Genomic DNA, 62,705 nt, shown 5'->3' on the forward strand with positions numbered 1-62,705 from the left:
AAGATCGGGCAAAAGAGGTGCTGTTTAGAAACAGGTTTAACAGATTTTAAATTTATCACAAGTTAAAAGTTGTTTAAAAGTTGGTTATAATTTTAAATAACATGGAAATCGTTACAAAGCAAAATTTTTAAAAAGAGAGAGGAAAAGCGAGAAGAGGCTCCAGTGTGGGGAGGCTAGAACTGGGGTGGGGGCGCTATAAAGGGTGAGAAAGGTGTGTCGGGAGCATGAGGGCAAGTCGGGCAACAAGTGCCGGCCCTCGGGCTAAACCGCCCTCACCTGGTTTCCAGGGTCCCAAGCGCCCTTCTCTCGCGCAGGCGCAGTGACTCCGGCTTGCTGGCCCTGGGCGGGCTCGGGGCGGAGCCCAGGCGAGCTTTCGCCTCGATCGCGAACACCCAGCGATTGCTTCTGTCTGTAGTGTAGGTATGGCTCCCGCGAGGGAACCGAGAGGCGGTGGGAACTCGGGTCGGGGTCTCGCTCTGTGCTGACCGCGACCCAGGGCCGAGTGGGCTATGGGGGATCCTGGCTCCCTGGTCACGGAAGGCCGCGCTGGTGACCGGAGCTGGTGCTTGCGGCGGGTGGGGATGAACGCCGAGTGGCTGCTGCTGGAGGATGGAAACGAGGTGAGGGGGAGGGGTCTTCCTAAGGTGAGGGAAGGGAGTTGGAGGAGGCACGGGCCGGAGGGAGGGCCGGAGGGAGGCCCGGCGTCCCGGCGGGCGGGATGAATGGAAACGTGGAGGTGGGAGAGGAAGAGAAGAGAGCGGTGAAGGGTGGGCCCTGGGGGGAGGGAACGGAGAGAGGGGTCTGGTGCGAGCGGTTGTGGGGGTCTGAGGTGGGCGGTGTCCGGGGGAAGTATGATCGCGTGGGAGAAAAGATGGCCCCCTGGAGAGCGGCCTAGGCCCGAGGGGCGAGCTGGGGCCGGTGTCTGGGTTGCGGGAAGGAGCCTGGTAGAGGGGCAGAGCGAGAGGTGGGCGTAGAGGATGTGAGGACTGCTGGGGTTTCGCGGGGGAAGGAGGCGACTGTGTTGATGGGTTGGGGGGCTGGGACAGCCCCTATTGGGGTCGCACCCGGAGCGCCCGCCTGCGCCCTGCCGGGGCGGCGGAACTGGGAGGCGGAGCTGCCCCAACTTCCGAGAGTCACGGAACCGTCCGGGGTCTTGGGGGGGGAACCTCGGAGGACTGCTGAGACCGTGAACTTTCTCAAGTTTATTTTGAAAAAGATTGCGAGTTCGAGGTCGTGTCCCTTAAAATACTCAGACTTTTACGTAAAAATGCCCTTTTCCTTTCCAACTCTGGAGGAAAATTGGCGCTTTGGTGTGGGCCACAATTATCCTGCGAGTCTCGGTACTGCCGACTGGCACCCCCTTAGATGGGTTGAGGTAGGGCTTCAGAAATACAAGAATTCTCTCCAGAAGCTGCTTATGATGTCCTCTAATGCGGTTATAAATACAAAGAAAAAAATTTAAAGAGGACAGGTGAGGTACGGTTTCAGTTGGAGGCCGCTAGGACTGGGGAGGTTGTTCTAGAGAGGGTGATGGAAGAGAGAGGAGAGAGAGAGAGTGCAGTCAGCTTGGGAAGGAGGGCTAGACCTGGGACCAGCTTGTGGTGATTGGGAACCGTTTTGGTTTTGGAAATGATTTGTGTGAAGGATAAAGAAGTCTTTTGGGGCTTCCCTGGTGGCGCAGTGGTTGAGAGTCTGCCTGCCAATGCAGGGGACACGGGTTCGGGCCCTGGTGTGGGAAGATCCCACATGCCGCGGAGCAACTGGGCCCGTGAGCCACAACTACGGAGCTTGGGCGTCTGGAGCCTGTGCTCCGCAACAAGAGAGGCCGCGATAGTGAGAGGCTCGCGCACCGCGATGAAGGGTGGTCCCCGCTTGCCGCAACTAGAGAAAGCCCTCGCACAGAAACGAAGACCCAACACAGCCAAAAATAAATAAATAAATTTTAAAAAAAAGAAGTCTTTTGATAATTTTGTATGTTTAACTAGATTTTTCCTGTAAATAACATAGTCTCAATTCAGTCTCCCAGGTATTTACTGAGTACTTGCATTGTTTGCTGTAGTATGAGAGGGACAAATAATAATGACTTTTGCTCTCAAAGAGTTTATTGCTTGAACGGGGAAAGAGGATTTTATGCAATGAAGCAGTTTGAGAACATCCAGGCAGACTGTATGATCAAGTGCCAAGATGTGGTTTATTTAGTACTATCCTAAGAACAGTCAGAGGAGGAATTCAGGTCCAGCCTTAAATGTTGCTAGATTTGGGGATTATAAAGGATTACTTGTATGCTGTGAATTGAAGAACACAAGGAAGATACCTCTGCCCCCAGTCTCTCTTCTATCCACGTTATCAGTGCCTAAAAGTCCATATTAGGCATTCATTCTTTCAGCTCGAGCATTGGCCTTCCCTGCACGACCCTTTCCAAAAGCATATACCTTTAGGAAGTTTAACAAATGAAGATACTAATACCTGAATAATAGTAACTATACCTTATTTTGTATAGGACTGGGCTTTCACATACATCACTTAATCTGAGCCTTGCACATATACCACACTCACACACAATCCTGTAAGGAATTTAGTGGTTATGTTAATTGTTCTTTAAGATTCAGTTGTGGTGGATTAATTCATTACTTCTGAATAGCTTGGTAGCACTGAGAGTCTTGGGGAGGGGGCAGGCAGAAAGAGTTAAAGCCCCTGCAGCAAGGACAAGAGGACTATAAAGTACTCCTACACATATTTTAAAGTATCAGATAATTTTGTGTGAGACCACCACTATGAGGGGAGAGCCATACAAGCCAGAGTGAATGGTGAAGATATAACAAGAAGACTGGCTTGCCTTGGGACCTATGTGGAGGAGAGGCCGCCCAGGCCTGGCTGTCTGCAAGGTCGGACCTTAGGAAGTAGTTGGAGCATAGCCTGCAGTGTGTATGGACAGAGGCCGGAGTCAAAGCCAAGAGATGAAGTCTTGCTTGTATTGTAATGGTCCCCAAACCATAGCACAGGCCCGTGTGCACAAGATTTTAGGAGGTGTGCTGATATTACTTAGTTATAATGAGAGTAAAGTCAGTTTCTTGCCTTCCCAGTACCCCTCACATTCTCAGCCACGATAATAAAACAAGGTTCCTCTCATTTCATTGAAGGGAATACTGTAGTAAATTGTCTGCCTGAATGGGTGTCTTTAAAATTCTTAAACCAATCCAGAGAGTTTGGTAGAAAAACAAATTAGATAGAGATTTATTGCAAGTTAGCTAGTTCCCAGGCCCTATAAGTATTTAGGCCTTTGGGGGAAATCATAGTATCTTCATTTTTCTCTTTTCTTCTCCTGTATTTGGTTTTCATGAAGCTCTTTGCCCTCAGAGGGTTGGAAAAAGGTAAAGGATGGTCCTAGAGGAGTTGTTGGTCATTTGGGAAACAGTAGGAGTCATGCCTAGGAGGAAAGCATTAGCTAAGGTGGGTAAGGACAAGATGAACTTGTAGACCAATACTGTCAGTAAGCACAAAGGCTTGCAAAACTGTTGTAAATGGAAACAACCCCCAGCAACGAATTGGCAGTTTGTTGGCACTCAGTTCCCATGGGAAATTTAGTTTCATGTTATGCATGGTGCTGGGATATTCAGATAAGCTCATGCAGACTCTAACCATGGTGTGGATGAATTATCAATATATCAAGGTAAATTCTAGGACCAGACAGTGAAAGGAAAGACAAAAAAGAGTGTTTCCTTCCTTTCCAGGATTCAGAGTTCATAGGAGGTGATTTCAGAGAAAGGCGCTCATCTCCCTTTTTTGTATTACTTTCTCCAGGCTACCCATAATGGCAATCTGACCGTCTCCCCTCAGGTATTAAAATGGAATATTTAATACTTTTCTTTATTAGAAATAAAGCTACCTAAATGGAAATTCTTACTGAATATGGATAACAGATAAATCCTTAAACATTCCATTTTTAAAGGGTATATGTATTAATTCAGAGGCACTTCTATAATTAATGGAATTTCTGCCAAACTGTCAAAGCATTGAAAAACTTCAGTTTCAGGGTTTTGGTGGAGGTGATCACCACAACATTTTAGAGGGGAACAAGTCAGATTGTAAGGTTCCTGGCTGCTGTTCCATAGTTTCCAGTGGTAATAACCCATTTTCCAACTTCTGACCTAAAAAAATGCCCATCTCCTGGAATCTGGGAGGACTCATAAGCAAGATCTCTTTATTGTCCCATTTATTCACAGATATTTACTGAGCAGAAAGAGGCTCTGAGGAGTACAGAGTACTGTGGTACACAAGACAGATAAGGTCCCTGCTCATGAAATTTAAATTCTAAATATAAATTTAGAAAAGTAAATACAAGTAGACAAAAATAAATGAAACAAGCAAGATAATTTTGGATGTGGTAAGTGCATGCTAATAATGTGAAGGAATGCAATGGCCGGGGAGGGATCAGGCAGCAACTTTAGATCAGGTAATCAGGGTAGGCCTCTGAGGAGCTGAAACTTGAAAGATAAGGAGCCCATGCAAATGTCTGAGAGGAGGATGTTCTAATCAGAGGGGACAGGTGAAAATACCCTCAGGTAGTGTTTCTGACCATAATGTGAGATAACACTAAAGAGGTAGAAGGGGTTAGGACATTGAGGGCCTTAAAGGCTGTGGAAGGAAGTTTGGATTATTAGAGAATTTTAAGAAGGGAAAAGATCTGGTTTAAAGTTTTTACATTACCACCCCAGCTACTGTGTGAAGAATGGGGGCTGGCACAGGAGCAAAAACAGCATAACTGGAGGAAACAGTGCTGTTTGGATTAAGGTAGTGGCCACTGAGAGAGAGAGAAGTGAATAGATTAGGGCATATTTGAATTACAGCCAGTAGATTTTGCTGATGATTTTGAATGTGGGGATGAGGGATGTAGAGTGAATCAAAGATGGCTTCTGGGTTTGGGGCTAAGCAGTAGGTTGGGTGGTAGTGTCAGTTACTGAGATGAGAGTTTGTGGGGAGGAATAGATTGGGACAAAGCGTCATGGTGGTCTTTGAGGGACTCAGGAGGACAGGCATGATTTTGAAAGAATTTAACAGGAACAAAAAGTGCAGCTTTTAGAAAACCACAGACTATTTGGCTTAATGTTCCCAGGTTAGGTTGGGGTATGGGTCATTAAAGAGGTGGCGTGTGCGCCAAGAAGAATAAGCAGGGAATTCTACGATCTGGATCCCAGAAGAATTTTATTTCCTTCCTTGACAGGGTTATTATGAACTTGACTGGTCTGTCAGGAAAGTTTGATAGATGTGAACTGGGACTTCTTTGCAACCTTTTCCAGAAGCTCTCATGCTGTCCTTGTGGATAGGATGGAAAACAAGGACTTTTCCATCTTTTGGTTGAATTATAACTGGTTGAAGGTGTTCCTAGATTGTGTGGTGGAATGTTTACTAGGCTTTCCTGAGAGCTTTGCCTTTGGTTACAACCTGTTCTAATCTTTTTATCTGTCTTGAATGAAGGTACAGAGGGCATCATATCAATTTGGTGGGTGACTCCAAGCTGGAAGGGATATTGAGTATGTCTGATGGCAGATGAAAAATTCAGAAAGGTCTTGACAAGCTCATGATAGGCTGAACTAACAAGATGAAATTTAATAGGAGTCAATGTAAGGTCCTGCACTTGAATCCAAATTTACCAACTAGTCAAGTATAGGACAGAAGAGACATGACTTAGCATAAAAATTCTTAGGGGAGGGTTAGACCAAGAAATTTAATCATTCCTAAGCCTAAGGATACGTTGGCAGTATGATAGATCTGCTGTGAAAGCTAACGTAATTTATATGCTCCAGCGATAATATCTAGAACTGGGAAAGTGATACTTGCATCCGACTATGTAATAAAAATTAGGTTTATTTTTCTTAATGTGGCATCCAGGAATAAAAATAAACCAGGTCTCTTCACAGACCTATTAGGATGGCAAAAAGACTCAAACCTATTCTGTGGAGTTACGTTGAAGTAACTGGGAACATAGGGCCAAGAAAAGGGAAGATTCAGTAGACACTTTATAGTTGTCATGTGAAGGGGGATTGGAGATTTTCTGGTGGTGCCCAGGGCAGAGCCTGGGCCAGTGGATGGAATTTATAGGAAGAAAGATGCCAAGTCAGAGCCACTAAAAAATTGGAAGGACTGTCTTATGTAGAAGCTATAGTTCTTGGCAGTGTTTAAGACTAGTTGATGGGGTTGTGTAGGAAGAATTCCTCCATCCCATGAGTGGCTGAACCAGGTGACCTTTCAGAGTCCTACCAACCCTGACATTCCATGATTAATGTTCAGTTGTCTCTTGTCACAACTTTTTTACCTTTTTCTAGCCAGTGGCTCCCATGGCAGCTGAAGGAGGAGATGGCCAGTGAGCTGTTTGGGTTTCATGGGAATCTGGTTTCATAAGTCAGGACTTGTGGATACTGCTGGTTGACAAGATTGTAAAGGACCTCTCTTTTCAGTACGGTGGCTGATTGTGTCTCTTACATTGTCGTTGTCTTCCTAGGTGACTGTAGGGCGAGGATTTGGTGTCACATACCAGCTGATATCAAAAATCTGCCCTCTGATGATTTCCCGAAACCACTGTATTTTGAAGCAGAATGCCGAGGGCCAATGGACAATTATGGACAACAAGGTACAGTAATCCACAGAAGCCTAGTTACTTTTATTGAATTTTTGTTTATTTTTAAGTTAGGGTTCCCCGCCCCCTCAGAGGTAATACATGGTACAAAATTAAAAGATTCAAAATTAAAAGAAGATATCTTCTCCCCTAGCTACCCACTTGTCTTTCCCAGAGACAACTACTTCTCTATGTTGCCAGAGATTAGATTATGCCAAAATAAATTCTAATGACTAGAAGTTAGTTACTTTGTAGGGAACACTTGAATTGGGGCAATAGGTCCTATTCCAGAAATTTTAATGACCCATACCCCAACCTAACCTGGTCTCTTGTGAGTTGGAGGTCCAGAGATCTTGGGAATCTGACAAAGATTCTGGAGTACAACTGTGATTCAGGACATGGGGAGGGGGAGGAACTGAGCTGACTGCACTTAGCTCCTTTTCTTTCCCACTTCTTTTCATCAGAGCAAACCCCTCCTCTCACTTTTCACCTGTTTCATATATTAGTGCTCTAAGGAAGATTTCCTTTGAATAAAGGGGTTTTTTTTCGCTTGAAACAAATTTGAAAACCACAGATCAAATGTGAATACTAAGGGAGGTGAAATAGTGTATAAAGCCCAGCAATTAGGAAGTACCTAAAGTGCAGATATACAAGCACCTGCGAATACAGTGAAAATATAGAGTGTGAAGTGAGAGAAATTCTGATGTCAACAGTTAAGGATTAGGAAGTGTGAAACGTCTTTGGACACCATTTTGCACTGCTCTGGTTGAAAGGATTTTAAGGATACCTGTTAGAAGGAAGGGTATTAAAATGATTCTGAGACCAATTCCACCTGTTAGAAGGAAGGGTATTAAAATGATTCTGAGACCAATTCCAACGGGTGTGGGGACATCCCCCCACCCATCTGTCAACCGGAGATAGCATCAGATTCCACCGGTAAAGGGCTCAGTCCCACAAGACCACCCTCCACTTCAGATGCCAGTCACAACCCCAGGTTAACATCTGTGCTTCTGACCAACTGGCTATAGGTTGGAAGTTCCAAGGACCCTGTCCTTGAACTTCAGGTGCCAGTTGCCAAGTCCAGGTTTTCACCGGTACTTCTGGCCGACTGGCTATAAATCAGAGGTCCCCATTGCCGCCTCCCACTTTGGATTTCATTAATTAGCTTCAGAGTGATTCACAATTCAGGAATACATTTACTTAGATTTACCAGTTTATTATAAAAGGATATGGTCTGGGATACAGGTGAACATCCAAATGAAAGAGATGCATAGGGCAAGGTATATGGGGAGGGGCATGGAGCGTCCATGCCCTGCCCCTCTCCTAGCACCTCCAGGTGTTCACTAACCAGGAAGCTCTCCAAACCCCATCCTTTTGGGTTTCTATGGAGGCTTCATTACATTTGTGTAATTGATTGAATCATTAGCCAGTGGTGATCAACCACTAGCCCCTCTCCCTTCCCAGGGGGTTGAGGGGTGAGACTGAAAGTTCCAACTTTCCAATCACAGGATTGGTTCCCCTGGCACCCAGCCCTCATACGTGACCCTGGTGCATTCCAAAAGTCACCTCATTAACATAACAAAAGATACCTTGATCTGTTACCACTTAGGAAATTTCAAGGGTTTTAGAAGCTCTGTGCTAGAAATGGGGGTGAATACCAAATATATATTTCTTATTATAATTCATAGTATCACAGGTATTCTGTAGGCCTGCCCAGCAGCCTCATTTTGCATGCATAAACCTGCTAGGTTTAAGCTGTTGGAGAAAGTACCTTCCTGCACTAGGATTAAGTTGAGTTGGCATGGTGTTGAAAGAGAGCATAAATGCTAAGTAAATTGGTTCAGCACTCTTGGCAAGGCACTGTGAGCAAAATATAAATTGGCACTGAAAAGGGGACCTTAGAGATGATCTGTTTTAACCCCTTCTGTGCACAGTTGAGTCTGAACAAACCTTGCTGTTTGGGACGGTTCAACTTCTGGTCTCCCAGCAGCTAGAGCAGTGGTTCTCAGCCCTGTTTCCAATTTTGCCCATACATGGGATACTTTTAAAAAATACTGGAGATAGCACATTAAAATTAAGAATTTCCATTCATCAAAAGATATCATTAAGAGAGTGAAAGCAAGCTCAGAGTGGAAGATACTTGCTACACATATAATCAGTGAAGGGCTTATACTCGGATGTATATAGAACTCCAAATCAATGAGAGAAAGAAAGATAACCCAGTATTAAAAATGGGCAGGGGCTTCCCTGGTGGCGCAGTGGTTAAGAATTGTCCCCTGCCAATGCAGGGGACATGGGTTTGAGCTCTGGTCCGGGAAGATCCCACATGCTGCGGAGCAACTAATTCCGTGCGCCACAACTGCTGAGCCTGCTCTCTAGAGCCTGCGAGCCACAACTACTGAAGCCCACGTGCCTAGAGCTCGTGCTCCACAACAAGAGAAGTCACCGCAATGAGAAGCCTGCGCACTGCAATGAAGAGTAGCCCCCACTCTCCGCAACTCGAGAGAGCCCACGCACAGCAACGAAGACCCAATGCAGCCAAAAATAAATAAACTAAAATAAATAAATTTAAAAAAAATAAAAATGGGCAAGAGCCAGGCACTTCACATAAGATTCTTTCCAAATGTTCAGTAGCCATGAAACATTGTTCAACTTCATTAATGATCAAATTATTTATTTGATCAATAAATAATACAAATACAAATTATTTATTTATTTTTGGCTGCGTTGGGTCTTCATTACTGCGCACGGGCTTTCTCTAGTTGCGGTGAGCGTTGCAGTGCGTGGGCTTCTGACTGTGGTGGCTTCTCTTGTTGCGGAGCACGGGCTCTGGGTGCACTGTCTTCAGTAGTTGTGGCACGTGGGCTCAGTGGTTGTGGCTCGCGGGCTCTAGAGCACAGGCTCAGTAGTTGTGGTGCAGGGGCTTAGTTGATCCGCAGCATGTGGGATCTTCCCGGACCAGGGCTCGAACCCGTGTCCCCTGGATTGGCAGGCAGATTCTCAACCACTGCGCCACCAGGGAAGTCCCTGGGAAATACAAATTAAAAGCATGATGGAATACCACAACACACCTTGTAGTCAGAGAGTAACTATAATTAAATTTTGATGACGCCAGACATTAGCATGGGTATGGAGCAAGTAGTCTTTTGGTAGAAGTGTAAATTGGTACAACTATTTTGGAAAATTATTTGGCATTATTTATTAAAGTTGTGTATGTATGTATGTGTATATACATACATACATACACACATACAGTATTTTCACTCCTAGGGAAACAACCCAAATGTCTTTCAACAGTAGAATGGATAAATAAACTGTGGAATATTCTTAACAATGAAACACTATACTGTAATGAATATGAATGAATTACTACTATATCCAACAACATGGATAAATCTCGCAAACATAATATTGAGTGAAAGAAAACAGACACAAAAAAATACTTTTTTTTTTTTTTTTGGCTGTGCCACGTGGCATGCGGGATCTTAGTTCCCCAGCTGGGGATCAAACCCACGCCCCTTGCAGTGGAAGTGCGGATTCTTAACCACTGGACTGGCAGGAAAGTCTCAAGAATACATATTATTTGATGCCATTTGTATAATGTTCAGAATGAGGCAAAACTAACGTGTGATGTTAAGCCAGGCTAGTAGTCACTTTATGGGGTGAGGGGCAGGTGCTTAGTGGCTAGAAGGAGGCACAAGGATGTTTCTGGGATGCTGATAATGTGGGGGTTTTTTGTTTTTTTTTTTAAACCTTGTGATAGTTACACTGAGTGTTCATTTTGTGATATTCACCTAGTTGTGCATTTATGATTTGTATGTTTTTATGTTTGTATGTTATGATTTAGTAAAGAATTTTTTAAAATATTGACTGATACACCTATTAGAATTGCTAAAATAAAACACTACCAAGTGCTGGTGAGCATGCAGAGTAACTGGAACGCTTAAACATTGCAAGTGAGAAAACAAAATAGTACTGCCACTTTGAAAAACAGTTTGGCAGTTTCTTACAGTTAAACATACACTTACCCAGCAATTCTATTTTTAGGTATTTACCCCAAATTAAGGGAAACTTATGTTCTCACAGAAACTTGTACCAGAATGTTTATAGTGGCTTTATTCATAATCACCAAAAACTGGAAGAAAACAACTAGGGAACAGAGAAACAAGCTGATATACCCATACCCTGGAGTACTACTTAGCAATAAAAATACCAAGCTACTGTAATGCAACCAAGTGGACACATCTCAGAGCCATCATGCTAAGCGAAAGAAGCCAAACTCAAAAGGGTACATACTGTGTCTGATTCCATTTATACGACATTATGGAAAAGGCAGACCTTTGCAGGGTAGAGACCAGATGAGTAGCTGCCTGGATATGGGTGAAGGGTTGACTGCAAAGGGGCCCTGTGTCTTGATATGACTATACACAGTGTTTGTGTCTAAACCTGGCTTTAAAAATTCTGATGCCTAGTTCCCATCTCTGACCAATTAATTCTAAGGATGAGACTAAGTCTAAGGACTAAGACTAAGTCTAATAGCAGGCACTGCTATTTGTTCTAAACGTTTCCAGGTGATTTCACTCTACAGTTAGGGCTGAGAACCACTGAGCTACATAAGTCATCTAGAGAACTGCAAGGAAACATTGGCTTTTGGCTTTGGGTTTCCACTGTTCTCAACAACCGATTAAAAATGCTGTACAGAGATTGAGCATTAAGTGAAGTAATTAGTATTTAAGGGGGTGAGGGTTATTCCACCTTTTCCTCATTGATGACTGAGACATTGGGCAGGCTTTTCTTTGGTTATCACTTTGCTGCTGCTGACATTGTTCAGACTGGTGATTATGAAAACCAGCATCAAGAAAGTACTGAACAGAGTTTGATTTATTTAAACCATTGTATTTGAAATCATATCCTGGGCAGTACTTGACTGTTCCTGTATAGCCATGGTATTTTCATCTTTTCTACAGTCACTGTGTGAACAGAACCAATTTGGGCCTTTGGTCCAAATTATACTGCTAGGTGTCACCAAAGAGTGATTAATGGGTAAACAGAGGCATCCAAGGATAAAATGTGATGGAAAAATTTTGAGAGCTTATTTTTCAGACCTAAAGGGCTCTGAAGGAAGGCAGGTTAATACAGAGGATCTAGTGGAGGGCTGCCATATGTCTCAAGAGTTTGCCCCAGCTTTTTAGGGAATCCTTGTTCTCTCTCGTCTTGGGCTGCTTCTATAACCTTCTTTATTTATTTAACATTATCTTTGCCTTTGAGTTTTTCTTAAATGTCTGTATCTTGACATTAGGTGGCCTCCTGTGTCATATTACTTTCCCTGAGACTGTTTTCCTATGTATATTTTAAAATTGACTCTTCTGGTCTCCATCCTCCTCCTTTGTTAATTCCTCATGTGTTGTTACAGAAGTCTGCAGAACCGATCACTTCCTATAATTTCTCAGGCTGAATATGAATGGAAAGTTTAGGAGCAGGTTGACAGATAAGCCAGGTTAGGCCTAAGGCCTTGAGGTAAAAGCCAGTCTTTCTGTGTGTTTCTTTGCTCGTCTTTCTCTCCCTCTCCCTGCTTGAGCCAAATAATATAGAACCAGAAACTAGAGCCTAATACCAAACCAGAGCTGAGATCCAGTCTCTACTCCCCTGGATCCTCTGTGCCTTGTGGTCCAGCCCCCTGTCCTTCATATTTGGGTTGACCAGGTATTTTTTCTTCGTGAAAGTAGGTAGCTATTTTTACCAACAGAAACATAAGCCTTAGTCCCTGTTCAGATGTGAACTTCATCTCTGTCCTGTCCCCCAAAGTTAAGTCCTTGATATGGGTTAAAATGCCCACTTGTCTCTTTTTTTTTTTTTTTTTTTTTTTTTTATTTTGGGCTGCGTTGGGTCTTCGTTTCTGTGCGAGGGCTTTCTCTAGTTGTGGCAAGCGGGGGCCACTCTTCATCGCGGTGCGCGGGCCTCTCACTATCGTGGCCTCTCTTGTTGCGGAGCACAGGCTCCAGACACGCAGGCTCAGTAGTTGTGGCTCACGGGCCCAGTTGCTCCGCGGCATGTGGGATCCTCCCAGACCAGGGCTCGAACCCGTGTCCCCTGCATCGGCAGGCAGACCCTCAACCACTGCGCCACCAGGGAAGCCCCACTTGTCTCTTAAAACTTTAAATGCTGCATTTGCTTCAGGTCTGTTTTAGGATCTATCATCCCCATTTAGCATCTCTTAGCTAACCCAGCTCTACATGATATTCCTTTGCATTTATAGGCTGTGCTATGTAATCCCACATTTGCTTAAATATGCCCTTGTGTTTTGCTTTCCATGGTCAGCTGCTAAAAGATGTTTTCATATCTTCTGCTTTTGTACTCAGTATGTTTACTTTGCAAGATGCTGAGCACAGAGTTGAGGTGATTGTTGATAAATCAGCTGAGCCAGAACAAAATAATGGTAGTGAACACTTATATATACACTTATATAATGCTTACCATGTGCCAGGTACTTTTCTAAGTACAGTACATATTTTACCTCATTAAATCCACACAAACACCATGAGGGAGAGACTATTATTATCTTCCATTTTATAGATGTGGCAGCTGGGGCATAGAGAGGTTAAGAAACTTGCCTAAGTCACACAGCTGTTAAGTAATGGAGCCAAATTACAAACCCAGGCAGTCTGACTTCAGGTTCATGCTCTTAATCCCCACACTGTGATACAATTTAAACCACAAAAGTAAATATCGAGCATTTGTTCTATGTGTTTAGTGTTTAAGTGTTTGTGTGCTAAGTGTTTTACATGTATTACCTCAGTCATTCCTCACAGGAGCAGTATGAGATAGGAACTGTACTATTTTACAGACAAAACTGAGGTACAAAGAGGTTAAGTAAATTGGTGCAGGCCATGCAACTAATAAGCTGAGTCCAGAGCTCCAGCTCTTAACCACGTGTTCTGTTGCCCATGGACCTCTGGTGCTGTTATTTGGATCAGATCCCACCTGCGATTTGACCCCAGTACAAGGTATTGGTACTTTCTTTTTTGGTCTATGTGTACTGGGAAGTGTTTTTTCATTCACCAGTGTGTTCAGGGGCCACACACATCCAGAGACAGTGCCTGCATGACTTTCTTGGCCAAGCATACCTTCGGAACCTCATCATTAGAGCAGTTTTTCCAGTCTTGGGCCATTGCCCCCAGTTTACATCAATAGGAGCTATTCGATTTCAGTTTCTTTTAATGCTACTGCATTTATTTGAGTAATTCATCCACAGTAACAAGGTGATTCCTGCCTGTTACACAGGCACTTCTCTGGAGAGATGAACATCATATAGGTAAAAAGCCAAAGTGCTGTTTGAAGAATGCTGTTTCTAAGGATGGCAGTTTATGAACCTTTCTTTTCTATTTGTTCTCAAGGGTTTTCTTTCTTTCTTTTTAATAGATCTTTATTGGAGTATAATTGCTTCACAATACTGTGTTAGTTTCTGTTGCACAACAAAGCGAATCAGCCATATGCATACACATGCCCCCATATCCCCTCCCTCTTGAGCTTCCATCCCATCCTCCCTATCCCTCCCCTCTAGATCATCGCAAAGCACCAAGCCAATCTCCCTATGCTGCTATGCTGCTGCTTTCCACCAGCCGACTGTTCTACATTCGGTAGTGTATATATGTCAATGCTACTCTCACTTTGCTCCAGCTTCACCCTCGTACCCCATGTCCTCAAGTCCATTCTCTATGTCTACCTCTTTATTCCTGCCCTGCAACTAGGTTTATCAGTACCATTCTTTTTTTTTTTTTTTTTTAGATTCCATTCATAGCGTTAGTAGCATACAGTATTTGTTTTTCTCTTTCTGACTTACTTCACTCTGTATGACAGACTGAGGTCCATCCACCTCACTACAAGTAAGTCAATTTAGTTTCTTTTTATAGCTGAGTAGTATTCCATTGTATATATGTGCCACATCTTCTTTATCCATTCATCTGTCGATGGACATTTAGGTTGGTTCCATGTCCTGTCTATTGTAAATAGTGCTGCAGTGAACATTGTGGTACATGTCTCTTTTTGAATTATGGTTTTCTCAGGGTGTATACCCAGTAGTGGGATTACTGGGTCATATGGTAGTTCTATATATAGTTTTTTAAGGAATCTCCATACTGTTTTCCATAGTGGTTGTATCAATTTACATTCCCACAAGCAGTGCAGGAGGGTTCCCTTTTCGCCGCACCGTTTCCAGCATTTATTGTTTGTAGATTTTTTGATAATGGCCATTATGACTGGTGTGAGGTGATACCTCATTGTAGTTTTGATTTGCATTTCTCTAATAATTAGTGATGTTGAACATCTTTTCATGTGCCTCTTGGCCATCTGTATGTCTTCCTTGGTGAAATGTCTATTTAGGTCTTCTGCCCATTTTTTAACTGGATTTTTTTTTTTTTTTTTTTGATATTGAGCTCCATGAGCTGTTTGTATATTTTGGAGATTAATCCTTTGTCTGTTGTTTCATTTGCAAATATTTTCTCCCATTCTGAGGGTTGTCTTTTCGTCTTGTTTATGGTTTCCTTTGCTGTGCCAAAGCTTTTAAGTTTCATTAGTTCCCATTTGTTTATTTTTGTTTTTATTTCTGTTACTCTAGGAGGTGGGTCAAAAAAGATCTTGCTGTGGTTTGTATCAAAGAGTGTTTTTCCTATGTTTTCGTCTAAGAGTTTTATAGTGTCTGGTCTTACATTTAAATCTTTAATCCATTTGGAGTTTACTTTTCTGTATGGTGTTAGGTAGTGTTCTAATTTCATTCTTTTACATGTAGCTGTCCAGTTTTCCCAGCACCACTTATTGAAGAGGCTGTCTTTTCTCCATTGTATATTCTTGCCTCCTTTGTCATAAATTAGGTGCCCATATGTGCGTGGGTTTATCTCTGGGCATTCTATCCTGTACCATTGATCTATATTTCTGTTTTTGTGCCAGTACCAGACTGTCTTGATTACTGTAGCTTTGTGGTATAGTTTGAAGTCAGGGAGCCTGATTCCTCCAGCTCCGTTTTTCTTTCTCAAGATTGCCTATTCAGGGTATTTTGTGTTTCCATACGAATTGTAAAAGTTTTTGTTCTGATTCTGTGAAGAATGCCATTGGTAGTTTGGTAGGGATTGAATCTGTAGATTGCTTTGGGTAGTATAGTCATTTTCACAATATTGATTCTTCCAATCCAAGAACATGGTATATTTCTCCATCTGTTTATGTCATCTTTGATTTCTTTCATCAGTGTTTTATAGTTTTCTGAATACAAGTCTTTCACCTCCTTAGGCAGGTTTACTCCTAAGTATTTTATTCTTTTTGTTGCAATGGTAAATGGGAGTGTTTCCTTAATTTCTCTTTGTGATTTTTTGTTGTCGGTGTGTAGGAATGCCAGAGATTTCTGTGCATTAATTTTGTATCCTGCAACCTAACCAAATTCATTGATTAGTTCTAGTAGTTTTCTGGTGGCATCTTTAGGATTTTCTATGTATAGTATCATGTCATCAGCAAACAGTTGAGTTTTACTTCTTCTTTTCCAATTTTTATTCCTTTTATTTCTTTTTCTTCTCTGATTGCTGTGGCTAGGACTTCCAAAACTATGTTGAATAAGAGTGGGGAGAGTGGACATCCTTGTCTTGTTCCTGATCTTGGTGGAAATGCTTTCAGTTTTTCACCTTTGAGTATGATGCTTGCTGTGGTTTTGTCATATATGGTCTTTATTATGTTGAGGTAGGTTCCCTCTGTGCCTATTTTCTGGAGAGTTTTTATCATGAATGGGTGTTGAATTTTGTCAAAAGCTTTTTCTGCATCTATTGAGATGATCATTTGGTTTTTATTCCTTAATTTTTTAATGTGGTATATCACATTGATTGATTTGCGTATATTGAAGAATCCTTGCATCCTGGGATAAATCCCACTTGATCATGGTGTATGATCCTTTTAATGTGCTGTTGGATTCTGTTTGCTAGTATTTTGTTCAGGATTTTTGCATCTATGTTCATCAGTGATGTTGGTCTATAATTTCCTTTTTTTGTGATATCTTTTTCTGGTTTTGGTATCAGGGTGATGCTGGCTTCATAGAATGAATTTGGGAGTGTTTCTCCCTCTGCAATTTTTTGGAAGAGTTTGAGAAGGATCTGTGTTGGCTCTTCTCTAAATGTTTGATAGAATTCGCCTGTGAAGCCATCTGGTCCTGGACTTTTGTTTTTTGGAAGATTTTAAATTATGGCTTCAATTTTATTACTTGAGATAGGTCTGTTTATATTTTCTAATTCTTCCTGGTTCAGTCTTGGAACATTGTACCTTTCCAAGAATTTGTCCATTTCTTTGTGGTTGTCCATTTTATTGGCATATAGTTGTTTGTAGTAGTTTCTTACAATCCTTTGTATTTCTGCAATGTCAGTTGTGATTTCTCCTTTTTCATTTCTAATTTTGTTGATTTGCATCCTCTCCTTTTTTTTCTTGATGAGTCTGGCTAAGGGTTTATCAATTTTGTTTATCTTCTCAAAGAACCAGCTTTTAGTTTTATTGATATTTGCTATTGTTTTCTTTGTTTCTATTTCATTTATTTCCGCTCTGATCTTTATGATTTCTTTTCTTTTACTGACTTTGGGTTTTCTTTGTTCTTCTTTCTCTAGTTGTTTTAACTGTAGGGTTAGGTTGTTTATTTGAGATTTTTCTTGTTTCTTGAGGTGAGATTGAATTGCTATAAGCTTCCCTCTTACAACTGCTTTTGCTGCGTCCCATAGGTTTTGAGTCATCGTGTTTTCATTGTCATTTGTTTCTATGTATTTTTAAATTTCTTCTTTGATTTCTTCAGTGATCTCTTGGTTATTTAGTAGCACACTGTTTAGCCTCCAGGTATTTGTGTTTTTTACAGTTTTTTTCCTGTAATTGGTTTCCAGTCTCCATAGTGTTGTGGTCAGAAAAGGTGCTTGATACGATTTCAATTTTCTTAAATTTTCTGAGGCTTGATTTGTGACCCAAGATGTGATCTATCCTGGATAATATTCTGTATGCACTTGAGAAGAAAGTGTATTCTGCCACTTTTGGGTGGAATGTTCTATAAATATCAATTAAATCTATCTGGTCTGTTGTGTCATTTAAAGCTTGTGTTTCCTTATTTATTTTCTGTTTGGATGATCTGTCCATTGGTGTAAGTGGGGTGTTAAAGTCCCCTACTATTATTGTGTTACTGTCGACTTCTCCTTTCCTGGTTGTTAGCATTTGCCTTATGTATTGAGGTGCTCCTATGTTGGGCGCGTAAACATTTATAATTGTTACATCTTCTTCTTGGATTGGTCCTTTGATCATTATATAGTGTCCCTCCTTATCTCTTGTAACAGTCTTTATTTTAAAGTCTATTTTATCTGATACAAGTATTGCTACTCCAGCTTTCTTTTGATTTCCATTTGCATGGAATATCTTTTTCCATCCCTTCACTTTCAGTCTGTATGTATCCCTAGGTCTGAAGTGGGTCTCTTGTAGACAGCATATATATGGGTCTTGTTTTTGTATCCATTCAGCCAGTCTGTGTCTTTTAGTTGGGGTATTTAATCCATTTACTTTCAAGGTTATTATCGATATGTATGTTCCTATTACCATTTTCTCAATTGTTTTGGGTTTGTTTTTGTGGGTCTTTTTCTTCTCTTGTTTCCAGCTTAGAGAGGTTTCTTTAGCATTTGTTGTAAAGCTGGTTTGGTGGTGCTGAATGCTCTTAGCTTTTGCTTGTCTGAAAAACTTTTGACTTCTCCATCGAATCTGAATGAGATCCTTGCTGGGTAGAATAATCTTGGTTGTAGGTTTTTCTCTTTCATCACTTTAAGTATATCCTGCCACTCTCTTCTGGCCTGCAGAGTTTCCGCTGAAAAATCAGCTGATAACCTTATGGGGATTCCTTTGTATGTTATTTTTTGTTTTTCCTTTGCTGCTTTTAATATTTTTTCTTTGAATTTAATTTTTGTTAGTTTGATTAATGTGTGTCTTGGTGTGTTTTTCCTAGCGTTTATCCTGTATGGGACTCTCCGTGCTTCCTGGACTTGGGTGACTATTTCCTTTCCCATGTTAGGGCAGTTTTAAACTATAATCTCTTCAAATATTTTCTCAGACCCTTTCTTTTTCTCTTCTTCTTCTGGGACCCCTATAATTTGAATGTTGGTGCATTCAGTGTTGTCCCAGAAGTCTCTGAGATTGTCTTCAATTCTTTTCATTCGTTTTTCTTTATTCTGCTTCTCAGCAGTTATTTCCACTATTTTGTCTTCCACCTCACTTATTCATTCTTCTGCCTCAGTTATTCTGTTATTGATTCCTTCTAGTGTATTTTTCATTTCAGTTATTGTGTTGTTCATCTCTGTTTGTTTGTTCTTTAGTTCTTCTAGGTCTTTGTTAAACATTTCTTATATTTTCTCAGTCTGTGCCTCCATTCTATTTCCAAGATTCTGGATCATCTTTACTGTCATTACTCTGAATTCTTTTTCAGGTAGATTGCCTATTTCCTCTTCATTTACTTGGTCTTGTAGATTTTTACCTTGCTCCTTCATCTGTGACGTATTTTTTTGCCGTCTCTCTTTTTTCTTTTTTATGTTTGGGATTGTGTTCCTGTCTTACTGGTTGTTTGGCCTGAGGTTTCCAACACTGGAGTTTGTAGGCTACTGGGCAGAGCTGGGTCTTGGTGCTAAGATGGTGAACTCCGTGAGACCTCACTCTGATGAATATTCCCTGGGGTCTGAGGTTCTCTGTTAGTCCAGTAGTTCGGACTCGGAGCTCCCACCGCAGGAGCTTCAGCCCAACCCCGGGCTCGTGAACCAAGATCCCACAAGCCACGTGGGGCAGAAACAAAAAGAACAGTAACAAAGTAAAAAATAAAATTAGACTAGGAAACTAACAGATATGTTAGAAAGAATATAAAAATAAAAATACAGATGAATCAACAACTGGAAGGTACATCACAATAGGAAAAAAGAGGAAGAGGGAAAAGAAAAGAAAAAAAAGGGGTGGGGGGAAGGCCTTGGCTGTGGAAGGCGGGGCCTAAGCAAGGGTGAGGTTTGGGTGGTGGGGTGGGCCAATGCTCAGGACCACAGGGCTGGAAAAGGCCCTGGGGGCTGTGGGGGGTGGGGCTTAGGCTCAAGGAACAGAAGGGGCCCAGGTGTGCCCCCCACCCCTGGTCTCAGAGGGCAGGGGACCTCACCTGGGAGCCCAGCAGGCTTCCTGGGCTCAAGTGGGAGGGGCAGTCACCCTCCCCACCTCTCCTGCTCCTTCTGGAGGGCCCCTCCTGCCTGCCTCTCCTGATCTCCCCAGCCTCAGGGGCGGCAATCCTATCTGGCCTCCATTTCTCCTCCCCCCTCAGTCCCCCTATGTCCTACCGGTTCACTTTGGGGTTCCTCCCATCTCCCTGGGCATCAGAGTCCCCCACCAGTGGTGGCAGGTGCCCTAGTTTTGGGGAGACGCTAACTCTGCGTCTTCCCACACCGCCATCTTGACTCCGCCTCCAAGGATTTTCTTTCTGAAAAGACAGAAGGTTTTGCAGCAGCAGGAAAGAAATTCCATTAAGAGGAGGGAAATCATGAAGCTTATTTTGTCTTTCTTTCCCTTTCCCCAGAGTCTGAATGGTGTTTGGCTGAACAGAGAACGTCTAGAACCTTTAAAGGTCTATTCTATCCATAATGGAGATCACATCCAGCTTGGGGTGCCTCTGGAAAATAAGGAGAATGCAGAGTATGAATATGAAGTTACTGAAGAAGACTGGGAGAGGATTTACCCTTGTCTTTCCCCAAAAAGTGACCAGATGATGGTAAAAAATAAGGGCTTGAGAACTAAAAGGAAATTTAGTTTGAATGAATTAGAGGGTTCTGGAGCTGAAGGCCCCTCAAATTTGAAATCCAAAATAAGTAAAGTGTCTTGTGAATCTGGTCAGCCAGTGAAGTCACATGGGAAGGGTGAAGTGGCTAGTCAACCCTCTGAATATTTGGATCCTACTTTGACTTCTCTTCAGCTAAGTGGGAACACCACAGGGGCTCATGTTTACCCAGGCCCCGCAAAAGTTGTAGAGCTTCATTATAAGAAGCAGACAGCCTCAAGTCCTTCAGCATCTCAGAGCAGCTTAGAGCTGTTTAAGGTAACGATGTCCAGGATTCTAAAGCTGAAAACACAGATGCAGGAAAAGCAGGTAGCTGTTCTGAATGTGAAAAAGCAGACCCAAAAAGGGAACTCGAAGAAAATTGTGAAAATGGAGCAGGAACTGCAGGATTTACAGTCCCAGCTGTGTGCAGAGCAGGCCCAACAGCAGGCCAGAGTGGAGCAGCTGGAGAAGACTTTCCAGGAAGAGCAGCAGCATCTCCAGGTACCACACAGGAGGGAAGGACAAGAGTGCCCCTTGGGGTGGGCAGGCCCTTTGTGAGCCTCTGGCCAGAGCTCTCTGTTTCTGGATCAGGGAGCAAGTGCTGAGTGCCAGGGACAGGAGAAGTAATGGGAACAGAAAACTTTGAGGTTCAGCATGATGATCAGATCAAGAGCCAGAGCTGGGATGCCAAGATGGGGAAAGGTGACTGGCAGAACCAGCCAAGATATAACAGGATGTCAAGGTGAGGCATCTCAGAACTGAGGTAAATTCAGAGAGAGGTTGGATGAAGGTAAAGATGCCCCCAAATTACAGCACACCCCAGTTAACGCAATAGTTGTCTTCATGAGTAATCTTTCTCTGTTCTGAGGTCAAAGCCAAATTCCTGTACCCAAGGCAGGTGTAGGTCACCTGATTACTCTGCCCTTGATTTACCTGGCAACTTGTTAGCTCTGTAGCTAACCTAGGAAGTGGGAGGCTAGAAAGGCAGAAAATGTTTGTTTCTGACCTGAGTAGCCAGCATGGGAGGGGACAGGTACACCATGACTCAGTTGTTGGGTTGAGTGATAAGCCACCTTCCACAGGGCCTTTAGTAGATAAAATAATGACTGTCTTAGCTGTGTCAAGGTGAGGGCAAATGTGTCTGCACCCCCAAGTCATTTGTTTAGATGACAAGCTCTTGCACAAAGCTTCTAGGCTACGGCTGATCCTGGTTCTGCTCAAAATGTCAGTCCCCATCTGGCAAGAGCCACATGTTTTACTCTCACCTACTTGCTCAGGTAATACTGAATGTCAAGAATTCCCCATTGTTGACTTAGAACTAAGAGGGGCCAATCAGGATTGAAGTGAATAAGCTTTTCTCTTTCATGTACTTTACTCAGGGTAAGAAACAGCCAGTTGTGTTGGCTTATTTCTGAACAGTTTGTAGATTTCATTCTGATCTCAGCTATCCCTGTAAACTTCTGGTCTTAGCAAAGGCCATGGATTAAATAGGTCTTTCTAAGGATATACACTGCTTGCTTATGTGTACCTTTTTGCTGCCCTTTTCCAGCCTGGACTAGTTCTTGAAATTAATAGACGGAGGTTTATCTCTACATATTTAGTGTATGACACCTTCACCAGAGCAGAGCTCTCTTTAAAGGCTTATGTGTTCAGGAACAAGAGTTACTGTTAATATTTGTGGCTGCTTTCGGCACGCTTCAAGATATAGCTGTGAAATCTTTTTCCTTATCAAAATGGTAAAGAAAGGCAAAAAGGACTGGTTTAGAGAATTTCTCCAGGAATGAGAGGGCCATATATAAATCGCTCCTAGTGATGTATATCTAGTCCTTTGTTTATTAGTTGCATTCCCATCTCCCACCAAGCCCTAAGAATTTATCCTACCCCTACCGCTTGCTCAGAAGCTCACTTAACCCTTGCTACTTCACACAGAATTTTTTTTTTTTTGGCTGCACTGCGTGGCTTGTGGGATTTTAGTTCCCCAACCAGGGATTGAACCTGGGCCCTCAGCATTGAGAGCACGGAGTCCTAAAAACTGGACTGCCAGGGAATTCCCACACAGGTTTTGTGTTTTTTTTTTTGCAATATAAGGAATTTATTTAAACAACATTAGTTGCTGGGGGACTGGGAAAACAAGGCTGGAAACTATACAGTCAGGAATGAGACAGACCTAGTCCAAGGAAGATGCTACGCTGTTGTCACTGGGCACAAACATCTCACCTGCAGGGCCAGCAGTGCTAATGCTGGGGTCTCAACACAAGCCTGGAATCACTTCTGCTGCTCCTCTGGAAATTAAATGTTATTGTATGATACTTCCACCACCACCCCATGGGGTGGAATCTTGCACTCCCTGTAACCTCAAGTAACCAGTTTCTGAGGGTGTCTGGTTGTTCCAGGATAGCACTTTGGGTTCAGAGGACATCATGAAAGCAGGGATGTGGCATTTTCAACTACTATAATGGGAGGAGGACCCTGTCTGTTATGGAATTCTCCACGTCATTCTTTCTTTTTTTTTTTTAGTTATCTATTTTATACATATTAGCCACACAGATGTTTTTTGAGCACCCACATTACCTGGCACTATACTTGATTTTGGGTGGTTATAAAGATGCTTAATAAATGGTTTTTGCCATTAAGGAATATATCTGGTTGAGGAGACAAGATGTATTATACACACAAATAATCAGAACAGTTTCAAGTCAATATATTTAAATTAGAGAACAATTTCCAGTTGGCATATTAAATGGGTAGGTAATTCTTTCTTTTTTAATATTTATTTATTTATTTATTTTGGCTGCGCCAGGTCTTTGTTGCGGCACATGGGATCTTCTAGTTGCAGCGTGTGGGCTTCTTAGTTGTGGCATACGGACTTCTTAGTTGCAGCATGCAGACTCTTAGTTGTGGCATGCAGACTCTTAGTTGTGGCATGCAGACTTCTTAGTTGCGGCATGTGGGCTTCTTAGTTGTGGCATACAGACTTCTTAGTTGCAGCATGCGGACTTCTTAGTTCTGGCATGCATGTGGGATCTAGTTCCCCAACCAGGGATCGAGCCTGGACCCCCTGCCTTGGGAGTGTGGAGTCTTACGTGGGAAGTGTCGGGTAGGTAATTCTTAAGGAGGGAAGGGCCCAGAGGTTCTTCTGGAAGGTGCTGGATGTAGGGGAGTGATGATGTAGAAGGCATCCACATTCGAGGGGGCAGATGGAGGAGATATAGCATAAGCTCAGGCAAGGCAGGAGGAGGAGCAGTTTATGGGCTAGAAGTGGTAAAGACTCAGAGTGAGAGACAGAGTGGCCAGAATTGAGGAAAGAAACATGGTGGAGCTTGTGAGTGCCAGCTCAGGGGATTGTGTTTCAGTTTAGATACTTGGTGACTCAGAAGCTCTCAGTTTGCATCCTTTTGGGAGTCACAGCATTAGCCAGTGAAGGGGACTTGGAGTATTAATCCAGAGTTTCTCCAGAACACCCTGAGTGGTGGCTTGAAGGTGACAGCCCTGAGGTGTGCAGTATTTGAGCAGTTTAATTCTGCTTAAGTCCCTTACTGCCAACAGCTTGAAGTAAAACGGGAGACTTTCCACCCACTCCCTGCCCCCTGTTGTTTCCAGATGCTCACGCTAGCAGGTCTGCTCTGCTTGTTACTGGATGTTGTCCCTTTTTCCCCCTTCCTGCAGGGTCACCTTACATTTTGTTTTTGGCTTTGCAGGGTTTGGAGAAGGAGCAAGGGGAAGAGGACCTGAAGCAACAGCTGGCCCAGGCTCTGCAGGAGGTAAATCTCTTGCCATTGTCCTGAGCTTATAGTGGGCGGCGGAGTGGGGGGCGCAACCAGGCTTCTTGTGGCCGCCGGCTGCCTCTGCTGCTTAGCGCACACCTCTGCGGCATCTCCAGTCTGTAGACAGAGCAGGTGGCAGCTGCTCACGCCATCAGGTCGGAGACTTGGAGCCTCACAGACATGCCAGACCTCAGCATGAAAGCTTACATCTTCATTTGAGCATGAGTTGCTTTGGTGAAGAGGAAACGAGCCTGTAGCAATTAGGAGGCTCTCTAGGAGAGTGGCTGCGCTTCCAGAAAGGTGAGAGCAGCAGAGGGAAATTGCGAGCTGTGACTTGGCCACCAGGGCCTGCAAGGGCATCCATTACCTCACCATTCCTGAGCTGAAGCCATCCTGAAACCATCTGAGAATGTTCCAGTTAGGCATTTTAGGTTACGTTGAGAATGTGCAGTTTAACAGTCAGCAAAATGTATCAGTTTACTGAAGGGGGCAAGGCTCCAGGAATAAAATTATCCTAAAAGATTGCCTGTAATTTATTTAGTTTAACTTGACTACCTCTCTCCTCTGTTTATTTTTTTATGAGTTCTTTTGCATCTTTAAAACCTGCTTTGTCTTCTGTTCTTTATGTGTAATGATCAGTAGTTTGTTATAAGTCAGGAGGTGAGTGTTTGTATCTCCTTGAGAAAAATGAGTAATCGCATTAGAATTTGTTCAGGAGAATTTATCATTCGGTTCTTTTATTGCTTACCTACCTCCCAACCTTTTTACAGTGCTAACAGTCACATATTACTTCATGCTTGGGAGGGTGCCTACCTTGGGTGCACAAACAGCCTTGGGTACACAAACAGCCTTGGAAAGCATTAGGTGAAAAATTCAGTCTTTTTGGAATTTTATTTTCTAAGCTTGTGTATTTTCTAGGGTGGGGGGGTAGGCATGTTTCCCATTTAGAGGATTATTAATATTCAGATAATGTTTTGAAATTGACTGGAAAAGAGTAAGGTTCTGCTCTTGGAAGTCCCTGAGGAATCATTAAGTACCCTGCACCCACAATACCTCACCCTCTACTGAGACAGACTGGAAAACACACTATCATTTAGCATAATGCACTTGGCCAGTCTCCATTCATTAACCTAAAATAGGATACTTCTAGGTCATGGTTCTATAACAGCTTGCCTGGGGGACGTACCACTCTCAAATGAAACATGGTTGTTGTTTGGTCCACCTGGTGGTCCTTCTGAAGCTGTTCTTTTTCATTTTCCAGGCCTATAATTATAATAACTTGCATTTACATAGAGCTTTAAAAACTTTTCTGAGTGCTGTCATATATGTTATTTTTTTTTTCTTATTAACCCCAATGTAGGGGGGCACCTGTTTCCCCATTTTATAAATGAGAAAATTAAGGCACATCCATCTAATTAGTGGTCAAGATGAATACTCAGGACTTCTGACATAACTGCTTTTTTTCTGCAGACCACACATTTTATTGTTTTTTTATTTTTTTAAATTAGTTTATTTATTTTTGGCTGCTTTGGGTCTTTGTTGCTGTGCACGGGCTTTCTCTAGTTTCGGTAAGTGGGGGCTACTCTTAATGCGGTGCACGGGCTTCTCATTGCGGTGGCTTCTCTTGTGGAGCACGGGCTGTAGGTGCGTGGGCTTCAGTAGTTGTGGCACGCAGGCTCAGTAGTTGTGGCAGGCAGGCTCAGTAGTTGTGGCGCACAGGCTTAGTTGCTCCACAGCATGTGTGATCTTCCCGGACAAGGGCTCAAACCCGTGTTCCCTGCATTGGCAGGCAGATTCTTAACCACTGCGCCACCAGGGAAGCCCCCAGACCACACATTTTAAAATGTGTTTCTTGAGTAATATCTTTTCAGAAATACCACCTTCGGCGCCTGCCAAGAGGAAGGCGGGGGAGAGCTGGGCTCCAAAAATGTCGCCATGGCGGTGGTGGGGACGTATAGGAGTTATCGTAGGCGAATGTAGGTTGGGACCCTTCAAGTCCTAGTGGGTCGGAGGGCAGTGGCCCTTGGTAAATTGTTTTTTGAGGAGGGGAAGACAAGTCCGTTTCCCCGAACAGGACCTGAACAGCCTCTTCAGGTCTGCAGCCAGGGACACCAGCTCAGAGATGAGGAAACTCTACCTAGCCCAGAAAGATCTAGCTCACCCGGGTTAGAAACCTAGTGTTTCATTAGTTCAAGAACTTAGTGAGCAGCTCACTTTGCCAGGCGTTGGTAGGGGCTGAGGACAGTCGAAGACAATTAAATTAGGTGTTTCCTGGCTTTAAGTTCAGCCACTATCATGGGGATTTACTATTTCCCCCTACTGTACGAGGAGATAGTTTTAAAAAAAGGAAGAAGAAAGAAAGCGGCAGAAACTTGGGGAGTCAGACTTGAGTTGAAAATCCTGTTGCTTACACTTGCCTTTTTCTGTGTCTGTTTATCTGTAAAATGAAGGTACCAACAAATGGTAAACTGAGTGTAGCTGTTACTTTTGGCCAGGCACTGTGCTAAATGCTCTATGTATAGTCTTTTCAAATCCTTACAACAGCCCTGTGAGGTAACTGCTATTGTTTTCCCCATTTTACTGATGATGAAATAATAATTGCATCGAACTCACTGAGTTTTTGTGAGAATTACACAATGTATGTAAGCCACTTTGCACAATGCCTGGCACATTAAATGTTTTTGTTATGATTGTGTCTCCTAAAAGAAGCCAGAAATAGATACTAGCCTAGAAAGGCTTCTGAGTTATAGACAGTGTAATAGTTTGTTACCTTCTATGTAGGTGCACAGAAAATGGTTAAATTCTTATTCAGAAGTATTTCCTTATAAGCAAACAATGAGCATAAAAGGACTCCTGTGCGAAAGAAAATGTTTCTACAAGTTTTCACTCTTCTAGCCAACATTTTAAACACAGCTATAAAAGGGTAAAAAAGCACAAACACAGTTTTAGAAACTACCCATACTTATATAGCACTTTGCATTTTACAGCGCACTCATCACAAATGCCATTTTGATGTTTGCATCTTATAAGTAACTATACTTTAACCGCAAGTAGTTAAGTGACTTGGTTAAGTGGCTAGATTTTGTAAGTTACTGGGTCTCTAAGTCCATTTCTGTTTTCAGAATGTCCGTTTTATAGTGTGATTCTGGACATGTAGAAGGTGAATTGGAGTCAGCTGAGTTATCAGTAAAGCACACTTTCAGCTGCAAAGTGTAAATTAGCTAACTGACTTGGGGGATTATTTTTCTTATGTATATGAAACGTGGAGGTAGGCAGTTTCTGGTATTGGTTCAGCTACCAAGAGTTGCTTTACCATTTTCTCTCTTTCTCCATGTGTATATTTCTTTATGAATTATTTTAAAGTAATTACATGTATTATGTCCCTTTACCCCAAAGTACTTCATTATTTAAAAGTAATTGCATGTTTTACGTCCCTTTACCCTAAAGTACTTCAGTATTTGTTTCCTCAAACCAAGGGCGTTCTCTTACATCATCCTAGCACTGTTACCAAATTCAGCAGATTTAACATAGATACAATATTATTATTTACTTTTTTTGGCCATGCCACATGGCTTGTGGGATCTGGGATCTTAGTTCCCCCACCAGGGATCGAACCAGTGCCCCCTGCAGTGGAAGCACAGAACCCTAACAACTGGGCCGCCAGGGAATTCCCAACCCATGGACTTTTAAGTCAGCAGGTCTTCCTCAGTTTAGTTATGGGCAGAAAGAGTCCACCATTTGAAAATATAGTTCTCATTAAAACAGAAAAAAAAGAAAAAAACCAAATAAAAGAATTAAAATAAAAAAAAAAAAGAAGAAAGGTCACCTTCTTTAAAAAAGGATTTGAAATGAGATTTAAAATATAAGCTATACTTAAGTATGAGGGAGCTCAGAAATGATGTTTCATAGAAATGGAACCTCTTGACATTTGATGTAGGCAGTTAGTCACAATGAATGAGCTGTTAGCTCTTGGGCATGCCAGCTTCCAGAAGACACAGCCAGGGTTCAGGCAGCATTGCCTTATGAGCATATAGTATGTGATATATAGAATAAATAGGTTAAAGGTCTTTTTCATTTCAAAGAAAATGATTATCTAGTTTTCCTGAATCCATATTTCCCTGATTATTTCTTATAAGCTGCTCCCAGTGCTGCCTTAGAGTTACTTACTAGTTCTTGAGCGTTTGTTCCCAGGATCACTTGTGTGGCTTTGTAAAAAATGCACATCCCTGGGCCCCAGGCCAAACCCACAGAATCAGACTCTCTGGAAGGCAGTGTAAATTCTTCAGTTGATTTGGATGGCCACGGAAGTTGGGTTATTTCCAGAGGGATTAATAGATTTGACGGCGTCCCTCCCTATCTGCCCCTTTCCCTGAAAAAAGCAGCATGTAAGTGGGATGTCCTGATGGAACAAAAACATTATTTTGAAATTGCCAATCCATTGATCTCTTGAACCAAAGCTGCTGACAGAGGGAGAGACAGGCATGGTGGCTGAAAGGAACAGTGCAGTGTAACGCATCTTGAGTATGTATCTGCTATGTTTCTGCAGCATCGGGCTCTGATGGAACAGCTAAATCGCAGCAAGAAGGACTTTGAAGCAATCATTCAAGCCAAGAACAAAGAATTGGAGCAGACCAAGGTACTGGAAAGAAGGTGAAGGTTTAGAATTTGGTTAGCACATGCAACTCAGCATTTTCCACAGTGCAAGGGTTGGTATGGTGAATGAAGGGAGAGGTTATGGCTGTTTCCTTCCTCAAGGGAAATAATCTGTAAAATTAGTTAGGGCTGTAGAAGGTTCTGCCTGTAAGACAACATCTATTTCCTTCCTTTATCCAGAAGCAAAATGCTGGGAATAAGACACATCCTGGAGTCTAGTCCATTGTCTGTGGTAAATACTCCTTCAGAGTGTCTCACTCACATAGGCTAAGGGATGGTGTAGTCAAAATAAAAAATAGTTCATCTTGATGCATTTATGTAGTTATTTCCCATATCAAATCAGTGGAACTCTTAAATTAGGGGTTGTAAACTCAAGTGCCCACTGGGGTCAGACCGATAATAGAAGTGAGTAAAGTGGCCTGGGTGTAAGAACATAGTGGGGAGCTGTGAGGCAGAGGTGCACCCTCACCCCCACCCCAAGAGGCAGCTCTTCTCTGATGCAGCCAGTCATTGCCATCCAGAAATGCAAGCCCAGTGTTGTCCGATCTGAGTTTTCCACGGAAGATGGAAATCCAAATGTTTATGTAAAGTATCCTAGTTTTCAAGTATTGGCAACAGTTCAGTGTTTTGATACCATGAATGCCAGACTAAATAAGTCTGCAGGCTGGATCCAGTCCACAGGCCACCAGTTTGCATCCTCTGACCTGAGACTTATGCCTGAGTCTGACTGCATCTCTCAGCCCACCCCTCCTCATGTACAGATCTGGAGCAGAATACAGAAAAGGGGGAGGCTCTCTTTCTAGTTTGTTTGATATCCTTATCCTCTGTTTAAATCACATAGTTCCTTCTTCCCCAGCCTCCAAGAAACCACCACATCTTTTTAAATCCAGTAATTCAAAAGTTTTCAGGGAACTTGACTCTAGTTATAACTGGGTCCAGTCCCTCTTCACTGCCCTAAGCAGTCTGACAGTCTTTGCTTTGATTAGAAGAGAAAGTAAAACTTGAGAAATAAATGAACCACTCAAATATACCCTAAATGGCTTTTCCTCTCCCCCTCAGGGGCTCCTGATCCTTTCTGTTTTGGAGATGAGGTGCCAACTTAATAAATGTTGGCTTCAAGAGAGCACACCTAGATCCTCCTTAAAAAGTGTGTCCACGAGCAGTCTGACCTCTTGGGGAAAGCACAGGGAAATTGCACTGCAGGAGTGGGAAGTGACAAGCATCATAGAGTGTGGGGCCTGAAGGTACTTCAAGGGGCCATCTCTCCAGCCTCCTGCCTCTAGGGAACATAGGTATTATCCTTATTTTATAGGAGAGGCAGCTGCAAAGAACATAGGAGACCTTATACACTAATTCAAGCTTCCTACCTTTATGGACTGTTCCTCATTTCTTTCTTATCCAGTGAGTTCTTGGTTGCTTGGGATGATTTGTGTCACCTCTGAACTGCAGTTTGCTATAGGATACTTAATGCCTCATTCTGGTCTTGGGTGGTTGGTGGGGTGGGTATGCTACCTTCAGTTGTTATCATTTGGTTAATTTTTGGGAAGGAGAGAGAACCTGCAATGCGAATACATACTAAAAAAGTCGAGAGAGGGAAAAAAAGGAAGATAGTGTCCTGTATTAGAAAGCAGTTCTGAGAAACAGTAACCCTTGCGGAAAGAGTTTTATTCTCGTGTTTCTGTGCCAGCGTGAATTTTTAATTTAGATTCCTTCTGAATCCTATTGCAGACTATTAACCCTGCTCCCTGTCCTGTTTTGCATTCTCGTTGGTTCTCCCGAATGACAGGTGGGGTTGTGTGTTTTTGCAGGAAGAGAAGGAGAAGGTGCAAGCACAGAAGGAGGAAGTTCTTAGCCATGTGAATGACGTGCTAGAGAATGAGCTCCAGTGTATTATTTGTTCAGAATACTTCATTGAGGTAATTATGAATGGTGGCTCACGCCTTCTCACTCTCCCAACCCTGAATGGAGCCTCGGCTACACAGACTGCTTCTGCTGTAGGGAAACATTCTGAAGAATGTTTTTCCTCCAGGAACTTACTGTAGCTATTTGACTTCACAGTGACTGCTAGAGATGGTCACTTCTCGTTTGTTTTTGTAGTCTTCTTTACCTCCACTGTCTTTTTTCTTATTTCATTTGTTCTTGAGCCTGTTTGGCAGAATCAATGTTTTGGCTGTAATAAAGCCTTTATCTCTTTGGTGTTGGGGAGAAAACACTTTGGTTTCAAAGAACCACCCGAGAGCTGCCCAACCCTCCCACAGGTCAGAATGTCCTGTGTTTTCTACTTTTCTGACAACTATGTCCTGTTGGATTTTGTGCCTAGTGTTGAACCCGTACAGGTTTTTACCTCCCAGGAACCACTTGATTCTGGCACAGTCCAGAATTAGATGGCATTAGAAATTTGAAGTATCAGAATAAAGCTGCCCAATAAAACTATTCTTTCTTTGCTCTGAATGGGCACAGTGCTGAGAGTAGGCGTGCAGTGCAGCTTTTGAACAGGGCGGGTAAATGCCATTGATGTATGGCTGCTGGGAATTCAGTGGCCAAGTGGAACATATTTCAGGAACTCTGAGGCTCCTTATGAAAATGAAACATCTCTCCTAGGTTACCATCTGTTATCCTGTCTTTTTTTTTTTTTTTTTTTTTGCCACACCGCGTGGCTTGTGGGATCTTATTTCCCTAACCAGGGATTGAACCTGTGCCCTCGGCAGTGAAAGCACAGAGTCCTAACCACTGGACCGCCAGGGAATTCCCTGTTATCCTGTCTTGTTTTTCCACAGGCTCTCCTTTTTTTTTTTTTTTTTTTTCTTTTTATGGCCACACTGTGTAGCATGTGGGATCTTAGTTCCCCAGCTAGGGATGGAACCCACACCCCCTGCATTGGAAGCGTGGAGTCTTAACCACTGGACCGCCAGGGAAGTCCTGCACAGTCCTCTTTTATTTTCACACATTCTACTATCTGTGTCCAGTTCATCTTACACTACAAGTGTTAAACTCAATTTGTTAAATGACAGTGGTTTTCAGACTCCTTTAAAAAGAAAATGCATACACACACTGCTTCCTTTTTTCTGGTGGACTTAAGGGAGACTGGGTCTATTAGCCTCCTGAAAAATCTCTCCTGGGTAGACCTGTTTCTTTTGCTCTGGATCTACTTTGACTTTGGGTCATAATTTCCCCCATAGTTTCTAGTCACTTGATTCCCTACTTTGGAGAAACTCAGTTCGTGCTGTTTTGACATGGCTTACGGATCCTAATAGAAGAAGACAAGGAAAGGGTGGTTGGAATGGGTGATGAGTTAGCCAACCCAGAGCATCTGCACGACATGTAAGAGACAAATAACTTGACTTTGTTTGGTTTACAGCATGTGCCTGACCTTTTCTGCGGGTCACCTCTTAAAATCAGTGTTGGGAAGAGGTTTCATTTTAATCAGACAGGTTTTTAGTCCCGTTTATGAGAATTTATCTCATTCGTTACTGAGAAGGTCTCCTAGTTGGCTTTCTGGTCTCAACTTGGCATTTGAAAAATACATGATTTCTGTGTTATTTTCTACTGCTATCCTAAAAACAGGAAGGAAGACTTTGGAGCCTCACAAAAGTTGTATCTTAGGAGATGTACATAAACAAGAGTAATGAGGAGAATGGTTTATGTTTTGGGGAGTGAAAAGTGTCCTGGCAGAAAGCTGACCATTGGAGTTACTCATAGGAGCCCCTCACATACAGGCTTCCTTCTGCTTTCTCTCTTCTCACAGGCTTACTTACTTAAGGCAGTATCAGTTGAACCCATTACATTTTTTCCCAGCCTAAGTTCTCTTTTACATATACTTTTTTAGCTGCTTTTGAGTAAAGATGATGCCTCCTACCATTCTGTATACTGAGTATTCACTGTGTGTTCCCCTTCATATATTAAAATTGAGGTGCTAATTCACCATTAGGACATAAATTTGTTTTCATGAGAGAATTAGTGATGTATTTATACCAAACATTCACACGCTTACTAGTCCCACTTACGTCCAGTGACATTTGTTTGCAGGGTAGCTAACCCATGTTGGCAGTGTGATCTGAGTTGGTTCTGAGATCGCAACCGCCCTGGGGGAGTAAGCATCACAGTTCTGATCTGTGTGTTCACATTCCCATTATAGGCTGTCACCTTGAACTGTGCCCATAGTTTCTGCTCCTACTGTATCAGTGAGTGGATGAAGCGGAAGATAGAATGCCCCATTTGTCGGAAGGACATCAAGTCGAAAACCCACTCCCTGGTTCTAGACAATTGCATTAATAAGATGGTAGATAATCTGAGCTCGGAAGTGAAAGAACGACGAATTGTCCTCATCAGGGAACGAAAAGGTGAGTGGGTATGAACAAGAGGTAAGTCCCTTCAACAAAGGACTTACAAATGTAGGCAGAGTTTTTTGAATCGGGAAGAGTAGGATAAATGATTCTTGAGCTAAGGAAGAGGTGGAAGAAATTGGGAAAAGTAAAGAGAGTTAAAGGTAACGAACATGTTAAGAAAGAGTTGAGGTAGAATTAACTGTTATTTGACCAGCAGGGAATGGGGAGGCTTAGGTGTATGTGTCTTGGTTTTGGGGATAAAAAAAGATGTGATTAGAAAAACACATGGTCACACAGCTTGCTGTGCTGGTCACTAGATGGTGCTGTTGTTCAAGACAGTTTAGTTGCTGTCCGGTGTTGCAGAAATCTTGGGTTGGGTATATAATAAATTATAAATAGGATGTGGTACAAACAGGTTTCCCAGTCAGAGAGAGTTTAAATAAAGAGATTAGGGAAGGGGTGGGTGAGTTTCCTCAAGGAACCATACTTCCATAGTGAATATCTGCTAATTTAAACAAGTGATCTCATCATACTTGGGGCCTGCTGTGTTGAAGGTTGCAGAGCCACTCTGCTTGAGACTTGAATGTCCTGGTGGCAAAAGAATGTGTCCTGGGGCAAAGCACAAGGAAGCCAATGGATCGGAAGGATTGGTTATTGGGCAGAGATGAGAGTGAAGAGGAGCAGAGTGGATCTGATTATCATGTTCAGTCCCTTTAGAAATCTAGTACAGTACTACCCTCTGGGAGAGCTCAGAGCCAAAGTGCTGTGAGGTCAATTGGTTACACATAAAGGCCAATCAGAGAAGAAGAACCAAAAGCTCACTGCCCTTCCAGGTGCTTTCCACCACCTGGCCATCGGGAACCCACGTTCATGTGTGTCTCTGGATGTTCCCTTCTCTAAGTCCAGAGAAGCTGAAGGCTTAAAAGCCACACTGCTAAGAACAGGATCTTCTGTCTATCACTCTCTTTCTCCTAGCCCTTCAACAGATGTCAGCCTCTTTGAGTAGGACCAGAAATCTGATGCTGATTTGCAAGCAGCTATGGTATGGAATTGGCCCTCTCTTGGTCAGCCATTGCAAGGGCAGCAAGCCTGTCACAGGCCAGGTGTTGAGCCTGTTATGCCCAAGGAAGACCTTCTGAGGGTGGGGCAGTCCTCAGGCAGTTCTTTGAAACCAAAGTGTTTTCTACTTTCCTGACAACTATGTGCTATTGGACTTTGTGCCCAATTTTGAGTCCCCATAGGTTTTTTTTACCTCCCAGGAGCCACTTGAATCTGGCAGAATTCATTGCTCTTCCTCTCCATCTCCCGTCACTCCATAAGCATTTATAGGAACACTACACTATGCACTGGGATAAAGAGATAAACAGGGTATTGTCTCAGCTCTCATAGTCTACGGAGGAGACAGAAAAGCAAGTAGGTAATGTGACAAGTTCCATAATAGGGTGCTGGAAAATTGCAGAGGAGAGGACAGTCAATTCGGCCTGGACAGGTGGAGGTATGGGAGCAAGCTTCACAGAAGAGGTGCCATTTGAACTGAGTCCCAAAGGTTCCCTAGGGACGTAGCTTTCCAAGCAGAGGAATTAGCATAAGCACAGAGGCATGAGAAGCAGTGACCTGTTTCTAGCAGTGCCCCCCTTGGTGGCCCAAACAAGACATGGCTACACAGTGCCAGAGGAGCATGAGGACAGCCAAGGCTTAGGAAGTGTCTACTGAGGTGTTGTGAATGCCTTCTGTTTTCTTCTCTCTTCCCTTTCTGAGAGGAACACTGACCTGGGAACCCAGATTTGACCAAGGTCAGCCTTTGAGCTTAAGTTTGCTGGGTCTCTGTGTGGGTGGGGACACCCATGTACTTTCTCATTTTGTTTTTTGGGGGTTATTCTTGTTTTTATTTTTTTCTTTGAAGTATAATTGATTTACAGTGTTGTATGAGTTTTAGATGTACTACATAGTGACTTGGCATTTTTATGCATTATAGAATGATCACCATAATAAGTCTAGTTACCATCTGTCACCATACAAAGTGATTACAATATTACTGACTGTATTCCCTATGCTGTACATTACATCCCCGTGACTTAATTTATTTTGTAAGTGGAAGTTAATTCCCTTCCCCTGTTTCACCCATTCCCCCATCCCTCTCCCTTCTGGCAACCACCATATTGTTCTTTGTATTTATGAGTCTATTTCTGTTTTGTTATGTTTGCTCATTTGTTTTTTAGATTCCAGATTTAAGTGAAATCATATGGTATTTGTCTTTCTCTGTCTGACTTATTTCATTTAGCATAATACACTCTAGGTCCATCCATGTTGCTGCAAATGGGACGATCTCAATCTTTTTTATAGCTGAGAAATAGTCCCTTGTATATATATATATACCACATTTTCTTTATTCATTCATCTGTCGATGGGCACCTAAGTTGCTTCCATATCTTAGCTATTGCCAATAACGCTGCAGTGAACATTGGGCATGGATTTATCTTTTTGAGTTAATGTTTTCATTTTCTTTGGTTAAATACCCAGAAGTGGAATTGTTGGGTTGGGTTGTGTGGTAGCTCTATTTTTAGTTTTCTGAGGAACCTCCATACTGTTCTCCATAGTGGTTGTACCAGTTTACATTCTCACCAACAGTGCAGGAGGGTTCCCTTTTCTCCACACACCCATATGTACTTTCTTCAGCCAGCCCACTGTCCAGGTTTCTTCTCAGAAGTCCGAGCATGGTAGATGCATGCAGCCACTGGAAAAGGAAAGAAGGGCCCTGTGTCCTAAATTCTTCTCTGACTCTCCTCACACAGAGTTAATACCACAGAGTAGATAATATCAGACCCCTCTTTTCTCTGCAGAGGCTAAATCCAGTGCCTTGCTGCCTTTTTAGTAACACTAGGAGCCAACACAGTAAACCGAATCGGCCTCCCTGTCCCACTCACTGGCTGAGAGCAGTTCTGGCACCAGTCTCAGTTTCTGCAGTTATCTCAGCGAGTGCAGCTTTGAGGTTTTCTCTAGAGACAGACAGAAGGTTCTGAGGCCCGATTTAGGAAAATGTGCCAGAGCCATCAGCAGCTTCATTGGGCTGCAGTGTGGAGTTTAGAGAAAATTCTCAGTTCAAATACCAACCTTCTTTGCCAGTTGAAAGCTGGTTTAATCCCCAGTGCATGGGAATTTTTAAAGGACCAAATGTAGGATCTGGGAACTAGAATTGGCAAGCCTGTAATTGTCACAGTTCTGACACTGGCAGGGCCATTTTCCTCCTGGGCAGCGTTTGCTCTGATCCCGAGTTCAGAGAGAAGGACCTGCCTGTCTGTGGCAGCACAGGCCTCTGATTCCACCGAGAGCAGCCCCACTCCAGGCCTCCTCGGCTGGTTGTTGTCTTCAAGGCCCATATCCTCACGGGAGGAGTAATGCCTCATGACTGATTAGCCATAGATCCTTTGTAAAGTCTGGGAGGCCAGATTATCCAGAGGAGAGGAGGAGGAGGAGAGTGTTAGGATGCCAGATCCTGCGTTTGGAGAAACGGTGCCCTGGACCTGGGGCAGATAACGAATGTTGAGTAAGTGCTTGTCGCATGAGTAACTGTGGCTCGCTGGGATATTGACGTGAGATTTTCCTGAAGAGAAGACATTTTTGTGACATCCGCTATGGAGGGTCTCCCTCTGGAGCTGGGGAGGTGCTGGAGCAGAGTCTTCTGTCAACTGCTCCCCCATTCCCATTTGTTCTGTTCTCATTAAGTGTTGGTTGGTTGACAAGAGTGTTAACATTCTCACTTTAAGCTTTCCCTAGTAGTTTCTTTGGGTTATGCTCAGAAAAGAAAAAAGCAGATTATCTAGAAATAAAATCTTGTTGGTCCTTTGGAACAGTGATTTTCAGTACAGGGGCTTTTTCAAACTGCACTTCCCAGCTCCCTTGATACTGTAATATTGAGCCGAGGCTACTGGTGGGAGTGTGCCTTGGCCTTCAGGGGTGCTGAGGTGGGGAGAAAGGTTTATGAACCATAGCTTTCCTGAATCTGAGACAGAGGTCCCTCCAGAGGTTGGTGGTCTCTGGGAAGATTGGCCCAGGTAAGATCACATGGCCTGTGGCTCTTGCCAGCTTCCTGTAGGCTAGGAGGGGCGTGATCCAGACACAGGCCAGGAGAAACTCACAGTCTCTGAAGAGGGTATCTGCCCACCTGGAAGGCTTTCCCTGGTGTTACCCATCATCACTTGTCGAAAGACACAGAGCCTTGTAAAGGACCATGTGGGGAATGGCAGCAGTAACAGTGTCTGCCAAGTTGACCTCATCCATAGAGAATACTTGTTAGCAAGTACTCTTAATCTACCCAGTATTGCCCCAAGAATCCAGGGGGTCATGTGCATGAAGTCAGCATGCCTGCCTGGCATAGGACAGTGTTTAAGAGAAAGTGGCACTCAGCAAGATTGGCATGGGTTGGGGTGTCCACCTGCATGCACTCAAATAGTTTATAACACTGGATTCTTTAAAAATTTTGACTTAAAAATTCATGCTTTGCAAAATTACCATGGGATCAAAAATTAGACTTATTAATAGAAGCTATTTTTCTTATTCCTCCATCACCACCTCCCATTTTTGCCCCACCCTTTTTCCTTCCCTTCTCTTCTTTTGTCACTTACTGTCCTTCCTTGCCTTATCCCTTGATGTGTATCTCCCCCAAAACTCTTATTGTTCCCTTGTATATAAATTTAATAACACTTTCAATCTGCCTACCAAAGCATTCGAGACCTTAATCTCAAGGAAGGTCTTGAGATTGCCCTTTGTGTAAGCCAAGATCCCTGCTTCTCTGGGATCAAGGAAGCATAGCTATTGGAAAACACTAGAGGCCAGTGAATAGCCCCTCGCACCCCCCCTCTCTCTGGACAGAGGAAAAACTTGCACCTCTCCCTGCCTGTTGCTGTGTATGTAATTCCTGCCTTCCTCCAACAGATATTAATTGAAGGCCAGCTTTGTGCCAGACATTCTTCTAGGTATGAAGAATAGAAAGAGAAGTGAAAATCTAATAAGTTAGATGCGATTTGTGCTATGGAGAAAAATTAAGCAAGAAAGGGGTCGGGAGTGATGAGGAGAGCGTTGGCAGTTTTTGATGGAGTAGTTAAGGTAGTCACTGAAGCAGGTGGTATTTGAGTGAAGCTCAGTGGGCAGTGGCCATGCTGCCATCTGGGGAAAGGGTGTCCTAGGCAGAGGGGATAGGAGGAACAGCAAGGAGGTGGTGTGGCTGGAGTGGAGTGAACGATGGGAAGGGGAATAGAAAGTGAGGTCAGGAGGTTGGGCAGGGGGCAAATTGTATAGGGGTTTATAGACCTTTGGAAGGACTTCGACTTTTACTCTGGCAAAGTGAGGAGTGGGCTTTGAGCAGAGTGATATGATCTGCCGTCTATTTTCTTGGTTCACCATGGCTGCTGTGTGGGGAAAAGACTGAGGGTGGCAGCAGGGAGGCCAGGGGAGGGAAATGCAGGCTCCTCCTTTATTTCTTTCTTTTTTTTTCTCTCCAAAGCAAAGAGACTGTCCTCAAGACCGTGCTCGAAGGGCATTTGAAAGACTGCCAGGCATTGGGAACTTGGGATGGTCTGGAGGATTCGCTATGGACAGGTCTGGGACCGCTCTGAGACAGAGCATGGGATAGAGCCACGTGGGACAGAGACTGAGTTAGGAATCCTCCGTCACGAGCCTCCATGTTGGCCATCCCTGCTGCCACCATTGTCTGAAGCACCGACTGCTTCAGGGTACTTAAGAGACTCTGCTTCACTACACTGAATGGGTTATATATTTCTGTTGTGCTTTTTAAATTTGTTGTTGTTGTTGGTATTGTTTTGGTACCTCAGAGGCACCTCTGTTGATATTTGTTTTGGGAAGGTTGGGTGTATCCCTATGGCTGCCCCTGAAGGCGAAGGCAGCCTCTATTTGAGAGGATGGCATACCTCTTCTTTGTGAAAACAATGTCATTTCCTGGAAATAAAATGTAAAACCTATCAGTTGCTCAGCTGGGCTTTGGTATATTTATCTTCCTTCCCTTCCAGCTCCCAGACAGTCTCACAAGTAAACACTGGCAGCTCATAAATTGCAACTAAGAAGGTGACTGTATCCGATGATAGACTCAAGTGCATGTCAGCCTAAGAAGCCAAGGCCAAGATCATGGCCATAGCAGATGGGCTCTGTTAAGCCCCCAACTGGTATGTCTCCTTTTCATTCCAGAGATGAGTCACTGCTACCTGGTTTTGGGATGGAGTGAATTTCCTTCTTTCAGCTGGGGTTCTGAAGTTGTTTCCAAATCTATTTTACCCAATGTCAGAAAACTTGGGCAGTGATTTTATGAGAACTTGATATGCTTTTTTTAAAAAATTAAAAGTCATTTCTCTTTTGCTGCTTTCCCATTTTAAACAAAGAAAACTAGTTTGATGTTTGGGAAATAGGAGCTTAGGAAAATCTGTGGTATCCTTGGTTACCAGTGATGAGAATGAAGGAAAACACAGGAAGTTGAAGAGTAGTTATTTAAAATGAGGAGCTCTAGTAGGAAACTGGTTGTGCATTATGTCATTCAATGATTTGCTTCCAGATGGAGAGGTATTTTCCTCTCCCTTTTTACTGCCTACCTAGAGAACAGTTCTCTGTAGTTCTTTATTTATACCCCATGTGTTTCATAGGGTTTTTCCTTTGTTGAATCCTGTGTGTATTGGGATGGTAGGTTTTTCCTTTGTTGAATCCTGTGTGTATTGGGATTCTGGTGTCCCTAGTCTTCATTTTCATCTTTCTCAATGGATTACTGATTGAAATACTGGTGTAGTCAAGGAAGAAGTAAGTTAAACGTAGAAAATAATACTTTAAAAATAGCCATTACAACCAAATCAAAAAATTCTGGAGAAATAGAGAAAGGAAGGAAAAGATTACTACATCTTGATGTAACAGTTTCCTGTTTCCCCTATACATATGTTTTGTTTATACGGTTGCATGGGATATATAAATTTTTAGAAGAGTGCAGATACACTTTTTTTTTTTTTTTAAAGAAAGGAAAGGTGCTTTAATAAGAAAAGTCGGCAATCTAGGGAGATGGTGGACTCGTGTCCAGAGACCAACTCCAAAGATTCTGCTCAGCCATGACAGTTTGTTTTTGTTTTTTAATTTTTTTAATTGAAGTACACTTGATTTACAATTTCGTTAATTTCTGCTATACAGCAAAGTGATTCAGTTATACATATATATATATTTTTTCTTTATAAATTAAAAAAAAAATAAACTATTTATTTTTGGCCGTGTTGGATCTTTGTTGCAGTGCACAGACTTTCTCTAGTTACGGTGCACGGGCTTCTCATTGTCATGGCTTCTCTTGTTGCGGAGCACGGGCTCTAGGCGCGCAGGCTTCAGTAGTTTTGGCACGCGGGCTCAGTAGTGACTTGCAGGCTCTAGAGCTTAGGCTCAGAAGTTGTGGCGCACGAACTTAGTTGCTCCGCGACATGTGGGATCTTCCCGGGCCAGGACTCGAACCCGTGTCCCCTGCATTGGCAGGCAGATTCTTAAGCACTGTGCCACCAGCAGAGCCCGTATATATTCTTTTTTTAATATTCTTTTCCGTTATGGTTTATCATAGGATATTGAATATAGTTCTCTGTGCTACACAGTAGGACCTTGTTGTTTATCCATTCTATATATGATAGCTTACATCTGCTAACCCCAACCTCCCACTCCATCCCTCTCCCAACCCTTTCCCCCTTGGCAACCACAACTCTGTTCTCTATGTCTGTGAGTCTGTTTCTCTTTCGTAGATAAGTTCATTTATGTCATATTTTAGATTCCACATATAAGTGATATCATATGTTATTTGTCTTTTTCTTACTGACTTCACTTAGTATGATAATCCCTAGTTGCATCCATGTTGCTGCAAATGGCATTATTTCGTTCTTTTTTATGGCTGAATAGTATTCCATTGTATATATGTACCACATCTTTATCCATTCATCTGTCAGTGGACATTTAGGTTGTTTCCATGTCTTGGCTATTGTGAATAGTGCTGCTATGAACATAAGGGTGCATGTATCTTTTTGAATTGGAGTTTTGTCTGGATATATGCCCAGGGGTGGGATTGCTAGATCATATGGTAATTCTATTTTTAGTTTTCTGAGGAACCTGCATATTGTTTTCCATAGTGGCTGCACCAACTTACATTCCCACCAACATTGTACGAGGCTTCCCTTTTCTCCACAGCCTCTCCAGCGTCTGTAATTTGTAGTGTTTTTAATGATGGCCATTCTGACTGGTGTGAGGTGGTACCTCATTGTAGTTTTGATTTGCATTTCTCTAATAATTAGCGGCGTTGAGCATCTTTTCACATACCTATTGGCCATTTGTATTTCTTCGTTGGAGAAATGTCTAGGTCTTCTGCCCATTTTTCGATTGGGTTTTTTGTTTTTTTTTTGTTGGATTATATGAGCTGTTTGTATATTTTGGAAATTAAGCCCTTGTCGGTTGCATCATTTGCAAATATTTTCTCCCAGTCTGTAGGTTGTCTTTTCGTTTTGTGTATGGTTTCCTTTGCTGTGCAAAAGCTTGTAAGTTTGATTAGGTCCCATTTGTTTATTTTTGTTTTTATTTCTATTGCCTTGGGAGACTGACCTAAGAAAACATTGGTACGATTTATGTCAGAGAATGTTTTGCCTATGATCTCTTCTAGGTGTTTTATGGTGTTATGTGTTAAGTCTTTAAGCCATTTTGAGTTTATTTCTGTGTATAGTGAGAGGGTGTTTTAACTTCATCAATTTACATGTGACTGTCCAACTTTCCCAACACCACTTGCTGAAGAGACTGTCTTTTTCCCATTGTATATTCTCGCCTCCTTTGTCTGTAGGTGTGTAGCTTTATTTCTGGGGTCTCTATTGTGTTCCACTGAGCCTCATGTCTCTTTTTGTGCCAATACCATGCTGTTTTGATTACTGTAACTTTGTAGTATTGTCTGAAGTCTGGGCAGGTTATGCCTCCCGCTTTGTTCTTTTTCTTCAGGATTGCTTTGACAATTCTGGGCTTTTATGGTTTCATATAAATTTTAGGATTATTTGCTCTAGTTCTGTGGAAAATGGCATGGGTAATTTGATAGGGATTGCATTAAATCTGTAGATTGCTTTGGGCAGTATGGCCATTTTAACAATATTAATTCTTTCAATCCAAGAGCATGAGATATCTTTATATTTCTTTGATTCATCTTCAGTTTTCTTTATTAACGTTTTATAGTTCTCAGCATATAAGTCTTTCACCTCCTTGATCAGGTTTATTCCTAACTATTTTATTTTCTGGGGTGCAATTTTGAAAGGTATTGTTTTTTTTTTTTTACATTCTGTTTCTGATATTTCACTGTTAGTGTAAAGAAATGCAACCGATTTGTGTATGTTAATCTTGTATCCTGCTACCTTGCTGAATTCATTTATAAGTTCTAGTAAATTTTTTGTGCAGTCTTTAGAGGTTTCTATATATAGAATCATGTCATCTGCATATGATGACAGTTTTACCTCTTCCCTTCCAATTTGGATGCCTTTTATTTCTTTTTCTTGTCTGATTGCTGTGGCTAGGACTTCCAGTACTATGTTGAATATAAGAGGTGAGAGTGGGCATCCTTGTCTTGTTCCAGATTTTAGCAGGAATGCTTTCAGCTTTTCCTCATTGAGTATTATATTGACTATGTGTTTCTCATAAATAGCTTTTATTATGTTGAGATATGTTCCCTCTCTACCCAATTTGGTAAGAGTTTTTTTTTTTTGGCCACACCCTGTGGCATGTGGGATCTTAGTTCCCTGACCAGGGATCGAACCTGTGCCCCCTGCAGTAGAAGTGTGGAGTCTTAACCACTGGACTGCCAGGGAAATCCCTGGTAAGAGTTTTTATCATAAGTGGATGTTGAATTTTGTAAATTGTTTTTTCTCCATCTACCAGATATACATTTTTTGAGTAGGCAGTATGGCCACATGTTTTGAAATCAGAAGGTACAAAAGGACCTAAAGAGAAAAGCCTGTCATCTTTGTCCCCCAGTGACACTTCCCTGCACAGAAGTGACAAGTGTTGCTGTTTCCTTGTATATCCTTCCAGAGATCTTCTCTGTCTGTACTAGCAAAAACACACATGTAGGCCTTCTTTCCCTTCTTTTCCACAAATGATAACAAACTGTACACTATTTTGTACCTTGCTTTTTTTCAGTTATATCTTGGTGATTGTTCCATGTCAGAACGTAAGGCATTTCCTCTTTCTTTGTTACAGCTGCCTATTATTCCGTTATGTGTTTGCACCATAATTTGTTTTTCCAGTTTTCCTTTTTTAAGATCCAGGTTGCTTTAAACCTTTTACTCTTTCTTTTCTTCATACAGCTCTCAAACAAAGTCCTATTAAATAAATATCAGAATATATACTTTTAACTAAAACAACAAAACAAAAATAATGGCAACAAAAATGACATAGAACCCACAAAGTGGTATGTGAAGAAGGAAAAAAGGGAAATCTGGAAATCCATCTAGTGGGAGTTCTCTATTAAAATCAAGGAGGCTCAATCTGTTTCTTTTTTAAAATATTTACGGATATAACTTTTTCTAAATGTTTTGTTAGTAATGGTCTAGTAAGTCTGGTTCTATAATTTAGTATAACTACTTCCATCTGAAGGTCCATTAGTTTACATTGAAATAAGAACGAAATCAATTAGGCTTCCGATTCCATAAAAACCTACAGTGCAAAACTTCAATAAAGCCAAGGCAGGGTATCCGAGGTAAAATCAATCTGCTCCAACCATCCAAGAAAAAGATAGTGCAACCATCACTTTGTATGAATAGCCATTTACATTTTGACAAGGTAAGGGCTTCAGAAAATCAACTTCATTTCTAGTAAGATTTGTGTCATTGCCACTGAAATTCTTATAATTTATGTTGAGTGACGTATAATTGTGTTGGTTGACTACAAATGAGCTGTGTAGTTTGTATAGTTAACTGGTTCTTGCATAGTCAGGTGGCTATCATATTGGGGACCAGTGCTTCCCACTTTTTACTCTTTAAGACAATTCTGCGGTAAACCCCCTTGTACATCATTAGAGGAAAGATCCTCAAAGGAGATACATCTCAACTCAAAGAGCCTGAAGGCCATCTGCAGAGACTGATCTCACAGAGTGGTCCTTCTCTTCCTTGGCTGCTGGACACAAGAGTGACTTGCAACCTCTCCTTCCAGAACACCACATTCCTCTCAAGTGTGCCACACAGGTTAAGAAAGTGAGCTCTTAAATACAGACTTAAAAAAAAGAAAAAAGAAAACATAACATTTGAAAGTCAGACTAGTTGCGTTTGAATCCCGGCCCTGCCATTTGTAACTGTGTGACCTTGGGCAACTTAGCCTCTCTGAGCCTCAGTTTCTTTATCTCTAAAACACGGTGATGTGTTACAGTGAGGCCTAAATAATTATTCCAGTTACTGCACTGCTCACAAACATAAACTTGAATGTTCTGTTATTAAAGGACACAAACCAAAAATTAACCCAAACTTTGAAATCACTTCTCCAAGCTACAGTGTGTTCTTTTCCTGGAGGGAAATCTGATATTAAACACCATCTACATTTTGCTTGCCTAGAAAGATACATGGTAACTTTTCTGCCTTGCAGCACCAAACCACAGTGTAGCTGAGCCCCACCACTGTGCTGTCTGGCTCTAATTAAAGGCATGTTCTCTAAAACTGGGCTGTGAGAAACTGGGTAAAGAGGGTTTGTTTCAGATTCTGGCCTTATTAAGCAGATGAATGCAGCCAGCTAGCTCTGTGAAGTGCTTTGCAGTGAGTGGCAGGTGTCCCATATCCATCTGATTACATTAACCTAGAAAGGGTTTACTCTACCTCTAGGCAGGCTTCATCCCAGCAATCAGGCTGTGCCAGGGTGGGGGACTTTGCCCTTTGTGGGTTGGATAGCTGGATACCTGTTATCTGTTTTTCTGATTTGAAACTGCTGTTTTTATAGAAAGACCTAAATCCCCTCATTATCTCCAGCTCTTCTCTCTGACTACTTTTTGCTCTGTGAACAACCATCCAGGCATTCACCACATCTGCAAGAGTGCCTGGGATGGGCAGGTCTCTCCAACTGCCTGTTTGCTTTTTATAGCCTGACTCTGTATAGAATCGCCTCATTTTATATCTAAGGATAACTCAGGGGTGCCCTAGGTTTGTTTGTCTCAACAACTCATTCCCCTAGGCCTCTAAAAAATTCTACAATTAACTCTGCTTGACATAGAAATTAAGAGAAAGGACATCTAACTTGCATTGTGGTGCTAACCTAAGAAGTATCTAAGAAGGTTAGAATCCTGGAATCATTGTCTCTTACCCAGAGAAGCAGTCGTGTTAACAGATGCAGGGCCTGATTTGAGCAGAATGCTGCCATTGTTAAGTGTAGGCCAAGGGCTTGTCCTTCTGAACACCAGTAAAACTTCCCAGCTGGTCAACTCTTTTAGCTTTTTCCATAAATGGGGGTTGAGGCAGTAGGAGTAGGAGCTCCTGAGAAGAAGATGGGGCCTTGTGTTGATGAAAAGTAATGAACTGTCTTGTTTAGTTGATTTCTTCATTTTAGAAGAGCCTATGCATCCTGCACAATAAATGCTCAGTTGCTGGACTTACTTCCTCTGCAGCATCCCCAAACAATGTGCCCACCAGGGGTTACCTGAGCTCATTAATTTAATCTCCAAGTGGTATTTTCAGCTTGTTGTTGCTTTACCAGAGTCTCACCCAGATCCCCACATTAAATCCAATTTCCAGACCCACTATCCCTGCTGTCCACCTCCTTCGGGCTCTGTGAATACTGGAATCTGGTGTGACTTTTTTGTCATCTAGTGGCTATTTGAATTCTGAGTATTTCCAATAAATTCAATTCAGCAATAGTTATTTGATGCCCGTTTTCTGCTAGGCACTGCTCTAGGTGTTTACGCCCTGAACAAAAGAAAAAAGCCATTCTGAGCTACATCCTAATAAAGGGTCAAAAGATCAAAAGCTTCCCACAAAGGTTTTATCAGATTCTGTGGAAGTGGTTTAGCAGTGCTGCCTACTCACGCAAGAGCTAGCACAGTGGGTGTGTGTTCACCCACACCCACACGTTACAGAGTTGGGATTTTGGTTAAGGGGGTGCCATGGGGTTGAAGTGATGGAGCTTGGATTCAAGGCTGGTTAGGGTGAAAAATGAAGACAGGAGGGAGGTGATAATTAGACAGTAGATGAGTCCAGGGCCTGCAGGAGGTATCTACAGGGTCAAAGAACAGCATCTGAAGGAGAGAGCTGGAAGTCAGAGAATTGATGGGTGGATTTAGTATTTAAAGGCTGGAACAGTTCTACAACCAAACATGGATGTCCTTATCCCAAAATAAAATGATGGGCTTTGTTTCATGAGCACTCTCCCTCATGAAAATAATTTTGTTCTTTTTAATTATATAGATCATATATATTTATAAAATAAATTATTTATTATTGTTTTATTTATATAATAAATTTATTCAAATATAAAATTATAATTTATATATAAATTTTGGTATTATATATGTTAATACACTGTTCTTATGGATATATTCTTATAGGTATATTAATTTTTAAAATAGTATATTAATATATTCATAAGAACTCTTCATTTTTGAGAATATATTCTTATTATACCTTTTAATCTCCCACTCTGTCTTCCACCTTAATCTCCAGCTGCAACAGCAGGAACAAATTAAGCATTATTTTAAGATGCTGTTACAAAAGTCTTTGGTTCCTGTTCTTTTCCTGTATCTATCTCACCTACATTTGTCCTTCTTTTTGGCTATCCAGCACCCAAACTACTTTCACATTATTAACTAGTTCCCTTCCTAATGAAGCAAAGCCCACTTCCCCAGAAAGAAGCTGAAAGTATCAGATACTTGCTTTCCCAGAATCCCTTGTGGCTAGAGCTGCATACAGAACAAGGATGCCTTAATTAGGCATATTCAAGCTGTGAACTGGAAATGTGATGCAAAGATGCTGGGACAAGCAGAATTGTGTTCTGTGAGAATGGTGGCTGATGAGGTGTTTCTAGAAGCAGTCGTGACAGTAGTGCTTGCAGCATTGCCCATAGTCACGGGTATTTGCCGTACAAGCTTTGTTGTGCATGCCCAGGTGCTGGGGGCAGCAGTGACTATAGAACCACCAGACTGGTTCTGTAGTACCATTTGGGGTGTTATTCCTGGACGCATAGCTGCTAAACCTCTTTCTGATATATCCTTGTAATCCTTTCAATATATTCCATTTCTAACTACTGTACCCAGAAGACATTTCTGTTGCTTACACCTGAGTCAGAAGACTGACACAGCCTGGTCCAGCCTTGCCTTAATCCTGTGAGCTGGCCTGTATCCTTCCGAAACATTTTCTTTTGGTTTGAGTTGGCAGCATCAGGTTCCATTACTTGTGTAGGTGGCAAATGTGATGGGGAAGAGTCTGAGCTTCAAGTCTACCTTTTACTTGCTCTGTGACCTTCAGCCAGTTACCCAGCTTCTGTGGGTCTCAGAGATAAGAGGGCACTTCCAACTCTGACCTGCTCTGGGATAGGATTTGGGTGACCCCTCAGAGGTCTGTGCTGAGTAATGAGAGACAGGTTGAACTGCTGATTGATGGTACCACCCCTTCCCCTTGCCCATGGAAGGTTCTCTTTTAAGTTCATAACATTCTAAAGCAAATAGGTTTATCACTTCTTCTCTTCCATTCATTTTCATACCTTCAAAAACACTGGGTGAGGGACTTCCCTGGTGGTCCAGTGGCTGAGTCTCCATACTCTCAATGCAGGGGGCCCGGGTTCGATCCGTGGTCAGGGAACTAGATCCCACGTGCTGCAACTAAGAGTTCACATGCCGCAACTGAAGATCCCGCATGCTGCAACTGAAGATCCCGTGTGCCGCAACTAGACCCGGTGCAGCCAAATAAATAAATTAATTAATTAATTAAAAAAAAAAAAACACTGGGTGAGACTGGGACAGTGGACATCCTGGAAGCTAAAGGAGGTGAGAGACAAAAGGGAATGGAAGGAGCTCCCTAAAAGCTCAGGGAGGAGAGACAAACATGTCCTTATCTTACCCTCTTGCAGACACCTTCTTACAAGGAGCTTCCTCAGAGCAGACATACCTCACATCTTAAAAGCTAGGCCCTGGGACAGAATGCACCAGCACTCAGCCCCTCCTCCTCTCTTCTCAAAATCCTTCAATAGCTTCAAATAAGCCCCTCGTCTTTGCTCTTTCCCTCTCTAATCCATTCCCCATACCTTATCCCGAGGTGGCTTTCTAAAGTATACATGAGGTCATGTCTTGGCCACCTGTGTCTCCTTGAGTCACGGGCAGATGACTTAAATTTTCCAAGCCTCAGTTTCCTCATCTATAAAATGGCAATAATAATACCTACCTCATGGGGGTTGTTGTGAAGACTAAATGAAATGATAAGTAGGTAGCCTGTAGCAGAGTGCCTGGAACACTGCAAGAGCTCCTGTGTTAGCTATTGCTATTACTACTTACTACCTTTATTGCCTATGATGTACAACCATCTGGTCCAGTGGTCATGAACACTTGCCGACGAGTCAGACACATCTGGGTTTGAATTCCAGCTGTACCTTTATTATTCATATGAGCTTGGGCAAGTCAAGTTATCTCTCTTCTGATTTCATTTCCATGAAATGAGGATAATAAAATCCTCCTCACAAAATTTTTGTGAGGGTAAAATGAGATAGTGTATGCATTTCAGAATTAGGTCTGACTAATAGAGGGCTCTAAACAAGCCATCCTCCCCCCTGCACCCCATAAAAGCTGAAGGGAGCCTCAATTGTTATTAAGGACTCAAGCTCTTTCTGTTTCTATCCTTCACCATCCTTAGTGGTTGCCTGATAGCCCAAGACAGCCTAAGTTTTAACACTTCCTGGAATTCCCACCCAACACCTACTTACACATCATTGGCCAGAGCATAGTATAAAGTCACACCTAGCTGCAAGGGAGGCTAGAATTACAGTTTTTCAGCTGGACAGGTTGCCACCCAGAATGAAAAACGGCTCATCAAGGAAGTGAGGCTTCTGCCAACGACCATTTGAGTGAGCTTGGAGGTGGATCTTCCAGCCCAGTCAAGCCTTCAGATGGCTGTAGTCCTGGTCAATACTTTGACTTCAACCTCAGGAGAGACCCTGAGCCAGTACTACTGAGCTAAGCTGCTCCTAGATTCCTCACCTTCAGAAATGGTGTGAGATAATAGATGTTGTTTTAAGCTACTAAATGTTGGGGCAATTTGTTATGCAGCAATTGATAACTAACACAGTAGGCAACAAGCCCCAGAACATTAGATTATCTGTGTCTTTGCCATCAATAGAAACCACAGCTATTTTCATATCACATTAAAGTTGCTGTAGATATTTAAAAATATTTCTACTCATCCTTACTTCAGAATTTCAGTATTATTAGATTTACTACTAGATAATACATGAATATGGTCTTCCATGTTTGTGTTATGTAGCTGGCCAGCTACTGGGCAATTCTCCACCGAGTGATCAGTGTGTTTCTCACATTGATATCTTTGCTGCTTTCTAGGAATTTCTATCAAAAATCATTTGTTGATCAAACAAAAACAAACAAAAGTACATTGTTTCCACTTTTGGTCCAGGTTTTGCAAACTAGACAGTTCAAATGAGAATTTTTAACTCTCCATATGGCAGCTTGACCTTGTGTAACATAAGCAAGTGTGCAGTCTAGAAGTGTGGACTAGGAATTTTCAAACCTAATGGTTGAGGTAACTGTTACAGGATATTATTTAAGATAATTTATTATTGCTAACACATGATACAGACCATGTATAGAGTAACAAGTTATGCAAGTAGCAGAGGTTCTTTCTTTTACTTTTCCCTTTGAACTCTCTTTGTGCACATTGTCTGTGTTTTGAAGTAAAGGCATGAACGAACACACAGTATTTGTACAGGCTGTATTTGCATATTATTTTTCCTTAGAAAATACTCAGCATTCAAAATAAGAAAACTGGAGGCAGGACATTCAGGTATGGCCAAGTGAAGAGATCAGCATATCATTTACCCCAAAAGAAACTAGGACAAAAGGAATAGTTGACATAAAGAAAAATTGACAAAACCATTTCAGTTCCCCAGAAACAAAACAAAATCATACAACAATCTGAGAAGCATTTATGCTTGAAAAACTGCTGAACTTCAGGTAAGAATGGTGAGAATCTGTGATGTTCTGGCCTGGGCCTGCTCCATCACACTCTCCTTTTGGTTATCTGACACAGAGGTTCTAAATTTTAGGACAGTCAGGACCAGCACCTTCTCTGCTGTGGTCAATGGGGGCTCACTCAATTTGGAGTAGAGGACAGTGGCCACACCCAACAGTGTTGTTGGTGAAAGTGACAATCTCAGAGGTAGAAGTGAGGAGGGCCAGTGGCTCTGCTAGCTTGAGGTTGTAGTCTTGGTTGGGGCAAGCGTGTTCCAGGCTGAGGCTGCGTGCATGCACAGAGATCAGAGAGGGCCCAAGTCAGCGACACACTCCTGGCCAGCCCTGAGGCTTTATGTATGTGCAGAGGAAATACAAAAGGATGTAGCAGAAAGTAAAAGCTGGATAAGACTGAAAATGGCCTAAACTATGAATACACTCCCCAACCGTACACAGATCTATCAGTAGAGGACAGAAGATTTACTGGCTTGAGGTGGCTGAAGACAAGCTCTGTTTGATCAGGATCAGTGGCTGGCCACTAAGCTACACAGTACATGAGGCAATCCTCAGGAAGACAGAAATAAAAATAAGAATAAAAAATAACAGGGACTTCACTGGTGGTGCAGTGGTTAAGAATCCGCCTGCTGATGCAGGGGACACGGGTTCGAGCCCTGGTCCGGGAAGATCCCACATGCTGTGGAGCAACTAAGTCTGTGCGCCACAACTACTGAGCCTGCGCTCTAGAGCCCGTGAGCCACAACTACTGAGCCCACGTGCCACAACTACTGAAGCCCATGCGCCTAGAGCCTGTGCTCCGCAACAAGAGAAGCCACCGCAATGAGAAGCCCACGCGCTGCAACGAAGAGTAGCCCCCAATCGCCGCAACTAGAGAAAGCCCACGCGCAGCAACTGAAGACCCAACACAGCCAAAAATAAAATAAATTAATTAAAAAAAAATAACAGAACAGAGACATCATTAGCTGTATACTGCAGGAGAGACAGATTTCATGGATTTAGCCCGGACAAGTTGCTAATCAGAGAAACAATAAAGAAACAAGCAAATAGCAATAACAGTAACCTGCAGGGGGGGAATTAGAATTCAGAGTTGCTACAAGATATTATCTGAAATGTCCAATTTTCAACAAGAACTACAACAACCACAAATTATAAGACACACAAAGAAATGGAAATGTGTGACCCATACTTGGAAAAAAAGTCAATATAAATTGACTCTGGGGGACTTCCCTGATAGTCCAGTGTGTAAGACTCAGTGATCCCAATGCAGGGGTTCTGGGTTCGATCCCTGGTCAGGGAACTAGATCCTACATGCATGCTGCAACTAAGAGTTTGTATGCTTCAACTAAGGAGTCCGCATGCCACAACTAAGAAGTCCACATGCTGCAACTAAGGATCCTGCATGCCGCAACTAAACATGCCTCAACGAAGATCCCACGTGCCGCAGCTAAGACCTGGAGCAGCCAAAATAAATAAATAAATATTTATAAATAAATAAATAGACTCTGAGTGACTATAGATATTGAATTTAGCAGACAAAGACTTCAAAGAGGCTGTTATAATTATGTTCAAAGAACTAAAGGAAATAATGTTTAAAGAATTAAAAGATGTTATGACAACAATGAATCAACAAATAGAGATTCTTCATAAGGAGATGGAAATAGTAAGAAAAGAACCAAAGGATGTTCTGGAGTTGAAGAATACAGTAACGATCCAAAGCAATCTATACACCCAGTGCAATCTCTATCCAAATCCCAAGAACATTCTTTTTTGCAGAAATAGAAAAATCCATCCTAAAATTCATATGGAATCTCAAGTTACCTCATAGCCAAAACATCTTGAAAAGCAAATTGAAGGTCTCACACGCCCTGGTTTTGAAACTTACTACAAAGCTACAGTAGTCAAAACAGTGTGGTACTGGCATAAAGACAGACATATCGACCAGTGGAATAGAATAGAGGGCCCAGAAATAAACCCTTGCATATATGGTCAAATAATTTTTGACAAAGATGCAAGGACCTCAATGGGGAAAGGACAATCTTTTCAACACGTGGTGTTGGAAAAACTGGATATCCATATTAAAGAAAAGGAGGTTGGACCCTTACTTTACATCATCTACAAAATTGACTCAAAATCGATTCAAGACTTAAATGTAAGAGTGAAACTATAAAACTCTTATAATAAAATATAGGGGAGAGGGCTTCCCTGGTGGTGCAGTGGTTAAGAATCCGCCTGCCAATGCAGGGGACACAGGTTCGAGCCCTAGCCTGGGAAGATCCCACATGCCGTGGAGCAACTAAGCCCGTGAGCCACAACTACTGAGCCTGCGCGTCTGGAGCCCGTGCTCCGCAACGGGAGAGGCCACGACAGTGAGAGGCCCACGCACCGCAATGAAGAGTGGCCCCCGCTCGCCGCAACTGGAGAAAGCCCTTGCACAGAAACGAAGACCCAACACAGCCAAAAATAAATATAAAATAAATATAAATTAATTAAAAGAAACGTTAAAAAAAAATATAGGGGAGAATCTCATGACATTGTATTTGGCAATGATTTCTTGGATATGACATCAAAAATATAGGCAACAAAAGAGAAAATAGATAAATTGGACGTCATCAAAATTAAAAACTTTAGTTCATCAAAGGACACTGTCAACAGAGTGAAAAGGCAGCCTGTGGAATGGGAGAAATATATGCAAATCATATATCTGATAATTAATATCTGGAATACATAAAGAACTCCTACAACTCAACAACAAAAAACCCAACCCAATTGAAAAATGGGCAAAGGATTTCTACAGATATTTCTCCAAAGAAGATATACAAGTGGCTAATAAGCACATGAAAAGATGTTCAACATCACTAATCATTAGGAAAATACAAATAAAAACCATAATGAGATTGCAATATCACTTCATTATCACCCCCATTAAGATGGCTATTATGAAAATAAACAAAACCACTAAAAATCCCCAGAAAATAACAAGTGTTAGTGAGGATGTGGAGAAATTGGAACCCTTGTGCATTGCTAGTGGGGATGTAAAATGGTGCAGCTGCTATGGAAAATAGTATGGCAGTTTCTAAAAATATTAAACATAGAATTACCATATGATCTAGTAATTCCATTTCTGGGTATATACCCAAAAGAATTAAAAGCAGGGACATGAGCAGATACTTGTACACACATTTTCAAAGAAGCCTATTCATGATAACAAAAGGTGGAAGCAACCTGAGTGCCCATTGATGGATTAATGGATAATCAAAATGTGGTATATACATACAGTGGAATATAATTCAACCTTAAAAAGGGAGGAAATTCTGACACATGCTACAGCATGCATGAATTTTGAAGACATTATGCTAAGCAAAGAGAGTGAGTCACAAAAGGACAAATATTGTATGATTCCACTTATATGCGGTACCTAGAATAGGCAAATTCATACAGATAGAAAGAAATATGGTGGTTTCCAAGGACTGAGGGGAGAGGGGGAATAGGGGGTTATTGTTTAATGGGTAACAGTTTCAGTTTGGGAAGATGAAAATGTTCTGGAGATGAATAGTGGTGATGGTTGCACAACAATGCAAATGTACTTAATGCCACTGAATTATATACATTTAGAAATTGTTAAAATGGTAAATTATATGTTATATATGTTTTACCACAAAAAGTATAATAACTAAATGAAAAATTCATTAGAGGGGCTTAGTAGCAGATTCTAGATGGCAGAAAAAAGAATCATTGAACTTGAATATAAATAAGTAGAAATTACCCAACTGAAGATTTTTTTTAAAAACTGAAGAAAATAAATGGTGGTCAAAGACCTGTGGGACAACATCGTACAGACATTAGGCATACAACATATGTCTAATGGTTGTATCCAAAGGAGAGTTGAGAGAATAAAGGGAAGAGCTTTTTTTTTTTTTTTTTGAATAATGGTCATAAGCTTCCCAAATCTGATGAAAACATGAATCTGTGTATCCTAGAATGCAACAAACCTCAAGAAAGATTAATACAGAGATCCACACCTAGACACATCATAGTCTAAGTGTTCAAAGACAAAGAGAAAATCTGAGAGCAGCAAGAGAAAAATGATTCCACATATAGGGAGCATTAATACAACTGTTGGCTGACTTCTCATCCAAAACAAGGGAGGTCAGAAGATAGTGGAATGACATATTCAGTGTGCTGAATGAGGAATTCTATATCCAGCAAAACTACCCTTCAAAAATGAAAGCAAAATAAAGACATTACTAGGTAAAGACAGAAAACATGTTGCTATTAGAGCTGCCTTATAAGATATACTAAAGGAAGTAATTTAGACTGAAAGGAAATGACACCAGAAAATGACCCAAATCCATAGGAAAAAACGAGGAGCACTAGAAATGGTAAATACTTGGGTTAATATGGAAGACTCTATGAATATATTTTTCCTTCTTTTCTTGACTATCCTAAAAACCATGAGATTATAACACTGTATTACTATGTGATATATATGATAAAAACTTTGTGAAAAAACTGAATGATGTAAAAAACAAGAACCATTATTTCTAGGAAGGCACAGAAACCCATTCAACACCATGTGCAACAATAGTGAGATTCTTGGAAGGATACAATTTTTGAGCTACTGCTGCTATAATCCATATGTCTATCTGAAGATTAAAAGTCGTTAAAGGTGATAAAACTAGATAAAGTGTAAAACTTGCCATGTTTTATAAATTAGTATACATATTTCTTGAATATCATTTTACTTAGCATACAAATTACTCATTTATCTGTAGGTTCATAAAAACAATTTACTTAAAAACCATACAAAAATTGTGTCAAAAATGTCACTTGGAGCATTAAAATAAATAACAACAGTAATGTATAATAACCTAACGCTATTATAACCACATACATATATACATACTTACATTAGGGAGAAGGAAGAGTTCTTACTTATAATAGAATGCCACCCATAAAATTCAGAAGGAATGATGGAGTTAGAAAGCCACCGTTTAGTAGATAATACAGTGAAAATTGGTTTAGGCAAGAGTCATCCTCAGATGCTAAAACTAGTTGGTAAAGGTTTGATGAGGAACAGAACATGTATATAGTTTCAAAATACTTATTAATTGCAAAGGGAAAAGTAGTAACTTTACAGGGGAGAAACTTAGACACCCCCTTAAACCCCTGATCAAATTACTATCACTAGTAATGGTACAGATTGACATCATGCCCCTCCCCTGCAATAAGAGGGACACAGCAGTGCCATTTCTATGCTATCCTTGCCAAAAGTTCATGATTCCAATTTAATCATGAGGAAACATTAGATTCCAATTTGGGAGCATTTCACAAAACAACTTTTTAAAAATGTCAAGGTTATGAACTACAGAGACTTAGGAACTGTTCCGGGTTAAAGAGAACTAAAGAGACATTCCATAATTTGAAGTATGATACTGGATACTGAAGTAGGCCCCTAGACCAAAAAAATTTTTCCAGCTTATTGAGGTATTATTGACAAATTAAATTGTAAGATATTTAAAGTATACAGTATAATAATTTGATATATGTATACATTGTGAATGGATCCCCCTCCCCATCAAGTTAATACGTCTGTCACCTCATGTATTTACTCCTTTTTTTGGTGAGAAAATTTAACTTCTACTCTTTTAGCAAATTTCAATTATAGTATATAATATTATCAACTATAGTCACCATGTTGTACATCAGATCCCCAGACCTTATTCATCTTATAACCGACAGTTTGTGTACCCTTTTACCAACCTCTCCCTATATCCTCCAACCCCCATCTCCCAGCCCCTGGCAATCACTTTTCTACTCTCTGTTTCTATGAGAGCGACTTTTTTTCCCCCCTAAATTCCTCATATAAGTGATACCATACAGTATTTATCTTTCTCTATCCAGCTTTTTTCACTTAGCATAATCCCTTCTAGTTATATCTGTATTGTTGCAAATGATAGGATTTCCTTATTCCTTTGTATATGTATATGTGTGTGTATATCTATCTATCTATCTATCTATCTATCTATCTATCTATCTATCTATCTATCATCTATCTATCTATATCACACTTTCGTTAGCCATTTATCCAAAAAAAATTATTTACTACAAAGGACATTATGGGACAATTGGTGAAATATAAATAAGGTCTGCAGATTAAAGTATCATATCAATGTTAACTTCCTGATTTTTTTCTTTTTTTTTTTAAACTTTGGGTTTATTTATTTATTTTATGGCGTGTTGGGTCTTCCTTTCTGTGCGAGGGCTTTCTCTAGTTGCGGCAAGTGGGGGCCATTCTTCATCGCGGTGCGCGGGCCTCTCACTATCGCGGCCTCTCTTGTTGCGGAGCACAGGCTCCAGACGCGCAGGCTCAGTAATTGTGGCTCACGGGCCCAGTTGCTCCGAGGCATGTGGGATCTTCCCAGACCAGGGCTCGAACCCGTATTCTCTGCATTGGCAGGCAGATTCTCAACCACTGCGCCACCAGGGAAGCCCAACTTCCTGATTTTGATAATTATACTGTGGTTAAGTAAGAGACTATCCTTGTTCTTATGAAACAAACACTTTAGTGTTTAGGGATAAAGAGGTATCATGCCTGCAATTTACTTTCGAATGGTTCATAAAAACAATGTGTTTATAGAGAGAGGTAAATGTGTATGTATGTGTGTATAAAATGATAATAGAGAAAACTACATATATATAAAGAGCTACATATGTGTATAAATAGAGAGAAAATTATAAAGTAAACGTGGTAAAATGTTAACAATTGGGGAATCTAGTCCAGGATATCTGAGAATTCTATGTATTATTCTTGAAACTTTTATTTAAGTCCAAAATTATTTCAAAATAAAAAAATTAAATAAGTAAATTGAATCAAATGCTTTATTTTAGCTTTCTTTAGTATATTTTTTTTACCAACCCAATTTAAAATGAAACGTCAAAGAAAAGGAAGTGATGGTGACAACCATGTATTATACTGTTTCACTTGCATTATCGAATGTGTTAGAACACAAAAGCCAGAGTGGGATGTGTATGTGTAAAAATTAATGTGAATTGAAGTATAATGTCAGCAAAATTGAAAAAGCATCTTACATCTGTCCAGCCTAAGGGGGCATCTAAATAAGATGTGGCTCTCAATGTAGCCAGTTCCCTCTTTTTGTATCCTGTACTCATGCTGATACCATCAAAGAAGAATTCTTATTTTGTGAGTCCTTTTGGAAACTACAAAGGCTATGAACATTTTGAAAATGGTAAACATATTGTTTGCCAAATAAAACTTTGGAAAGAAACCTTCATATTCTGCACTGATGGAGCCCCTGAGATGCTTGTTAAAGCATCTAGTTTTGCTACTTGCATGAGAAAGGAAACTCTTCACATCACTCATTGTCTTTTTACACAGACAAGCACTGGCAAAAAGATTCTTCTAACAGCCCTGAAAAAGAAGTTTTGTCAACAGCCATAAATGTCATCAACTTTATCAGAGTCAGATCTTTGAGTCAAATGCATTTTAAAATTTTTTGTAGAGATATGAGAGCAAAATATAAATTCCTTCTCTACCACACAGAAGTTTGCTGGTTTTCATGAAGATATGCCTTCAAGCACTTTTTCAAACTAAGGGCAGAAGTTTTACTTGAACAGAAATTTTAAAAAGAAAGAACGAGAAGAAAATCCACTCGGGACATTATGAAAAATTTTTTTCATATATTGGCTTACCTGACATATACTTTTTTTTTTTTTTTTTTTTTTAAAAAGAGGAAGGAAGGAAGAAAGGGAGGGAAAGAGAGACTCTTAGCTTGGGTTCTTCTTTTTTTTTTTTTAATTAATAGCTACTTTATTTATTTATTATTTATTTTTGGCTGTGTTGGGTCTTCGTTTCGTGCGAGGGCTTTCTCTAGTTGCTGCAAGCAGGGGCCACTCTTCATCGCGGTGCGGGGGCCACTCTTCATCGCGGTGCGCGGGCCTTTCACTATCGCGGCTCCTCCCGTTGCGGGGCACAGGCTCCAGACGCGCAGGGTCAGCAGCTGTGGCTCACGGGTCCAGTTGCTCCGCGGCATGTGGGATCTTCCCAGACCGGGGCTCGAACCCGTGTCCCCTGCATTAGCAGGCAGATTCTCAACCACTGCGCCACCAGGGAAGCCCTGACATATACTTTTAATCATGTGAAGAGTTAAATCTTTCAATTAAATGTTATGGGGTCAATGTTATATATGCTTCTTAAAAAATTTAAAAACATTTTCAGTTAAGTGATCGATAAGGAAGAAACTGGAAGATATGCTTTTCTAAGATGGAGTTGTAATACAAAATTCTGTCAATTTCTTTGAAAAGAGAAGTCTGCAAATTTCTGGAACACTTCAGAAGTCTTTCAAAGGTTATTTCTATCTTATGGCTTCTAAGTTAAACCACAGATATGCAATCCATTTCTTTCTTATATAAATTGGATCAAAGATGTTCAGTTGTTGATGTTGATGTTCATTGATCTTAGAAAAAAAAATACAATTGGAATTTAACTCAAACATACTGGAAGAATTCTAGTATTCTTTGAGAAAGCATTATTCTTGCCTTGATTTATAAAAAACTTTAGAAGCTTTAATTCCATTTGCAAAAATAAATCTTTATGAATCTACAAATGGGGATTTTCAACAATTCTGACCATCAAAACAAAAATTAAAAATCGATTGAATTTCCAACAAAATGTGTGTGTCAAAAACCATCTCACAATTTAGTTTTCTTAAGTCAAGCAACAGCTTTCTCACTGATATATATATGAGGTAATTTTTTTTTACTCAGGTAAGTTTTACATCCAGTGAAATCACAGATGTTAAGTGTGAACAGTTCCATGAATTTTGACAATGTATGTACCTGCGTAACCATGAATTCAATCAAGATATAAAATATTTCCAACACCCCAAAAAGTTTCCTCATACCCCTTTTCAGTCAGTTCCTCTGTTCCAGAGCCAATGACTGTTTTGATATCACCATAGATTAGTTTTTAGTGTTCTTGAACTTCATATAAATAGAATCATAGCATAGATACTCTCCCATGCTTGGCTTCTTTCACATATCATTGTATTTTTGAGGTGATTATGAATAGAGCTGCTATGAGCATTCATCTACAAGTGTTTTTGTGTGCATATTTTTTCATTTCTTTATAAATACCTAGAGGTGAAATTGCTGGGTCATAGATTAAGTGTATGTTTAACTTCATGAGAAACTGCCACACTGATTTCCAAGTAATGTATGAGAGTCATGGTTGCTCCAGATCCTTATCAACATTTGGTTTCGCCTGTGTATTTAATTTTAGCCATTCTAGTGGGTTTGAAGTTGTATTTTATTGTAGTTTCAATTTGCATGTTCTTGATAACTAACAACATATAGTTAAGTTGGCTTTTTAGTGTACAGTTCTATAAGTTTTAACACATGTGTAGATTTGTGTAACTACCACCGCAATCCGGATACAAAACAGTTCCAACACCCTAAAGAGTCCCTTATGGATCCCAGTTGTTTTATGGTCACACCTTTCCCCCATTCCTAACTCTTAACAATTACTGCCCTATTCTTTGTCCTTATGGTTCTGTCTTTTCCAAAATGTCGTGTAGATGGAGTTATACACTATGTAACCATTGGAGCCTGGCTTCTTTCACTCAGCATTTGAAATTCTTTCATGTTGTTGCCTTTGTCAATAGTTTCTTCCTTTTTATTGCTTATGTAGTATTCCATTGTAAAGGTGTACCATAGGTTATCTATTTTCCTATAGAAGAACATTTGAGTTCTTTCTAGACAATTATGAATAGAACTTCTCTCTGTATAAACATTTGTATTTGGCTTTTGTGTGAACATAAGATTCACTTATATAGGTAGATAGCTCACTGTGACTCCTGGGTAATAAGGTACATATATATTCCAGTTTATAAGATACAACCAAACTGTTATCCAGAGGGCTTGTTCCACTTTCCATACCCATCAGCAATTGATAAGTATTCCAGTTGCTTCACATCTTCACCAGCACTTGGTATTGTCAGATTTTTAAAAAATCATAGGCATTCTAATAGGTGTGTATCTTACTGTGGTTTTAATTTGCATTTCCATAATGACAACTGATGTTGAGTATCTTTTCAGGTGCTTATTTGCCACCCATATATTTTGTTTGGTGAGCTATCTGCTTAAATCTTTTGCCCATTTAAAAAATTGTATTGTTGGGGCTTCCCTGGTGGCGCAGTGGTTAGGAACCCGCCTGCCAATGCAGGGGACATGGGTTCGAGCCCTGGTCTGGGAAGATCCCACATGCCGCAGAGCAACTAAGCCTGTGCGCCACAATTACTGAGCCTGCGCTCTAGAGCCGTGAGCCACAACTACTGAGCCCGTGTGCTGCAACTAATGAAGCCCACGTGCCTAGAGCCCATGCTCCGCAACAAGAGAAGCCACCACAATGAGAAGCCTGCGCACCTCAATGAAGAGTAGCCCTGCTCGCTGCAACTAGAGAAAGCCAACACAGCAACAAAGACCCAATGCAGCCAAAAACTTAAAAAAAAATAAAGTGAAAAAAAATTTGTATTGTTTGTTTCCTTACTGTTGAATATTGAGAGTTCTTTATATATTGTGGATACAAGTCTGTAGTGGGATATATGATTTGCAAATATTTTCTCTCATCTGTAGCTTCTCTTTTCATTTTCTTAATAGTATCTTTTACAGAGCAATAGTTTTCAGTTTTGATGCAGTCCAATTTATCAATTTTTTTTTATATAGATCATGATTTGGTGTCACATTTATGAACTCTTTGCCTAACCCAAGATTATGAAAATTTTCTCCTATGTTTTCTTCTAAAAGTTTCATACTTTTAGAGTTTATGTTTAGGTCAATGATCCATTTTGGTTTAATTTTTGTATCAAGGTACAGTTTAGTTGAAGATGATGGTGATAATGACAATTGCATATGGATGTTGAAACAGTGTTCCAACACCTTATGTTGAAAAGACAATTCTTTCTTCACTGAATTGTCTGTACTTTTGTCAAAAAGCAATTGACCACATTTGTATGAGTCTATTTCTAAACTCTATACTCTGTTCCATTGATTATGTGTCTATTCCTTTGCCATTATTACAATGCCTTGATCACTGTAGCTTTATAGTAAGCCTTTTTCTTTTAGTAGTAAGTCTTAAACATCAGATAGTATGGACTCTCCAGATTTATTCTTCTTTTTCAAAATTGTTTTTGGTATCCAAGTTCCTTTGCTTTTCCACATAAATTTTAAAATCAGTATGTTTATATCTACAAAAATTCCTTCTGGCATTTTTATCGGAATTGCACAAAGTTGATAGATCATTTAAGAATAATTGAAATCTTAACTATATTGAATCATCCAATCCATGAATGTGGTATTTCTCTCTCTATAGGTCTTTGATTTATTTCATCATAATCTTGTAGGGTTTTTTAGCAGATATATTCTGAACAAGTTTTTTAGAACACTTCATTTTCTTGACACTTTTGTAAATGGTATTTAAAAAATTTTGATATCCATTTGTTAATTGCTAATATATAGAAATATCAATTTTTGTTTGTTGACCTTGAATTCTGCAAACTTTCAAAACTCACTTATTAACTCTAGGAACTTTTTTTGTAGGTTCTTTGTGATTTTCTATGTAGACTTCAGGTCATGTGTATAGGATCCTCTTCTTTCTTCCTTTCCAATAATATGTCTTTTATCCCCCTGCCTTATTGCACTGGCTAGGACTTCCAGTAGGATTTGATTGAGTGGTGAAAGTGTTTATCCTTGCTTTGTTCCTGATCTTGTTACCAAGTCCTAGCTCACACTGTCACCGCATGACAGGCCAATAAATCAAGAGACGAGGTGTTGGGGCAAGGAATAGCAACTTTATTTGGAAAGCCAGCAGACCGAGAAGATGGTGGACTAGTGTTCCAAAGAACCATCTAACCTGAGTTAGAATTCAGGCTTGTTTTATACGAAAAGAGGAGGGGGCGTGGCTGGTTGTTGCAAACTTTTGGTGCCAGCCAGATGCAGAGAGGATGTGATAATCCTTTGTTCTTGTAGTTATCCATGTCGGGTCTGGTCATGATGTTCCTGTAAACCTCCAACAAGACAATGTTATTCTCTATTCTGCAACTTTTTATATGTGAATGAAAATTGTTATACCTTTACAGGTCAAGCCTGGCAGGCAGAGTCTTGAGAAAGGGCTATTATGTATATTTCAGGCTATAGGCAGCATTCCTCTACAGATGTGCAGAGCAGGCAACAGAGCACAAAGGTTAGAGCTAAAGGAATATATCCAATGTAGAGGCAGGTTTGTTCTTCAGGTTTGTTGCAATCTCAG

The 62,705-nt window shown here is 41.3% G+C and overlaps 1 protein-coding gene across 3 annotated transcripts; it reads left to right on the forward strand.

Moving 5' to 3' along the window:
- Window positions 1-364: 364 nt before the first annotated feature.
- RNF8 (ring finger protein 8) lies at window positions 365-39,158 on the forward strand. Of its 3 annotated transcripts, none has more exons than XM_068558961.1 (8): window positions 366-620; window positions 6,500-6,628; window positions 20,202-20,942; window positions 24,140-24,202; window positions 28,752-28,841; window positions 30,667-30,774; window positions 32,994-33,198; window positions 38,684-39,158. In XM_068558961.1, the coding sequence occupies exons 1-8, from the start codon at window positions 510-512 to the stop codon at window positions 38,722-38,724; spliced, it is 1,488 nt and encodes a 495-aa protein (XP_068415062.1). In that variant the 5' UTR covers window positions 366-509; the 3' UTR covers window positions 38,725-39,158. The 3 variants fall into 3 exon arrangements, with proteins under 3 accessions (XP_068415063.1, XP_068415062.1, XP_068415064.1); XM_068558963.1 differs by having other exon boundaries at window positions 380-420; XM_068558962.1 differs by lacking the exon at window positions 32,994-33,198 and having other exon boundaries at window positions 365-620.
- Window positions 39,159-62,705: the final 23,547 nt, after the last annotated feature.

The sequence above is a fragment of the Eschrichtius robustus genome, chromosome 12 (genome assembly GCF_028021215.1).
Source record: "Eschrichtius robustus isolate mEscRob2 chromosome 12, mEscRob2.pri, whole genome shotgun sequence".
Lineage (NCBI taxonomy): Eukaryota > Metazoa > Chordata > Mammalia > Artiodactyla > Eschrichtiidae > Eschrichtius > Eschrichtius robustus.

Excerpts from the sequence above, each read along its gene's own strand:
- RNF8 (XM_068558961.1), top strand. The coding sequence starts at position 510 with ATGGGGGATCCTGGCTCCCTGGTCACGGAAGGCCGCGCTGGTGACCGG. Across the intron at positions 6,629-20,201 it reads GGACAATTATGGACAACAAG|AGTCTGAATGGTGTTTGGCT; the intron begins GTACAGTAATCC and ends CCCTTTCCCCAG. Across the intron at positions 28,842-30,666 it reads AAGAATTGGAGCAGACCAAG|GAAGAGAAGGAGAAGGTGCA; the intron begins GTACTGGAAAGA and ends GTGTTTTTGCAG.